This window comes from Oncorhynchus masou, chromosome 27 (assembly GCF_036934945.1).
Source record: "Oncorhynchus masou masou isolate Uvic2021 chromosome 27, UVic_Omas_1.1, whole genome shotgun sequence".
Lineage (NCBI taxonomy): Eukaryota > Metazoa > Chordata > Actinopteri > Salmoniformes > Salmonidae > Oncorhynchus > Oncorhynchus masou.
Window position 1 is genome coordinate 23,398,069 of NC_088238.1, and position 70,829 is coordinate 23,468,897.

The window sequence follows — 70,829 nt, forward strand, 5'->3', positions numbered from 1 at the left end:
TACTACAAAACCCCACTATGAAATACAACAACATAAACCCATGTCACACCCTGGCCTGACCAACTAATTAACGAAAACACAAAATACTAAGACCAAGGCGTGACAGAACCCCCCCCCCCCCTAAGGTGCGGACTCCCGGACGCACCTCAAAACCATAGGGTGGGCGTCTGTCCATGGTGGCGGTTCCGGCTCGGCACGTGGACCCCACTCCATAAATGTCATAGTTCCTCCCCTTCGCGTCCTGGGATGATCCACCCTCACCGCCGACCATGGCCGAATAGTCCTCACCCAGAACCCCACTGAACTGAGGAGCAGCTCGTGACTGAGGGGCAGCTCGGGACTGAGGCAGCTCGGGACTGAGGGGCAGCTCGGGACTGAGGGGCAGCTCGGAACTGAGGGGCAGCTCGGGACTGAGGGGCAGCTCGGGACTGAGGGGCAGCTCGGGACTGAGGGGCAGCCCAGTACTGAGAGGAAGCCCAGTACTGAGAGGAAGCCCAGTACTGAGAGGAAGCCCAGTACTGAGAGGAAGCCCAGCCAGGCAGTTGAATCCGGCAGATCCTGGCTGACTGGCGGATCTGGAAGAGTCTGGTTGACTAGCAGATCTGGAAGAGTCTGGTTGACTGGCAGATCTGGAAGAGTCTGGCTGAATAGCAGATCTGGAAGAGTCTGGTTGACTGGCAGATCTGGAAGAGTCTGGCTGACTGGCAGATCTGGAAGAGTCTGGCTGACTGGCAGATCTGGAAGAGTCTGGTTGACTGGCAGATCTGGAAGAGTCTGGCTGACTGGCAGATCTGGAAGAGTCTGGCTGACTGGCAGATCTGGAAGAGTCTGGCTGACTGGCAGATCTGGAAGAGTCTGGCTGACTGGCAGATCTGGAAGAGTCTGGCTGTCTGGCAGATCTGGAAGAGTCTGGCTGACTGGCAGATCTGGAAGAGTCTGGCTGACTGGCAGATCTGGAAGAGTCTGGCTGACTGGCAGATCTGGACAGACTGGCGGCACTGGGCAGACTGGCGACGCTGGGCAGACTGGCGACGCTGGGCAGACTGGTGACGCTGGGCAGACTGGCAGCTCCTTGCAGACTGGCAGCTCCTTGCAGACTGGCAGCTCCATGCAGACTGGCAACTCCATGCAGACTGGCAACTCCATGCAGACTGGCAGCTCTGGCTGCTCCATGCAGACTGGCAGCTCCATGCAGACTGGCAGCTCCATGCAGACTGGCAGCTCCATACAGACTGGCAGCTCCATGCAGACTGGCAGCTCTTTGCAGACTGGCAGCTCCTTGCAGACTGGCAGCTCTAGCTGCTCCATGCAGACTAGCAGCTCAGGCTGCTCCGAACAGGCAGGAGGCTCCGACAGCGCTGGAGAGGAGAAAGGCTCCGACAGGGCAGGAGAGGCGAGGCGCACTGTAGGCCTGATGCGTGGTGCTGGCACTGGTGGTATTTGGTCAAGACACGCACAGGAAGCCTGGTGCGGGAGCTGCTACCGGAGGGCTGGGGTGTGGAGGTGGTACTGGATAGACCGGACCGTGCAGGCACACTGGAGTTCTTGAGCACCGAGCCTGCCCAACCTTACCCGGTTGAATACTCTCGGTCGCCCTGCCAGTGCTGCGAGGTGGAATAGCCCGCACTGGGCTATGTAGGCGAACCGGAGACACCGAGCGCAAGGCTGGTGCCATGTAAGCCGGCCCAAGGAGACGCACTGGGGACCAGATGCGTAGAGCCGGCTTCATGGCATTTGGCTCGACGCTCAATCTAGCCCGGCCGATACGCGGAGCTGAAATATACCGCACCGGGCTATGCACCCGCACTGGGGACACCGTGCGCACCACTGCATAACACGCTGCCTACCCGGTCTCTCTAGCCCACCGGTAAGCACAGGGAGTTTGCGCAGGTCTCCTACCTGGCGTAGCCATACTCCCTGATAGCCCCCCCCCAAGAAATTTTTGGGGCTGATTCCCGGGCTTCCATCCACGTCGCCGTGCTGCCTCCTCATACCAGCGCCTCTCCGCTTTAGCCGATTCTAGTTCCTCCTTGGAGCGGCGAAATTCACCAGGCTGAGCCCAGGGTCCTTTTCCGTTCAGTTCTTCCTCCCATGTCCAATTCTCCAAGTGGTGTAGCCTCTCCCACTGAAGCTGCTTCTGTTGCCTCTCGTGTGGCTCCTGCCTGTTAACACGCTGCTCGTTCCGTGTGTGGTGGGTGATTCTGTAACGACGTTCTTCGTTTGTCGCAAGAAAGTTGGACCGAAATGCAGCGTGTTGGTTACTCATGTTCTTTAATGAAACAAATAACGGAACTATACATGAAATAACTAATAAATACAAAACAACAAAACGGAACGTGAAACCTATTACAGCCTATCTGGTGAACACTACACAGAGACAGGAACAATCACCCACGAAATACAAAGTGAAACCCTGGCTACCTAAATACGGTTCCCAATCAGAGACAACGAGAATCACCTGACTCTAATTGAGAACCGCCTCAGGCAGCCAAGCCTATACAACACCCCTACTCAGCCGCAATCCCAAATACTACAAAACCCCACTATGAAATACAACAACATAAACCCATGTCACACCCTGGCCTGACCAACTAATTAACGAAAACACAAAATACTAAGACCAAGGCGTGACACTTTGTAGCGCCACCTTTTGCTGCGATTACAGATGTAAGTCGCTTGGGGTATGTCTCTATCAGTTTTGCACATCGAGAGACTGAAATTCTTTCCCATTCCTCCTTGCAAAACAGCTCGAGCTCAATGAGGTTGGATGGAGAGCATTTGTGAACAGCAGTTTTCAGTTCTTTCCACAGATTCTCGATTGGATTCAGGTCTGGACTTTGACTTGGCCATTCTAACACCTGGATATGTTTATTTTTGAACCATTCCATTGTAGATTTGGCTTTATGTTTTGGATCAATGTCTTGTTGGAAGACAAATCTCCGTCCCAGTCTCAGGTCTTTTGCAGACTCCATCAGGTTTTCTTCCAGAATGGTCCTGTATTTGGCTCCATCCATCTTCCCATCAATTTTAACCATCTTCCCTATCCCTGCTGAAGAAAAGCAGGCCCAAACCATGATGCTGCCACCACCATGTTTGACAGTGGGTATGGTGTGTTCAGGGTGATGAGCTGTGTTGCTTTTACGCCAAACATAACGTTTTGCATTGTTGCCAAAAAGTTCAATTTTGGTTTCATCTGACCAGAGCACCTTCTTCCACATGTTTGGTGTGTCTCCCAGGTGGCTTGTGGCAAACTTTAAACAACACTTTTTATGGATATCTTTAAGAAATGGCTTTCTTCTTGCCACTCTTCCATAAAGGCCAGATTTGTGCAATATACGACTGATTGTTGTCCTATGGACAGAGTCTCCCACCTCAGCTGTAGATCTCTGCAGTTCATCCAGAGTGATCATGGACCTCTTGGCTTCATCTCTGATCAGTCTTCTCCTTGTATGAGCTGAAAGTTTAGAGGGACGGCCAGGTCTTGGTAGATTTGCAGTGGTCTGATACTCCTTCCATTTCAATATTATCGCTTGCACAGTGCTCCTTGGGATGTTTAAAGCTTGGGAAATCTTTTTGTATCCAAATCCGGCTTTAAACTTCTTCACAACAGTATCTCGGACCTGCCTGGTGTGTTCCTTGTTCTTCATGATGCTCTCTGCGCTTTTAACGGACCTCTGAGACTATCACAGTGCAGGTGCATTTATACGGAGACTTGATTACACACAGGTGGATTGTATTTATCATCATTAGTCATTTAGGTCAACATTGGATCATTCAGAGATCCTCACTGAACTTCTGGAGAGAGTTTGCTGCACTAAAAGTAAAGGGGCTGAATAATTTTGCACGCCCAATTTTTCAGTTTTTGATTTGTTAAAAAAGTTTGAAATATCCAATAAATGTCGTTCCACTTCATGATTGTGTCCCACTTGTTGTTAATTCTTCCAAAAAAAATACAGTTTTATATCTTTATGTTTGAAGCCTGAAATGTGGCAAAAGTTCGCAAAGTTCAAGGGGGCTGAATACTTTCGCAAGGCACTGTATATAGTAGGTTGTCCCGCCCTTGTTTTGTGCGGGATTGTTTTTGTTATCCTGTTATATGGTGGTTTTCGTGTGTTTTATTCTCCGGACTATTTTGGTCCTGTGTTTGGGCTGGGTATTGTATTCGCCCTGTGTGTTGGCGTGACCGTCGTTTGTGCGCCGGAGAATAAACTGACAAATTACTGAATCCTGCTCTCTGCGCCTGATTCCATCCACCACTCTTAGTAAATCGTGACAGAATCCCGCACCACAAAACAATGGAATCAGCAGGAGCAGCCGCATCTCCTCTCCCATCAATGGAAGAGAGGGTCCTCTATCACACAAGCGTGCTTCACTGGATTGGTTCGGCCATGGACCAAATGATGGAGAGGATGGATCGATGGGAGAGGAGTGGCCTTCCCACCTCATCTCCAGCACCCCCTTCTTCAGCACCTCCTGTTCCTGCGACCACATCTGGCTCCGGGGCTCTTCGGCTGACGCTCCCACGGGAGTATGACGGAACGGCGGCTGGGTGCCAGGGTTTCCTTCTCCAACTGGAACTATACCTGGCTACCGTGCGTCGTCCTGCTCCCTCCGGAGAGGAGAGCGTGAGCGCCCTCATCTCCTGCTTGACTGGGCGAGCCCTCGAGTGGGCCATCGCAGTGTGGAATGGTCCGGACTCGGCGAGGGATAATTACCCAGAGTTCACCCGCCGATTCCGAGCTGTGTTTGACCATCCACCAGAGGGTCGGGCGGCGGGTGAACGGCTGTTTCACCTGCGTCAGGAGATAAGGAGCGTACAGGACTTTGCTCTGGAGTTCAGGACCTTGGCCGCAGGAGCAGGGTGGAACGACAGGGCCTTGATCGATCATTTCAGATGCAGTCTCAGGGAGGACGTCCGCAGGGAGCTGGCATGTCGGGACACCACCTTCACACTGGATGAACTCATTGACTTGGCTATCCGTCTCGACAACCTGCTGGCTGCCCGCGGGCGTTCGGATCAGGCCCTGTCGTTTCCACTTCCCAGCCCTCCTGCCCCTATCCCTATGGAATTAGGAGGGGCGGCTTCGAGGGGGACCGGAGGAGGAGTGTCCTCCTGCACCTGTTGTGGTCGACGAGGGCACACGGCCGACCGGTGCTGGAGGAACTCGTCTGGGAGTCGGGAGGGCAGGCGGAGCACTGCTCGATCACCCCAGGTGAGTAAGCACCAGACTCACCCAGAGCTTCCTGTCGGTCATGTGTATGTGTTGACTTCTTTCCCTGGGTTTTTTCCCTCTCTACAGCATAAGGCGCTAGTCGATTCAGGCGCAGCTGGGAATTTCATGGATCGTGGGCTTGCGTTAAGGCTAGGGATTCCCCTGGTGTCGTTAGACCTACCTTTCCCCGTGCACTCCTTAGATAGCCGACCATTAGGGTCAGGAGTAATTAGGGAAGCTACGGTGCCGCTGGACATGGTAACGCAGGGGGATCATAAGGAGCAGATTAGTCTGTTCCTTATAGATTCACCTGCATTTCCAGTGGTGTTGGGAGTTCCCTGGCTAGCTCAACACAACCCGGTGATTTCCTGGTGACAAGGGGCTCTTAAGGGGTGGTCAGAGAGGAGTGTTCAGGTAGGTGTATAGGAGTTGCCGTTGGTGCAACTCCGGTGGAGAGTCCAGACCAGGTTTCCACCGTGCGCATTCCCTCTGAATATGCCGATTTGGCTATCGCCTTCAGTAAAAAGAGGGCGACCCAATTACCACCCCATCGTCGAGAGGACTGCGCGATAAACCTTCTGGAGAACGCTGCACTTCCTAGGAGTCACGTGTATCCATTGTCCCAGGAGGAGACGGTAGCGATGGAAACATATGTTGCTGAATCGCTGGGACAGGGGTACATTCGGCCCTCCGCATCACCCGTCTCCTCGAGCTTCTTTTTTGTGAAGAAGAAGGATGGAGGTCTGCGTCCGTGCATTGATTATAGAGGTCTAAATTCCATCACAGTGGGGTTTAGTTACCCACTACCTCTCATCGCTATGGCGGTGGAATCATTTCACAGGGCGCGCTTCTTCACAAAACTGGACCTGAGGAGCGTGTATAATCTGGTGCGTATCCGGGGAGGAGATGAGTGGAAAACCGCATTTAGTACTACATCTGGTCATTATGAGTACCGCGTCATGCCATATGGGTTGAAGAATGCTCCAGCCGTCTTCCAATCCTTCGTAGATGAGATTCTCCGAGACCTGCTCGGGCAGGGAGTGGTAGTGTACATCGATGACATCTTGATCTATTCTGCCACACGCGCGGCGCATGTGTCTCTGGTGCGTAAGGTACTTGGGCGACTGCTGGAGCATGACCTGTATTGCAAGGTGGAGAAATGTGAGTTTTTCAAACAGTCCGTTTCCTTCCTGGGGTATCGTATTTCTACCTCCGGGGTTGTGATGGAGGATGACCGCGTTACAGCCGTGCGTAATTGGCCGACTCCGACCACGGTGAAAGAAGTGCAGCGGTTTTTAGGGTTTGCCAATTACTACCGGAGGTTTATCCGGGGTTTTGGTCAGGTGGCTGCTCCCATCACCTCACTGCTGAAGGGAGGACTGGTGCGCTTGCGTTGGTCAGCAGAGGCGGTGTTACGGATACAATTATCCTGTGTGTGTGTGTATTCTGTGTGTGTGTTTCTTTTCTCTCCTTCTCCCCTCACAGGTGAAAATCATCACTCCCCAATCAGTCAACAATCAATCATCAATCAGAAGACACACCTCCTCCTATTTCCTAACCTATCACAGTTCCTTCCCCATGGTTTAAAAACCCCATCATTTGTTTGTTCTAGAGCTCAATCTCTCTGTAAATGCGATGTCTGTAGGTCTCTGTGTTTCACTCTCGCTTTGTGTCTTAACCTCTCTTTTGTTTAAGCACCTCATAGCACTTTGTCATCACCTGTGAGTATTGTTTTTGGTTATGGTGTTTGTTTGTTGCTGGTGGGAAAAGGGGGAAACCAAGACAAGTCACCCATGGGCATACACTACCCGTAGGGGAACTTTGTTAAATACACTAGTTAGAACTGAGCGGACCACCCGCTGTATTTTTGATTAGTTAGTTAGCTGTTGTTAAAGTAGGCTAGTCTAGCTTAGGGGTGTTTTTGAATACTTATTGTTTCTTTCCTTGGATCCAGCTTAGCCCCTTTTCCTGCTCCCCCCATTACCGTGTGTTTATAAATAAACCTGGAGTTTGACGGTAGATTTCTGTTGTCGTGGTTATTTCGTTCACACTTTTACTTTGTCACAATAATAATTTGCATGAGTTATGTTACGGGTCTCATTACCATCCCCCCTAGACTGTCGGGCCAAAAGGGATTCGTAACAGGCGGGCAGAGCTTTCAGTCGTTTGAAAGAGATGTTCACCAATGCGCCCGTGTTGGCGGATCCGGACCCCTCTTTAGCGTTCATAGTGGAGGTGGATGCGTCCGAGGCTGGGGTCGGGGCCGTGCTGTCCCAGCGCTCGCGCTCCGCCCGTGTGCTTTCTTTTCGAGCAAGCTCAGTCCAGCGGAGCGAAACTATGACGTGGGGGACCGGGAGTGGTTAGCTGTAGTCAAGGCTCTGAAGGTGTGGAGACATTGGCTTGAGGGGGCAAAACACCCTTTTCTCATCTGGACTGACCATCGTAATCTCGAGTATATCCGGGCAGCGAGGAGACTAAATCCACGTCAGGCTAGATGGGCCATGTTTTTTACCAGGTTTCGGTTTACCATCTCATACCGGCCAGGCTCCCAAAACACCAAAGCCGACCCGCTGTCCCGCCTCTATGATACCGAGGAGCGGTCCGTTGAGCCAACTCCCATCATTCCACGTCATGTCTCGTGGCACCGGTGGTATGGGAGGTGGACGCGGAGATAGAGGAGGCCTCACGGTCATAGCCGGCCCCCCCTAACTGTCCAGTGGGGACTCAGTACGTGCCGAGGGGGGTCCGGGACAAGCTGACCCGGTGGGCTCATACTCTCCCCTCCTCGGGTCATCCTGGCATCGAGAGGACAGTGCGGAGTCTGAGAGGGAGATGGTGTCCCATGCTGGCAAAGACGTGAGATTTTATGTCTCCTCCTGCTCAGTGTGTGCTCAGAGCAAGGCTCCTCGGCACCTGCCTAGAGGGAAGTTACAACCCCTCCCCGTTCCACAACGGCCGTGGACACACTTATCGGTGGACTTTCTTACCGACCCTCCCCCGTCCCAGGGAAGTACTACGATCCTGGTCGTTGTGGATCGGTTTTCTAAGTCCTGTCGTCTCATCCCATTGCCCGGTCTCCCTACGGCCCTGTAGACTGCGGAGGCCTTGTTTACCCATGTCTTCCTGCACTATGGGGTGCCTGAGGACATCGTTTCTGATCGGGGTCCCCAATTCACGTCCAGAGTGTGGAGGGCGTTTATGGAGAGACTGGGGGTCTCGGTCAGCTTAACCTCAGGTTTTCACCCCGAGAGTAATGGGCAGGTGGAGCGCGTAAACCAGGATGTGGGCAGGCTTCTGCGGTCCTATTGCCGGGACCGGCCTGGTGAGTGGGCACGGTATGTTCCTTGGGCTGAACTCGCTCAGAACTCCCTACGCCACTCCTCAACTAACTTGTCCCCTTTTGAGTGTGTGCTAGGTTACCAGCCGGTCCTGGCCCCATGGCATCAGAGCCAGACCGAGGCTCCTGTGGTGGAGGAATGGGTACAGCGCTCCAAGGACACCTGGAAAGCCGTTCAGGATTCACTAAGGTTAGCGGGAGAACGGCAGAAGAGGAGCACTGACCAGCACCGCAGTGAGGCCCCCGTGTTTGCACCAGGGGACAGGGTTTGGCTCTCGACCCGAAACCTGCCCCTCCGCCTGCCCTGTCGGAAGCTAGGGCCGCAGTGTGTGGGTCCATTCAAAGTCCTGAGGAGAATAAACGAGGTGTGTTACAGGTTACAACTTCCTAGGTATTACCGTATTAACCCCTCGTTTCATGTGTCTCTCCTCAGGCCGGTGGTGGCTGGTACCCTGCAAGAAGGTGAGGTGCCTGAGGTCCCTCCGCCCCCTCTGGACATCGAGGGGTCCCCGGCGTACACAGTTCGGGGCATTCTGGATTCGAGACGCCGGATGGGGGGCCTACAGTACCTCGTGGACTGGGAGGGGTACGGTCCGGAGGAGAGATGCTGGGTTACGGTGGGGGACATTTTGGACCCTTCTCTCCTGAGAGATTTCCACCGCCTCCACCCAGATTGCCCGGCACCTCGTCCTCCGGGTCGTCCTCGAGGCCGGTGGCGGCGCGCTGCGGGGCCGCGCGTCAGGGGGGGCGGGATACTGTCACGACTTCCGCCGAAGTTGGCTCCCCTGCCTGTTCGGGCGGTGCTCGGCGGTCGTCGTCACCGTCCTACTAGCCACTACCGATCTCTTTTTCGTTTGTCTGTTGGTTTTGTCTTATTAGTTTCACCTGTGTGTATTTTAGTTTAATTAGCGTCCTTATATATAGTAGGTTGTCCCGCCCTTGTTTGTGCGGGATTGTTTTTGTTATCCTGTTATATGGTGGTTTTCGTGTGTTTTATTCTCCGGACTATTTTGGTCCTGTGTTTGGGCTGGGTATTGTATTCGCCCTGTGTGTTGGCGTGACCGTCGTTTGTGCGCCGGAGAATAAACTGACAAATTACTGAAACCTGCTCTCTGCACCTGATTCCACCCACCACTCTTAGTAAATCGTGACACATGGAGTCCATTCAACTTATTGCCTGAAACGTTAATTAAAGGTTTGTTTGCCATTGCAGAAGGGAAGGAATCTGTATGTAGTCTGGACCTATGGATGTTTTCAGTTCAGAAATGCTGATAAGTTCTGTGTCTTTGTACTGGATCATCTCCTTCCCTCATCACCTGCAGTAGGTCCCAGCTGTATCAGTACTGTCACTGTGCAGTCTGACTGAGGGAGGTTTTTGTACGGCTCTGTATCACTGTGTGAACACATTACCACTGCTGTGGTAACTCTGACAGTAGTAATCTCCTGCATCTTCAGCCTGGACTGCACTGATGGTCAGAGTGAAGTCACTACGAGGTCAGTCTAGATGAAGTCCCAGACTGAAGTGTTGTAGCAGAGTAAATAAGGAGTTTATGAGCTCCTCCAGATTTCTGTTGGTACCAGGCTAGATAGTTCTACACATTACTGCTGGTTGTACAGTTCAGAGAGACTGTCTGTCCTGGGAGAACAGTTTCCACTGCAGGAATCTGGTGTCCCAGCGACCTTTCCTCAGGATTCTGAAACAGAAATATGTAAGATCTCAGAGAACATTTGGTCATGTTGTCTAAATCTTTCCAAGTCTCATTTTCTCAATTTGAGACTATATTAAGATGAAACAATGAAATAATATACTGATTTTAGACCAGCAAAATGTAAATCATACCTTGAATTAAAGACATCAATATCCACACAAAGCTCATAATAAAAGTCATTGTTGAAGTTCTGTTGTTATGTAGGACAGCTCTCAGTTATGTGTTAAACTCACATGGCTATGAACACTCCCAGAGCATTGAAGCATTTGCTGCCAAAGCAAAGTTTCCTCTGTAAATATTATTCCTGGTAAGGACCCACATCCAACTGTTAACTATGATTCAGATTAGTTGATCATATTTTAAATAACTACTACTGGAAATTAGTGATTCAAGACGAACATTTAATTATCTGCATTCTTCAGTGGACTATATTCATAACCCAGAACTATTAGTCCCAATTGTATTATACCAGTACTTCAGTACTATCAGTCCCTATTGTACTATACTAGTACTTCAGGATTATCAGTCCCTATTGTATTATATTAGTACTTCAGGATTATCAGTTCCTATTGTACTATACTAGTACTTCAGGATTATCAGTCTCTATTGTATTATATTAGTACTTCAGGATTATCAGTCTCTATTGTACTATACTAGTACTTCAGGATTATCAGTTCCTATTGTACTATACCAGTACTTCAGGATTATCAGTCCCTATTGTACTATATTAGTACTTCAGGATTATCAGTTCCTATTGTACTATACTAGTACTTCAGGATTATCAGTTCCTATTGTACTATACTAGTACTTCAGGATTATCAGTTCCTATTGTACTATACTAGTACTTCAGGATTATCAGTCCCTATTGTACTATATTAGTACTTCAGGATTATCAGTTCCTATTGTACTATACTAGTACTTCAGGATTATCAGTTCCTATTGTATTATATTAGTACTTCAGGATTATCAGTTCCTATTGTACTATACTAGTACTTCAGGATTATCAGTCCCTATTGTACTATATTAGTACTTCAGGATTATCAGTTCCTATTGTACTATACTAGTACTTCAGGATTATCAGTTCCTATTGTACTATACCAGTACTTCAGGATTATCAGTCCCTATTGTATTATATTAGTACTTCAGGATTATCAGTTCCTATTGTACTATACTAGTACTTCAGGATTATCAGTTCCTATTGTACTATACTAGTACTTCAGGATTATCAGTCCCTATTGTATTATACTGGTACTTCAGGATTATCAGTCCCTATTCTGCCCTATAAAGGCGAATTACATAAAAAATCTTTGATCCGTTGTAGTGGCCAGGTATATTATCTGATTAATGTGATATTTAGTTTCTTGACACAAAATCAAGCCAGTTGATCAGAATATATGATGGGTTATCAGAAATTGATGTCTCTCCATACAGAATAATACTTTGAAGTCAGATTTTGCAGTAAAAAAAAATTACATAGTTAATGCGTTCTGTTTTTATTGGGCAGTATTGTGTTATACTAGTAGTTCAGTACTATCAGTCCGTATTGTAGTGTACTAGTATTTCAGTACTATTAAGGTGGTACTGAGAGTGCTCTGTGTGTGAATGTGCTCACTCTCATCAAATCACATTTATTTGCATAGCCCTTCGTACATCAGCTGATATCTCAAAGTGCTGTACAGAAACCCAGCTTAAAACCCCAAACAGCAAGCAATGCAGGTGTAGAAGCAAGGTGGCTAGGAAGAAATCCCTAGAAAGGCCAAAACCTAGGAAGAAACCTAGAGATGAACCAGGCTATGAGGGGTGGCCAGTCCTCTTCTGGCTGTGCCAGGTGGAGATTATAACATAACAAGGTCAACATGTTCAAATGTTCATAAATGACCAGCATGGTCAAATAATAATAATCACAGTAGTTGTCGTGTGTGCAGCAAGTCAGCACCTCAGGAGTAAATGTCAGTTGGCTTTTCATAGCCGATCATTAAGAGTATCTGTACCACTCCTGCTGTCTCTAGAGGGTTGAAAACAGCAGGTCTGGGACAGGTAGCATGTCCGGTGAACAGGTCAGAATTCCATAGCCGCAGGCAGAACAGTTGAAATTGGAGCAGCAGCATGGCCAGGTGGTCTGGGGACAGCAAGGAGTCATCATGCCAGGTTGTCCTGAGGCATGGTCCTAGGGCTCAGGTCCTCCGAGAAAGAGAAAGAAAGAAAGAGAGAATTAGAGAGAGCGTAATTAAATTCACACAGGACACCGGATAAGACAGGAGAAGTACTCCAGATATTACAAACTGAACCTAGCTCCCCAACACGTAAACTACTTATGTGAAGGACTTCACCAGTGTGAATCACTGCGGTGGACTTTTGGAAACGGCACAAAACTGGTGCTGTAAAGTAAAAAATAAACCTCTAAGATCTGCTCTCAGAACTCACACTGCTAAACAGTTGCTTTCCATAACATATACATTTTAAATCGCAAGTTTACATACACTTATGTTGGAGTGATTAAAACTAGTTTTTCAACCACTCCACACATTTCTTGTTAACAAACTATAGTTTTGGCAAGTAGGTTAGGACATCTACTCGGTGCATGACTATCACGTTCTGACCTTAGTTCTTTTGTTATGTCTTTGTTTTAGTATGGTCAGGGCGTAAGTTGGGTGGGTTGTCTATGTTAGTTTTTCTATGATTTGCTATTTCTGTGTTTGGCCTGGTATGGTTCTCAATCAGAGGCAGCTGTCAATCGTTGTCCCTGATTGAGAACCATATTTAGGTAGCCTGTTTTCTATTGTGTTTCATGGGTGATTATTTTCCGTGTTAGTACCACACGGGACTGTTTTCGTTTGTTTCATTTTGTATTTTGTAGTGTTCAGTTTGACTTATTAAAATGGACACTTACCACGCTGCAAATTGGTCCAATCTCTCTTACTCCTCATCAGAAGAAGAGGACAAGCGTTACAATGACATAAGTAATTTTTCCAACAGTTGTTAACAGACATGATTATTTCACTTATAACTTACTATATCACAATTCCAGTGGATCAAAAGTGTACATACACTAAGTTGACTATGCCTTTAACCTCTTGAAACTCCCCATCCCGGATCCGGGATTGTGACTAAGCCTCAGGCTCATTAGCATAACGCAACGTTAACGATTTCTGAAAATCGCAAATAAAATTAAAATAATGCGTTTGCTCTCAAGCTTAGCCTTTTCTTAACAACACTGTCATCTCAGATTTTCAAAATATGCTTTTGAACCATAGAAATTGACTAATTTGTGTAAGAGTATGCAAAGCTAGCATAGCATTTTGTGTAGCATGTAGCACGCAACATTTTCACAAAAGCCAGATAACCAAATAAATAAAATCATTTACCTTTGAAGAGCTTCTGATGTTTTCAATGAGGAGACTCCCAGCCACATACCAGATGCGCAGTGTTTCCTGAAAGCGTCTGTGTGTAGGAGAAATCGTTCCGTTTTCTACATTGCGCCTGGCTACCGAAACGAACCGAAAATGCAGTCACCTACAACATGAAACTTTTTCCGGATTAACTACATAATATCGACCGAAACATGGCAAACGTTGTTTGGAATCAATCCTCAAGGTGTTTTTTCACATATCTCTTCATTGACATGCAGTTCGTGGAAGCTTGCTTCTCTTCTTTTCTCCCATGGAAAAATAGTGGCAGGTGACTTTTGCGCACCAATTTCGGCGCAGGACACCGGGCGGACACGTGGTAAATGTGGTCTCTTATGGTCAATCTTCCAATGATCTGCCTACAAATACGTCACAATGCTGCAGACACCTTGGGGAAACGACAGAAAGGGCAGACTCATTCCTCTTGCGTTCACAGCCATATAAGGAGATCATGAAAGACAGAGCCTCAAAATCCTTGTCATTTCCTGGATGCCAAGTCATCTTGGTTTTGCCTGAAGCTCACGTTAAAGGGCACGCACAGAGAAGATATTTGTATTTCTGGACACGTCAGAGTGTTTTCTTTCGAACAGTAGCAATTATATGCATAGTTGAGCATCTTTTTGTGACAAAATATCTTGTTTAAAACGGGAACGTTTTTCTTCCAAAAATGAAATAGCGCCACCATAGGTGTAAGAGGTTAAACCGCTTGGAAAATTTCAGTAAATGATGTCATGGCTTTAGAAGCTTCTGGTAGGCTAATTGAAATAATTTGTGTCAATAGACATTTACATTTACATTTAAGTCATTTAGCAGACGCTCTTATCCAGAGCGACTTACAAATTGGTGAATTCACCTTCTGACATCCAGTGGAACAGCCACTTTACAATAGTGCATCTAAATCATTTAAGGGGGGGTGAGAAGGATTACTTATCCTATCCTAGGTATTCCTTGAAGAGGTGGGGTTTCAGGTGTCTCCGGAAGGTGGTGATTGACTCCGCTGTCCTGGCGTCGTGAGGGAGTTTGTTCCACCATTGGGGGGCCAGAGCAGCGAACAGTTTTGACTGGGCTGAGCGGGAACTGTACTTCCTCAGTGGTAGGGAGGCGAGCAGGCCAGAGGTGGATGAACGAGGAGTTGTACCTGTGGATGTATTTCAAGGGCTACCTTCAAACTCAGTGCCTCTTTGCTTGACATCATGGGAAAATCAAAAGAAATCAGCCAAGACCTCAGAAAATAGTTGTAAACCTCCACGAGTCTGGTTCATCCTTGGGAGCAATTTCCAAATGCCTGAAGGTACCATGTTCATCTGCACAAACAATAGAAAGCAAGAATAAAAACCATGGGACCACGCAGCCATCATACCGCTCAGGAAGGAGACGCGTTCTGTCTCTTAGAGATAACGATATCAACATAACCTGAAAGGCCGCTCAGCAAGGAAGAAGCCACTGCTCCAAAACCGCCATAAAAAAGCCAGACTATGGTTTGCAACTGCACATGGGGACAAAGATCGTACTTTTTGGAGAAATGTCCTCTTGTCTGATGAAACAAAAACAGAACTGTTTGGCCATAATTACCATTGTTGTGTTTGGAGGAAAAAGGGGGAGGCTTGCAAGCAGAAGAACACCATCTCAACCGTGAAGCACGGGGGTGGCAGCATCATGTTCTGGTGGTGCTTTGCTGCAGGAGTGACTGGTGCACTTCACAAAATAGATGGCATCATGAGGGAGGAAAATTATGTGGATATATTGAAGCGACATCTCGACTTATCAGTCAGGAAGTTAAATCTTGGTCGCAAAAGGGTCTTCCAAATGGACAATGACCTCAAGCATACTTCCAAAGTGATGGCAAAATGGCTTAAGGACAAGAAAGTCAAGGTATTGAATTGGCCATCACAAAGCCCTGACCTCAAACCTATAGAAGATTTGTGGGTAGAACTGAAACAGTGTGTGCGAGCAAGGAAGCCTACAGCCTGTGGAAGACTACCCGAAATGTTTGACGCAAGTTAAACAATTTAAAGGCAATGCTACTGTTGTGGTTCCTTTCCTTTTTTCTTGTTAATCATTGGCTCATTGGTGAAATTAGCATTATGACAATATCTTTAATTAAATAATTCAAAAACTTGTATTAATGCAATTGCAAACAGAAGTTGACAACAGTAACATAAAGCATGTTTCCGAGTAAGTTCTGCATCAAAGAAAAGGTCCCAAGTTATTTTATTTAAACCCAAAGTCCAGCCCGAGTGATGTCACTGCCTACGCCATTATCTTTTACTCATGAGACCAAAACCATGCCTACTCAACACTCAACTCTTGTTTATATAGCTATCTAAAAGCTTAGCAGTAAATGTCCAAGTTGATGTGTAGTGGAATGTCTAACTAATCTCTTACACTCCCCTGCAGAGTTCTGTCTTCACCGTCACACATTTCTCAGAGGGGTATCTTTATAAGAGGCAAAGAGACCAGAAAACAACTGTGGAACAATTCTAAACCTCTATAATGAATATATATTGTTAATCTGTAGTCTAGAACCCTATAAATGTAAGGAGGGCGGGGTCTTATAACACCTCCCCTTCTATTAATACAACATAAGCATAATCAATTATTATAATACATCAAACATTTGGTAAGCCCCTATCGTGACCCCTCGGTGAACCCCCTTCATTTCCCCCTTTGAGACTAATTAGTCTCACAGCTTCAATCATAATATTCTCCTCTGAAATCAAATAGATTAGGCAAATCCCCTAGATCCATTTGATCCCAGGGATGTCCTTCTAAAGCGAGGACCAACTCCTGAGGTTCCTGGAATGCTGGTGGGGGTGGGGTGAGTTTGTCTATACTCCTATTCCTTCCAAGTCCTGGGAAGAACCACACGAGTTGAATAAACAATGGGATTTACCTCTCTGCACACCGAACCCGGTAGCGGGATGAAATTTGACAACATACGGTGATCGCTACATAAATAGTCATATTAAACATTCATGAATAACAAGTGCCTCACATGCTTTGAAAGCCTAGAATCTTGCTACTCCAACTGCGTTGTCAGATTTAAAAAAGGATTTACTGTGAAAGAATACGATGCGATTATCTGAGGATAGAGCCCCATAAAAAACAACTATTTCAACCAGCACAGGCGTAACAAAATCACAAACTGCAATAAAATAAATTGTTTACCTTTGATGATCTTCCTCTGTTTGCAATCCCAATGCTCATTGTTACACAATGAATGGTCTATTGTTTGATCAAATCCATTTTTAAAACCTAACACGATACATTTTGTGAACCGCTTGTGTCGTGAATTCCGTCTCATTCCATTTGACGACACACTCGAGGTAAATACACACACAGAACGTGACTTTTCCAGTCATGTTTGGTTTCATTGCAATCAACTGGTTTGTTTGTAACACAACCAAACCTGATGGGTCATTTCGCGGGACGTATTGACTGAAAGAAACCGATTTGAAGACAACAAGTAATGACATCATTGTGCACCAATGATTTGCCCGCTGTTTCATTGATTGACTGTACCCCAATGACCACTGATCGTCTTGAAATCTAGCTGGGTAGATAGCCAATGAGCTGAGGTAAATGGCAATATGTAATGTTTATGTGTTGGAAGACCAACCCATGTAGTAAACTCCGGCGTAAAGAGGGTCATTCGCCATTGAAGTTTCATACCGGAAGGAGCAACGCATGTTGCGCGCAGCGTTGTTTTGGTAAAGCGCATATTCAGCTGTTTATATATCAATCAGTATGGCGACTAAGTTAGGGAAAGCTAAATCTAAGTCTAGATATACAGATGTACATACGATTTTAGAAGAAATTGATCGAGGACGATTCATTTAGCGATTCCCAAATGGAGGAATACTTTTTGAACGGAGAGGACATCGTTTTAGACTGGTAAGTTCTTCTCATGCTAATGCCGTTATTTGAAATTAATAATATAAGATATTATTTGTGAAATTAAATAGCCTATTTGAGGCTGTTGAGGGGGGGGCAGGCCCACAACAATGGCCAAAGTGAAATGGAGACAGTAGATACAGCTGGTCTGTTGTAATATAATAAATACAGTAGATCTAGCTGAAATGTCATAATATAAATGAGACAGTAGATCTAGCAGGTCTATAATAATATATTCAACCTTATGTTCCCTGTACTCTATATATATCTGTTTATTATAGCTGTTGATACGAAACTATTCTAACTGAACATTGTCTTTCACAGTGACACTGACTCCGAATGGGAGCCCCCAGTGCCAAGGTGTCCATCCCCCACTGAAGCTGGTTCATCCAGCTCCTGCCACAAGTGGTGTTCATCTGCCCAAATGTATTTCTGCAGGCATGGATGTGCCTCAGGGCCAAAAGGGCACAGCATGGAGGCGTCGCTGTGTTCTTTGCAAAATGAAGTCCCCATCACCTGCACCACATGCTTGGTGACCCTCTGCTTTACAGCAGAAAGAGACTGCTTTGGCACCTGGCATCAGCAGCACAATATTGTGTAGAGGACTGAGGGTCTTCCAAATATTGAAAGTGTTATTTTGTAAACGTATATATATTTTTCATGTTTTTTCTCCATTTTTTTGGGGGGGGGGTGTATTAGAATACCATTTTGGTATTTTGTATATAGTTATTCCATTCAAAATGTATAGCTTCACCAATTTGGCCACTTGGGTACATTTGGGCTACTTGTGTGGGACACCTGGGTGACTTCATGATAAATGTCATGTAGCACACTCATTTTGGAAGTTATCATTCTGAAACTTGCACAAGTACTATTGCCCTCTTATGGCACTGAAATTGTCCCCATCATCCTATCTGAATGTTTGTTTATCTTGTTCATTTTAAAGATGATGATACAACAATAAAAATAAAAACGTATGTTTTTTTCATTGTATTATCTAAACCAGATATATTGTGTTATATTCTCCTACATTCAATTCACATTTACACAAAGTTCAGAGTGTTTTCTTTCAAATGGTACCAAGAATATGCATATCCTTGGTTCTGTGCCTGAGCTACAGGCAGTTAGATTTGGGTATGTCTTCAGGCGGAAATTGAAAAAAGTAGGGGGGTAGCTCTAAGAGGTTTTAAGATAAACCCGAAATGCCCCAGCATCCCCTTCAGCACGATTTGTATCAGCTTCCACCAACACCATCATTCCAGCATGTTCAAGAGCAGTTACAGTCATTTTCTTACAAATGTAAACAGTAACCAAAATCACCAAACCTCCTACATGTATAGGAGTAAACAATGAAAACAAAGTCAACTTAACTTTTCCCATCACATTTCCAAATTTAGCATTAAACCAGTCACCAATTTGGTCAAAAACAGATTTTTCAGATTTTGAGAGTTTTACTAAGATCAGCAATCTTGTCAATTATTGCAGTCATATTCTCAGAGGAGTCAGGGAGGAGAATAACACAATTTTCAGGATCAATATGACCTAGTACGTTACAGTGTCCTCCTTCCTTCGCCAAAAGATAATCTAAAGCAAACTCATGTCGGCTGACAACTGCTTTCAGATTTTGGACATCTAATTGGCTAAATCTTTGGATTGTTAAATTCATATGGGTCTGTAAAGAATAGGTTCAATTGGTTCAATTGTTTACCCACTTTCCTATGACAGCCACACCCCAGGACAGTATGATTGACATACCAAAACTCTCACCCGGCTGTAGGACATGACCATAGGCTTCCTGATTGTCTGGGATGAGTCGTTTGGCACGCTGCCGTATCCCAGAGTTGGTTTTACCTGTCTTTTTGAAAAGATTGGTGACCGGAATCCTTAACATGTATATTTCTGTTCTCCCCAAACAACAACACCCCCATCCAGGAGGTAAAGTGAGATACCCCTTATCGCTGCATACCCACATCCATCCAAAAGGTGCTCCCATGCCTTCCTCTATCCTGGAAATGTTTACACCTGACACCTGTCACTAAAATCCCCTTTAGCATAGTTTCTCCTATCACTATAGTCTTCTCTTAGTTGACCCATATATTCATGACAAGCTCTAGTATCTCCCATATCTTCCCTCTACCACATTAGGTAAGTTTGCTCCCTTCTCGTGACCACCCCAACATACAGTGCCTTGCGAAAGTATTCGCCCCCCTTGAACTTTGCGACCTTTTGCCACATTTCAGGCTTCAAAAATAAAGATATAAAACTGTATTTTTTTGTGAAGAATCAACAACAAGTGGGACACAATCATGAAGTGGAACGACATTTATTGGATATTTCAAACTTTTTTAACAAATCAAAAACTGAAAAATTGGGCGTGCAAAATTATTCAGCCCCCTTAAGTTAATATTTTGTAGCGCCACCTTTTGCTGCGATTACAGCTGTAAGTCGCTTGGGGTATGTCTCTATCAGTTTTGCACATCGAGAGACTGAAATTATTTCCCATTCCTCCTTGCAAAACAGCTCGAGCTCAGTGAGGTTGGATGGAGAGCATTTGTGAACAGCAGTTTTCAGTTCTTTCCACAGATTCAGTTTTCAGTTCTTTCCACAGTTCTTTCCACAGATTGGATTCAGGTCTGGACTTAAACTTGGCCATTCTAACACCTGGATATGTTTATTTTTGAACCATTCCATTGTAGATTTTGCTTTATGTTTTGGATCATTGTCTTGTTGGAAGACAAATCAAAGCACTTTATCATACATAAAAGCAACAGCAAAACACAGTAGCCCTACCAGGAGTGGAACAATCATGAACATCATTACCTTACCCATCACGTTTCCAAATACACCATTAAACCAGTGTCCAATTTGGTGTTGTCAGCTTTTCACAGAGTACCACCTAATTTAACCAGGTCATTAGTAATATCTGTCATGTTGTCAGAGGAGTCTGGAAACAACGTGACACAGTAATCCTCATTGTTTATTCCAAGGGACCTGTAGTCCCCTCTGTCTTTAGCCAGTATGTGCCATTTCGTCTCTGGTCACTACTTCCTTCAAATTCTGCACATTTAGTGACAACTGAGTAAAGCCTTGTACTATCAAATTAGTAAGGGCCTGCATGGAGTATGTCAAATTGTTAATCCCTTTACTACAACTCCTGCACCTGGAAAGATTACTAGGGCTGCCATCCCTACCTGAGACGGCACATGTCCACAAGCTTCATTATTTTGAGCCACTGCTCTTTTAGCTCTGGTTCCATCTGAAATTAATTTGCAAAGAACTTTTCAGCAACTCAGAAGCAAGTAATGTTGCTACTGTCAGTTCAGTTTTCCCCAGATAATAACACCCTTTCCATCCCATAGGGAGGAACATGTAGCCATTACACCCACAGATCCAGAGATGATCCGGAGGTGTCCCCATGACTTTGCCAATGTTTGACATATTTACCCTAGTTATCAATTGTTGCCCATCCAGTACATCAAAACTACTGGTATTCGTTTATAGTCCTGTGTAAGTAAGACAGGCAATTAGTGGTGTTTCCTACATCCACATTCCCTGAGTTGCAGATACAAACAGGGGGAGTTATTGTGGGTTTTAATCCTGTCAACACAACATCTCCTTTATCATTTAGTGGCTTTACACTGCCAGTCAGATACTCTCCCCATTGTACTTTTGGAGGTCCTATGCATTTAATCAGCTGGGAATTTTTACCTGGTTGTACGCTAGGAACCTACCTTGGCCATTTAGTCTCAATGTGCCCACCCTCCTTAAATTATTTAGCTGCATCTGAACTATTACCTACTGTATTATTGGATAATCCACATTCCCATGTTGCTTCCTTCCCCCTAGTGACCGAACATCAGAATAGTATAATTGCTGTTTCTTTGTCAAACCCTGGTATTTTTCCTTTGCATAAAATGGAGTAACTAACATCCAAAATCATTCTTTCCAATTGGTACGACCTGGATTTCCCACAGAGAGGCTGTGGAGGTGGGTTTATGGAAAATCATTACCTGTATGCCAGATGTGTTCCCCCTCCCCTGTCATCTTGTGTATGGCACTGTTTTCACCCATGTATTATTCTCCACATCCCCGTCCACAAAGGGAACGAGTAAGATTTGGAGAGCAATAAATACCCTGCATGTGTTTTTCCATAGTTGCGATTTTCTTGTTTCACAACCATAGTTTCCTAGACATCTGATGACTCTTCAGGTTCTGAGGCTGAACCCTCTGTTGGTTCTTCTGACCTTTGGTCTCGGCCTTCTGCTCCTTTCCGTTGGCTCGGACCTTCTTCCTCCTTCAGATGTTCTCGGGGCCCTCTCCCTCCCTCCAGTCGCTCATCCATGGCTTCCTCTCTGGGAGACGCTTGCAGTGGGAGAGATGATGATGCTAACCGGACCTCTCCTCTACCCGCAGGGCTTTTGGTGTTACCATGGTTACCTGGAACAGACCCATCCATCGTGGTTGGTTCCATTTTCGTTTGTGGACCCTGAGTTTCACCCATTCTCCAGCGTTTATGGGTAGCTCGTCAGGGTCTTCACCTGGGATTGGTTCTGTTGCTTTCCTAGCGTGAGAGGGGAGAAAACTTACAACAGAAGTTAGTTCCTTCATGTACTCAAGATTGTCACACTAAATCTCAGTTATGTCTATCTGTCGGTCAGACATAGGTCTCACTCCTGGGATGTTCATTGGTCGTCTTGTTAAAATTTCACAAGGTGTACACCCAGTACCTTTGTTAAGGCTGCTGCATGTTTTCATACGGACAAGAGCATAGTTTGACAAGGGAGCCTTTCAGGGACAAGATTAGCCCTCGGTAACTCTTGTTACTCTGCGGTTGATAGATGGACACAAACGTCTGGTCAACACCCATCATTTTGGCCATTTTGGTAACCACATCTCCTATGAGATGGGTCCCATTGTCTGCAGACAAACCTCAGGCACTCCGAACCTGAGTATAAACTCCCTAACTAGCAATTTTGCAACTGTTCGCGCATCACAGTTGGTGGTGGGATGGTTCCACCCACCTGGTAAACCTGTCAATTATCAACAGGCAGTATCTCTTTCTTTCTTTTCGCTCTACCATGTCTATGAAATCCATAGCTAGGTAGACAAAAGATCCTTTTGGAGTGGGGAACTTCCCTGGTTGCAGTGGATTTCCCTTGTCTATATTATATAACAAACATGTCGCACAACCATAAATTAACTGTTTTACGTGCTAATTCAATTTTGGGTCAAATTTTCAAACATTCTCCTCCTCCATTCTCCTCTCATATCCCCCTTTGACGAATGGCTCACTTCATGAGCCAATCGGCAAATATGAAAGATCATTGGTTGATGGTAAACAGGGCATGCCAGATAAAAGATGTAGCCATAAGCCAGACCTAGGACAGAGAGCACACCCTCTCTCCCTCCACACCTGGTGATTGAGAATATCAGCCTGCTGCTGTTTCTTAAGATCAGTAGTTTCAAATGACACAAACAACTAAAAACGTAAAATGCATGTGCTTGACACCAATCCGTGTATGCCTCAAACTTAACAATAGCCAATGTGTTATATTTTCGCATAGCTTCAATCAACTGTTCAACATAAGGTCTGTTTTTATTAGGTGTGCCTGTGGTATTAGTAAACTCTCTTGCTTTCCAAACCTTACTAGCATATGCTGAATCTGAGTAGAATATAAGGGCCTTCACTTCCCCCAATTCACAAGCTGTGGTCAGAGCTAATAAAATATGCCTGTTGCGCTGATAAATGGTCTGGTAGGGGCCGTATAACCTCAATATCACCTTCCACATCTACTACAGCTAATCATACATGTTTCTACCCTGTGCTTTGATCTATATAAGCAAAACTATCAATGAACAGCACCATGTCAGAGTCAAGCAGAGGTTCATCAAACAGGTCTTTGTCAGTACACATTCCCGGGCTGTCCAGATGTCCCTGTTGTTGTTACTGATTTGCTCAGGGATCATCCAAAACTACAAATAGCTTTTATATACACTTTCAGTTCATATCCAATATAACAAGTTACAACCATGATGATGATAATAATGACGATAATGATGACGATGATGACGACGTTGGGAGAACGTGTGATTTGTATGATACTTTCTAACCATTTTCAAAGTTTACCCCCTCTACTGATCAGTGTTCCATGTCACTGTCTCTTCCCCCTCAGCACCTGCAGTAGGTCCCAGCTGTATCAGTACAGTCACTGTGCAGTCTGAGGGAGGTTTTTGAATGGCTCTGTATCACTGTGTGAACACCCAGACACTGTTGGGAAGGTGGAAACTCTGACAGTAGTAATCTCCTGCATCTTCAGCCTGGACTCCACTGATGGTCAGAGTGAAGTCACTCCCAGATCCACTGCCACTGAATCTAGATGGAGTCCCAGACTGAAGGGTTTTAGCATAGTAAATAAGGAGTTTAGGAGCTCCTCCAGGTTTCTGTTGATACCAGTGCAAATAGTGTCCATTGCTGTTACTGTGTACAGCACTGCTGGTCTTACAGCTGAGACTGACTGAGTGACCCACTGAAACAGCTTTCACTGCAGGAGTTTGGGTCACTGTGACCTGGCCTCTGGACTCTGAAACAGAGATGCAATGTATATTTATAATTTAATTGTTCATTCATTTGTCCAGTATAAAATAATTCCTTTATATTGTCAGGGTAATTTTCTGTAAATTATATTACCTTGGAGACAGAGGGCAAGTGTCCAGATGAAGATGGTGATAAAAGTCATGGTTGTTGTGTGTTCTGTTGTCATGAAGGACAGCTCTCAGTCATGAAGTGTTAAACTCACAAGGCTATAAACACTACCAGAGCACTGACGCATGTGCTGGCTATGCAAAGCCTCCTCTCTATGCAAATGATGTTCCGAGGAACAGCTATCACCATCGATGAATGCTGAGAACAAGATTTGTTTCAAAGGCTATCTCACCATGGTATCTAAAAATAACATGAGTAAGCAAAAAGTAGGTGCCTGTGCTTCTAGAATTCAAGTGGCTTCTTACTGTGAGGCTCTGCTACAGATAATCTGTTGAGGATAAAATAGGATGTGGTCTCCATCTCTCCCCAGTGGTTAGAGCTGGTAACAACATAAACCTCAGTGTTTCAGTGAATCTAGATAGATGTTAAAACACACTGAGAGAAAAATATACCACATAAACATAAATGATATAGTAGCCAAACTCCACTCAAAGGAATTTAATCTAAATTGGTTCACTTGAAAAAAAAGGCCTAAAAGCACAGTTTGCTAAAAACACACATTTGCATAAAATATACAAATATATAGCCTTTTGTTTGGCAAATAATAACAACAAAAATCTAGAAGTTCAGAATGTCATGTGGTATTGACCAATTGTCGTTAGAGGATTCCCTCAATCCAATCCCTTTAAAATATGTTGCTTCGTTAAGTTCAGGTCCTTATGTCACAACACATGTGCACTTTGTTAGTGGAATTCTAAATTCCTCTGTATTGTTTCCCAATCAGAATTAATTACTCTGTCAATGCATTCTATGGGATTGTAAAACCCATATTATTATAGGAATCGACAGAGCCCCAGTCTTAAACTCAGGTAACAGCGTTTAATTCAAGAGAGTACTAAACTAAAATACAAAGAACATTACATTTTAAATGGAAGATAAAAATGACATCATCAGTTTCTCACACTCTCTCCGATCCACACAATAGCGCAGTGTCTTCAGGTCTGGAGATTGTCTCCTTCTCCCCTCATAAAGCAAACATTCTAATCTGTCTAAAAGATATCATTTATTCTCCACTAATGGAACATCAAACAAACATTCTTATCTGTCTGAAAGGATATCTGCCCTTCTTCTCCCTTTCCCACAAGGTACAGACAATTAATTTGTTTTACCTACATTTTTGGTCCTAGTTTAACCAAGAACCCACACATTTCATACCATAACATAATAGTATTAAAACTTAATGGTTCTAAAAGAAATGTATACATAATTAATAATTTCAACTATAATTTCCTCCAACAACTTACAGTGAAATACATGACAATAAACATCGATAGTCCTTTACACTTAGATTTAAGCACCGATACAAAGGTTAAATACGTGTCTGTTTTCCGACAAAGAAAAGTAAGATGGATGTTGAGTCTCTTCAGCAATATTCAACATAGCAACACTACCTCTGATAGAATACAGTACATCTCCGAAAACAACGCAGGAGACAGGAGACGCAGGTCATTGTAATTGTTTATACACCTCTTTTCCAGAAGTCATTGTTGAGTCATTGCATCTTTCCTGTGGCTCTACAAAACTGTCTTCAGATGTTCACTAATGATTCCTCGTTGTCAGATTGGAATAATACTCAGGTTCAGTTGCGTTGCCCTTGTCTGGCACTGCTCTGCTGTTTTGATGAAGCCCTGGTCAGCCATCATTTGAGCGATCTCTGTATAAATGTGTTCCATTTCAGTGTTTCCCCTCAGGTCCTCTTGGATTCTGACACTGCCCCATATGTCAAGGAGGGCTTCAGTCTCCTCAATGCTCCAGGGGGGATCTAGTTCCCACGGTGATGGAGAGCTGCCTGATTCTGGAGAGACTGAAAAAAACAAAAACAAAGGCCCAACATTGATAGTATAACGTAAAACAGCATTTACTGTACAGAGATTAGGAGATTGTTTCCCTTACCAGTTCCTTGGACTTGGCCACCTGGGACCTCTCCCATGTCTGTGGCACCAGTCGATTCCTCAGCCAGAGAGTCACAGGGTAGATACTTGTTCCCGAATATTTGCACAAACTGATCGTGGAATTTGCACTCCACTTTTTCCCCTCCAATCCTGGGAAAATAGAACATAACATTTGTGGTTGACGCAATACTTATTCCTCATATCTGGTTGGATAATGAGCTTTGCTTATCTAACATGAGCATGGCAAACCTCTGACCATGAATACACAACTATATGGAGTCTTCATAATCAATTCACAATTATAAATAGTGGTTATCAATTTCATATGCATATCTTTTCCCCCATGGCTTACTGTTTGCTCTCGCAGAACTGGCGGAAGTTGGCCTTTAGCCGCTTCACTCTAGACTGGCACTGTTCGGCTGTCCTCAGGTAGCCCTCGTTGGCCATGGCCTGAGAGATCTCAGTGAAAATGTGTCTGTTTTTGGTGCAGCCCTTCAGATCCTCCTGGACCTCGTCACTCCCCCAGATACTGAGGAGGACCTGGGTCTCACTGTCGCTCCAGGAGAACTTGGAGCCGTCAGTTAAAGGACGGCTAGCTGAAGACAAACACACCCAATGAACACATTGTTTACAATGGGAAGGGGGTTAGTTGAAATAAGACAACTCATAGAACATTTAAAGGTATGGCTTTGCTTTACCTTTCCTTTGGTCAACCTCAAGTGTAGGCTCCCAGACAGCAGCTTCCTCATTGTCTAACGAATCTTCGGCCAAACTGTCAACGTTGAGCTCCCTCGAGAAAATCTCTTCCATCTGGTCGTAGAACTTGCATTCCATTCTGAGGAAAGGGAAGATTAGACTATTTAATTTCAGTTGAATCATCATATCATCTGACCACATGTACTACGTAACAATAACAGTGATAAAAACAAGACTGCAATTACATTGTTTACTAATGTGATGAAAATAAGTAAAGCATTGATTTGTTGATATTGCGTCAATTTATATCCGATGATGTGGTGTGATTTTTAAAGTAAATAACTAGACATGAAATGGTAGTTCTAAATCTTTTGCATTCACTTGTCATGGTGGAAGCTGGCCTTAAGTCGTTTGATGCGGGTGTGGCACTGCTCAGCTGTCCTGATGAACCCCTGGGCCGTCATCCTCCGTGAGATGTATTCAAACACATGTCTGTTCTTCAAGCAGCCGCGGAGGGAGAGCTGCACATGGTCCTCACCCCAGACCTCCAGCAGAGCCTGGGTCTCCCGATCGGACCAGGGCATCTTTCTGCTGGACTCCGCCACAGCGTAATTGACTGAGCCCTGGCCTTCAAAAAAATATGTTTTTGGGAGGCTTTAGGTGGCTACTAAGTACATTTTTGAAGATTGATTATGACTAAGGTCCTGATTTGACCTGACCAAGACAAACAACTGTTGGCACTGACACAGGAAAAACACAGGGCCCTAACTACATTAGACTTTGAGGGTAAGGATAATGAAGAGGCACCATACCCGTTTCCTGATCTGGTTCCTCAGTGGGATCTGGTTTGAAGTCATCACACAAATCAACAATCTCTGCATCGAGGGAGAGTGTGTCGTTGCCTAGCACCGGCTCCAGGAACCTGTAGTATCTGAAGAGTAAGGGCTCCCCTCCGTTTCTGTAGGTACGACCAGAGGTAGAGGGAAGTGGAGTGTTAATTTGTAACAGGTCCCAATTTAGGCACCATGACTCACCTTATTCACAAATAATCTGTGCTTTGCACTTACGCCCTGCTGTGGAGACACCGTCGGTAGGTTTTCCTCAGCCGCTTAACCCTCGAGTGGCACTGCTCAGCTGTTTTGAAGTGCCCAATGGTGGCCAGCTTCTCCGCTATGTCGGCGAAAATGTGCCCGTTGCGGACGCAACCTCGTAGACTCGCCTGGACATCCTCGTTCCCCCACAGCTCAATGAGGGCCAGCGTCTCTGGCTCTGACCACGGGATGCATCTCATCCCATCAGCACCTGCTCAGGAGACATATACATTGGAAACATCCAGTGTCTTCAGTGTAAACAGATAACTGTCTGTATTACCACTGTACCTGTGTCCTGGTCTACTGTTGGATTGTCTCTTTCATCATACTCATCAATGGACGCCGCTTCATGCCCAAGTATTCGCTCCAACTGATTGTAGAACTTGTATTCCACTCCCTTTCTTCCACATCTGAGAACAGCAGACAGAAAAGGAAGCCATTTAAAAAAATTAGATGCAGAATTGTGGCTACGGGTTAGATTAGAGTACACTTATTTGTATGCTTCTGCAAATGAAAATCAACATAAAGGTGTTTTGTACACATACTTCTTCCTGTCGTAGCACTGACGGAAGTTGTTCCTCATGGACTTGACTTTCCAACGACACTGCTCTGGGGTCTTGGAGTACCCTTGGTCATGCATCTTTTCTGATATGTCCATGTAGACAGGGCCGTTATAGACAAAGTCTCTCAGCACCCTCTGAACCTCGTCCTCCCCCCAGATGTCAATGAGGGCCAGGGTCTCAGGATCCAACCATGAGCCTGGTGTGATCCTCTCAGAAGTGGTGTAGTTGTCCACTTCTGTACACTCTAAATACAAAACAGCCCAATAACATGAAAGTGTCTCTGTTTAGACTTGGCAAAGGAACTTGTGTTGAGGGGACGGCACCTACAGTAGAACCAGTAGTTAAATACACTGCTCAAAAAAATAAAGGGAACACTAAAATAACACATCCTAGATCTGAATGAATGAAATATTCTTATTAAATACTTTTCTTTACATAGTTGAATGGGCTGACAACAAAATCACACAAACATTATCAATGGAAATAAATTTATCAACCCATGGAGGTCTGGATTTGGAGTCACACTCAAAATTAAAGTGGGAAAACCACACTACAGGCTGACCAACTTTGATGTAATGTTCTTAAAACAAGTCAAAATGAGGCTCAGTAGTGTGTGTGGCCTCCACGTGCCTGTAGGACCTCCCTACAATGCCTGGGCATGCTCCTGATGAGGTGGCGGGTGGTCTCCTGAGGGATCTCCTCCCAGACCTGGACTAAAGCATCCGCCAACTCCTGGACAGTCTGTGGTGCAAAATGGCATTGGTGGATGGAGCGAGACATGATGTCCCAGATGTGTTCAATTGGATTCAGGTCTGGGGAACGGGCGGGCCAGTCCATAGCATCATTGCCTTCCTCTTGCAGGAACTGCTGACACACTCCAGCCACATGAGGTCTAGCATTGTCTTGCATTCGGAGGAACCCAGGGCCAACCACACCAACATATGGTCTCACAAGGGGTCTGAGGATCTCATCTCGGTACCTAATGGCAGTCAGGCTACCTCTGGCGAGTACATGGAGGGCTGTGCAGCCCCCCAAAGAAATGCCACCCCACACCATGACTGACCCACCGCCAAACCGGTCATGCTGGAGGATGTTGCAGGCAGCAGAACGTTCTCCACGGCGTCTCCAGACTGTCACGTCTGTCACATGTGCTCAGTGTGAACCTGCTTTCGTCTGTGAAGAGCACAGGGCGCCAGTGGCAAATTTGCCAATTTTGGTGTTCTCTGGCAAATGCCAAACGTCCTGCATGGTGTTGGCCTGTAAGCACAACTTCCACCTGTGGACGTCGGGCCCTCATACCACCCTCATGGAGTCTGTTTCTGACCGTTTGAGCAGACACATGCACATTTGTGGCCTGCTGGAGGTCATTTTGCAGGGCTCTGGCAGTGCTCCTCCTGCTCCTCCTTGCACAAAGGCAGAGGTAGCGGTCCTGCAGCTGGGTTGTTGCCCTCCTACGGCCTCCTCCACGTCTCCTGATGTATTGGCCTGTCTCCTGGTAGCACCTCCATGCTCTGGACACTACGCTGATAGACACAGCAAACCTTCTTGCCACAGCTCGCATTGATGTGCCATCCTGGATGAGCTGCACTACCTGAGCCACTTGTGTGGGTTGTAGACTCCGTCTCATGCTACCACTAGAGTGAAAGCACCGCCAGCTTTCAAAAGTGACCAAAACATCAGCCAGGAAGCATAGGAACTAAGAAGTGGTCTGTGGTCACCACCTGCAGAACCACTCCTTTATTGAGGGTGTCTTGCTAATTGCCTATAATTTCCACCTGTTGTCTATTCCATTTGCACAACCGCATGTGAAATGTATTATCCATCGGTGTTGCTTCCTAAGTGGACAGTTTGATTTCACAGAAGTGTGATTGACTTCGAGTTACATTGTGTTGTTTAAGTGTTCCCTTTATTTTTTTGAGCAGTGTATATAACAAACAGGGTTCAATCTGACATAGCCATGCTGGGTGTCAATAGAACGTTTGCATAGTTTGAAATGAGCTGAACTTTTTACCTTGAAGTGAGTCACTGTTTGATTCCTCTGATATGTCATTGGTCAAGTCTGTCACCACTGTGCTGGTAGAGGGAGGCTGCCTCTCAAGTATTTGATCTAAAATATTGTAGAACTTAAAATCAACCTGCTCAGATCCAGATGAACTAGGAGAGAGCACAGGTAGAGAGAGATTGCAAAATTAGAATCAAATATGTAATCCAATTCACATTAGCAACATGACAAATGTATCAACAATAGAAGCTGAAATGCAATGGCCACCTGATGGTTTCCTGGCACTGCCGATAGCTGGCTTTCAAACGCTTTATCCTGGTGTGGCACTGCTCGGCAGTTCTGTGATAACCACGGATGTTGAGCTTTTCCGAAATCTCTGAGTATATGTGACCATTGTGCGGGCAGCGCTTCAGGTTCTGCTGCACAGTGTTGTCTCCCCAGAGCTCCAGAAGGATCACCGTCTCGCCGTCCACCCAGGGGATCTTCTTCCTGTCCTCTGGCACGCCCACCACAGCCTCTGGATGGATCAGAGTCAAAGGGAAAGAGTGTGTGAGAAGGATTGGCCCGATCCCAAACCATCCACTCACCCTTGTCCCTACAACCTTGCTGACTTTGTCTCACAGATATCAAAGAATGAGTCAGATATGCTATGTTGAGTTTCTTCCCAGTCCTTCAAGTTGATCTTATTATAGTATACTAGTGAAAGAGGAACTGGTTAACCAGTAGAGAATGTGACCATACCCCTCTCCTGGGAAGAGTTAACAGAGCACTCGTTGTCTGCTGACCATGCATCATTAGACTCCATGTCAAGACAGTTTTCTGACACCTCCACGTATGAGGGAAGCTCATTCCCCAGTATTCTCTCCAGTAGGTCATAGAATTTGCATTCTACTTGCTCTCTGCCTTTCATGCTGCGTTTGGGGAAAGAAAACAAAGCACATTTTCAAAACAAATCATTTTTCTGGCTCAAATAGACCAAATGTAATCCATCACAGGATATCAAACAAGAATGTAAAGGCCCGAGCATAGATCCCTGTGGGACTTCCCAATGCACAAAGAAAATGATTGCTGAACTATAACTGACATACTTGTTCTCATAGCACTGTCGGAAACTCCGTTTCAGTCTTTTAACCCTTGTCTGGCATTGCTCTGCAGTCCGGATAAAGCCCTGGGCAGACATCTTTTGGGATATCACAGCAAAAAGGTGCCCATTTCTATGCATACCCCTCAATTCCCTCTGCATTTTGTCATCTCCCCATATGTTGATTAGGGTGAGGGTCTCCAAGTCTGTCCAGGGAACACTTCTTGTTCCTTCAGTGGAAATAGAGACAAACACAAGAGCAGTGATCACTGATTATTAATCATTTGATTGATTTAGATGAATCACATTGCAAATTCCAAATGTAAAATCAGCTGTATTAACATTCAAGCAGTTTGACCTCTTTGTAAGGTGGTGGGCAACATGCCGCATGCAAACACACATTATCCCCTTTCCCAAGAGACAATTTTATGTGATTTACCAAGAAAGGCACAATCGGACCATACCCATATCTTCTAGACCAGAGTGGCCAGGGAACTCCCAATCATCAGTGTCTTCTAGCTGGTCCTCTGTCACCTCTTCAACATCATAGGTGACCTCAGGAACCGTTAAGGGGGACACATTCCCAAGTATTCGCTCTAGCTGGTCATAAAATTTACACTCCACTCTGTATATAGGGAATGGTTTCAGTGTGAGAATATAGACAAGCACATTCCAGGGATATTGTCCATAAGAAACAAAAATATATTATAATAATAAATTATATATACATTGCAAATGTTCTTTAGTAGTGTACTCACTTCTGCTGGAGAGACTGACGAAAGCTGTTCTTCAATCGTTTGATCCTGGTCTGACACTGCTCTACAGTTCTCATGTAGCCTCTCTCAGACATGTTTTTGGAAATGAGAGTGAACACGTGGCGATTTTTGACACAACCTTTCAGAACTCGCTGCACAGAGTCTTTTCCCCAAATGTCTATGAGGTTTAGAGTCTCATCATCCGACCAAGGGACTTTGATGTCAGTCGTCATGGGATAGGCAGCATCTTGGGGTTCTTGACACAAAAGGGTAAGTAAAACTGTCATGCATTTTCTTTTACCATGTACTGCATTTCACATTTCATTCAGAACGAACAGAGATTCCACACCTGTGTATTCTCCCCATATCGAGATGAGAGGAGATTCACTAAAAGATTCGATTTTCACTGGAGAATCCCTGTAAAAGAGGAAGACAGCAATTGTATATAAAGCAGAATTAAACCACCCCCCCTCCCCCCCCCCCAAAAAAAAATGGAATGACATCAAAGGCATGCTGGGAGACACACCAATATAAGCTACTTCAATATCAGTTCTTACTGAAACAGAGGTGAATCTGCTTGCCGTTTCCGGGGAACCTCCGAACTGTCGCTCATTTTCCTCTTCGAGGGCAGAGTCTGCCCTCGCCTACTCTCATTTGCTGAAAATGATGTTCCTTCCTCCACAATTTCATCTGTTTCAATTCTGTCCCTCTGTTCATTTCGCTTCTGTCTTGTTCTCTCAGATATCCTCCTCTTGCCAGTCTCCAGATTTGATTGGTCAATGGGAATCTCAATAATCTCTTCTTTATTTGGATGGTTTGAATTTGGTGTGGCATCTTGCAGGTGTTTTTGAGTTTGTTTGTCAACAGTAGTCCCCAGTTTTGTGACTGGAGGGAGAGACAGAGAGGAGAGGATGCAGTCGTCCATAGGTAAAGAGCAAGTGTCTGAGAGAAATAGAGAATGAGAGGCTCAGTAAATCACTGCGACTTCTCACCCGTTTAGCTACAGTCAAATAATAAATGTATAACTCTAACAATCAAAGCAAAGTAATACAGTAGCAAAGATCATGACTCATCAGTCATAGTTATCCACAAAGCCAGCCTTACCTTTTACGTCAACGTGTCCAAGATTTCTGTGATGTTCAATTAAAGCCTTCATCTCCTCTGGCGGAGTCGCTGATTGCAAACACTCATCCAGAACTGAGGGGGCCCCATCAAGCCATGACACCATCTGAGAAAGAGCCCTTAGTCATTAGCAGTGGTCGGTTAAAGATGAATACAATACATGCTGTATTTTGAAGGCAATAGTCGAGGTGCGTATGTGAAATATAATGTTGAGTTCAATGGTAACACCTGTGCAAAGTCTGGTACAGGCAGCAGCTCCTCCAGTCTGGAGAGGAACTCCCAAAGGAGAATCTCCAGTGCTGTGTCATACTTCTGGCCGTACTGTACTGGGAACACCTCCTGGGGGAGTTAGAAGACATAAAAATGGAACTGTGAGTGAGGAGGAGGGGGGGGGGAGAGAGAGAGAGAAAATTAGGGAGAGTGTCATCATCTCACCAGGAAGAAGTGCTCTTTCACACCTGGGTCTTGAAGAAGGGTTTGGACCAGCTCCAAGAAATTGGCCCCGGAATCTTCTACTTGTGCATCAGTCACCTTTAACATGCACACACACCGCGGGAGATGAATTACCCAAACTATGTGTGTATTTCTTCCTATTGATTAAATGTATTTTATGCACAGGAGACTGCTGAGGGGAAAACAGATCATAATAATTGCTGGAATAGAGTGAATGGAATGATATAACACATGGAAACCATGTGTTAGATAACATTCAATTTATGCCTTTGCAGACATTACTATGAGCCCGTTCTCCCAAAATGAAGGTGCCACCAGCCGCCTGTGGGTTAATGTGCATAGTAAATCACCCACACAGTGGTCCCTGGGTGTAGTAATGGAAGCTTTGATTCTGTCCAGGTGGGGCTGGATGGTCTCAGGGTCGACTTGGTGATCACCACGACACAACTCCAGAACCAGCTATGGTCACAAAAAAAAGTATTTAAACGCCATCATCTGCGCTCTTGATACGCTTTCACCAGTGCGCTACTGGTTTACTGGTTCAACTATCAACCACTGTACGACAGATTGGAGGGAACTAATACGGTTGTCAGCAATAGCTAAATGTACAAAAATAAAATACATTTCAGCCATTAAACAAATCCATCTGCAGACACACATGCACACACATGCTAACCCTGGCTCTCAGTCCCAGGATGAGTTGGGCCCTCTGCCGGTAACTCAGCAGCTCTGGAACCATCTCTGTCACCGAGGTGACAAACTCCTCCAGCATCCCATAATGCATGACAAGTCCTTTCTGCACAACTTGCCACATAGCAGCTGACAGAAGTTGCAGGGGTGGGGCCAAGAGCCGTAAATAAGAAATTGATAGAAGGGGATCTGTGAGAGAGAGAAATAATTATACTCGTACATTAAAAACACTACTGAGAGCTACCAGCTCATTGGGTATTTGGTGTTTCAAAGACATTACGTCATAGGACTGACTGGCCAAGGGAGCCCTCTACTGGCCCTTCAAGACAAAAACAATGCCACATTATTTATTTAGCCACCCCATGCTTATACTGTAATTTGAGAATATTCATTAGCAGTGAGCCTCTGTGTTTAGTGAACATATGAGACACGTAATCTTAATTTTTGCCTTTAAAAATTGCACATAGCCTAAACTAAATATGAGCAGCAGGATACACGTTCACGAGGATGGCACCAGCATGCAGATTCATTATAGACTCAACTATATAATGCTGCATTCAGGTCGGCACGAGGAAACTCGGAAAGTTCCACTATATACACGTTGTATGTAAAGCAATGATCGCAAACAGGTTTGTATAAGAAACGTAGGCCAAACACTGCCCAGGTGGTGAAAGAAAATCATTATTTCAATAGTCACGCACCTTTGTAATTTTCTGTACGGCTTCTTTCCATTGCTTGTTTCCAATTTTCAAAAAATATCCGACAGTGTCGCAAATATATCTAAATAACAATGTTCTTTAGCTTGTGGTAGTAGTGTCAACGCAAACCAAAATGCTCTGACGCTATCTTGGTCAAATGTGGATGTATTTCTAATAAAAAACGTGCAGAATTATCATAATCATTCTGCAGGTCGAAGTAGATATATTTGCCCGCATGAATCATTCAGCAATATTAGGAGAAATTGCTTCTCTCAGTTTGAACTTGGATGACCGAAAACCAAGATTCTGGTCTAATCCGCTTTGGTCCGGATCACATGAAGCCTGAATCCCCCATTGGTTGTGGAGAACCACAATAGCCCGATTTTGCTAATGAAGTCCACTAGGCGGAGTCACCGCCACTTCCGGGTTGATTTTAAGGCCTAAGGAGATATAGGCCAAAACAGCCATATAATTATCCATATATCCATATAATAATCCATATATGACTAATCCCCTTTAAACAATCAGTTGTGTGTGTGAATTACACCCATGACACGCGGTCTTTGCTTTGGCCTTTTCCATACATTTCGTTTTTCTTTCATCACAACTGAGGAGGAAGGGTGTAGCCACAGCAACATTGCGGGACTTCAGGGAACGCTTGCGAAACAGACCACGCCGAGGTTAGGGATTTAAGAAGTCAATGAGAGAAGTGAAAAATTATTCCTGAGTTGTTCATTTTCTCGAAATCTAAAGACACAACCTAGATCCGAACCAATGTCTTAAGTAGTTGGACATGTTATTAATCTAACCTCGTTAAATTGACAAACCGACACGTTTTCATTTTCGTCAAAACGACTTTATATTGAAGGAATGCCTTTGATTTGACTGCCCGCACCTGCGCAGTTTGGCACGAGTGACCGTGACGTCTTTCTACGCATGCGCTTTGCTAGCCAACATCGTCATGACATCGCCCAGTGCGATCAGGGAGTTCTATTGGAGAAGCAGTTTTAGCCCATCTTCATACTTTACTATCTTTGTTGTAGCGGTAGCCTGTGGTCCACTGTCCTAAACCAGGAACAACAGTCGCGCAAGTCATTGCGAGATGGCTCAGCAATTGTTATTAAAATTAATTTGCGATCATCAGGGAACATTGGACTATGCACATCTGGCAGAAGTTGGGATTGGGGCAGATATTATCTGCGCTCTTGATAAACTTGTTGAAAACGATTTATTTTATATAGCGCTGTGCAATGGAAACAAACGCATTATTGCGAAAACGAAAGTTAGACGCTGCAAGGCGCAGCAATGTGATGGCTGCAATGATTTACACTTGTGTAAATTTTATCTATTTGGGGACTGCAAGAATAGTAGGGGAAGGTAAGCATAAAATATGTTTTATATGACGTGCGCTAAATAGGATGCGTTTTAGACAGGCATTCCAATTCGAAACTTATTTCCGATAGTCTGATCTTTTTTAGAGTTTATGTGATTTTTTTCAGTGGAGCCTTTTTTTTTATATATATCAGAATTGGACTGCCTTGTCTAAACGCAGCGATAGGCCCAGAGAAGTAAAGTAAGACAGATTGTTTTGCGTGGCCCGGTTAAAACTCTGCTCTTCCGGGGCACCAGGCCATGCAAAACGAACTCGCCCATTTTTTGACTGTGTACGTGTATCATTGCAACGGGTTATTATTATTACTATTTTTTACATTTGAGGTATTTCAGCCCAAAACATGAAACTGCAACATTGTTGAAAAATTCTATGGGGTTTAGAAGTTGAATTAATTCAGCAAAACTGCATTGGGGCGGCAGGGTAGCCTAGTGGTTAGAGCGTTGGACTAGTAACCGGAAGGTTGTGAGTTCAAACCTCTGAGCTGACAAGGTACAAATCTGTCGTTCTGCCCCTGAACAGGCAGTTAACCCACTGTTCCCAGGCCGTCATTGAAAACAAGAATGTGTTCTTAACTGACTTGCCTGGTTAAATAAAGGTAAAATAAAATTGTGCTTTGTATGTTTCTTGATACTTTTACTCCCAGACGGACATGCCGCTTTGGCCATGACCTTCACTCCGAACACAACTCCATAGTTTTGAGAGAGCATAAACTTGAGACGCTGAGTAGACAGGAACTCCGGCAGCTATTATTACAGAATGACAACTCCCTCCTTCCACCGGTAAGAGCCAACCGTTTACCTCTAAGTGCTGATGTGGATTAGTGGAATGTGTGTCTGTGTGTGTGTGTGCAGGGCCAGCTTCAGACTTAAGCGACATAAGCAAGGGGGTGGGGGGGTCGTGTCTCAACTTGTTGTTGAGCGTTAGAATCGTGTAATACACAAAGGTGCAAGTTCGAAATGTGTTTGTGTCAGCAATTTTTCTCTTATTAGGTCATTCACTGACAGTCACTCAATTAGTCATTTTAGCTAACCATTTTTAGATTGGTCAATTAGTCTATCCAGCTATCTAAACGTATAGTAATCCTGGCCAAATAACGACCAGGCATGCAGGGCACATGCCCAGGGCCGCTGACCTCCAGAGGGCCCCTGTTGATTTTGTTAGTCACTCTCACTCAGATATCATTAACATTGCAAAATGTGTGAAGTGGGGGGGGTGCAATGTGTGTGTCTGTGACTGATGAAGAGGTGTTGTCTGCACATATTAAAAGCCGTTTGAATTCAATCACTTTTTGACAGCATCCCTTTTTATGTAAATAAAATTTTCCACATGCTTGCCCATGGAAGAATTGGTCAGAAAGTGATCTTTTGGACTTGAAAAGTAGGCTACCTGTGCATGTTTGTCCACTCCAAAATAATTCCAGCATTAAAACTGCATGTATACTCGTGCCATTTGTTGTGTCTTTACTATCATTCAATTGAAGACTTAGTTTTTATCAAAGATTCCTGTAATTAGTATTACCGATTTAAACTGAATAATCATGTAACTAATTAACTAGGAAGTCGGGGCATCAAGGAAAGTATTCAGATTACAAAGTTATAATTTCCCAATATAACCTTTCAGATGTTTTCATATCTGATCAATAGTCTGATTAATGATGTATTTATTTTACCTCACGTTAGTCTCATTCCAAACGTCGTAAATTGTTGGTTATCTGCACGAACCCAGTCTTCACTATGAGTCATCCATACATCAATTGTCTTAAATCAGTTATTTATTCCTAAGTAATTCACAGAAATGCATAAACAAACAAACAAACAAACAAGGTAAATGTGGTTACATTAAATTATAGGAAAATGTGCCCTAGTGGGCTGAACCGGCATGGCGGCTTGTTAGACAAAGGAGAAGTGGGGGTCGACTCAGAAGTCACTACAGATTTAATAATTATAACAATTGAAATGCTAATCCTTTACACATGAACGCTCACTCATTCGGGAACAATTTCAATCAATATATATATTTACGCTCAGTGTGTCGTCTTGATCGCTGGTGAAAAGTCTTTCTTTTGTAGAATTGTCCGTCTCTCTCCCCCTCTCTCTCTCTGTCTTGGTTAGAGGGGATAGTTCAAAGTGACGTTATAGAATAGATGTTTCGGCGGTTGTCGTTCTTCGCGTTCAATGATACTGAATTCCTAGCTGCAGACTAGTAATTAATATCAAAGACTTGTTCTCATTCTGTCGGTATCGATAGTCTAAGAGTTTAACCACGTGGTATGGTTAAAAGATTCAGCAATGGTCTGTAACCTTTAGCCATCTCGTAATTGAGGTAAGCTCGGTCTACAACCTTTGTACTCCCGTGATTGAGAGAAACATGGTCGGGTGATAATTTCTCAAAGTTTGGTTTTATTCGGAATGGCAGAAAAGGTCTGTACCAGGATGTCTGACCCTAACTGGGCTCAGGGGCGGTCCCAGGATGTCTGACCCTAACTGGGCTCAGGGGCGGTCCCAGGATGTCTGACCATAACTGGGCTCAGGGGCGGTCCCAGGATGTCTGACCCTAACTGGGCTAAGGGGCGGTCCTCTGATTTAGTTCAAATCCAATCCCCTTTTTGAGTTTTCCTTCATTAAACAGTCTAAAATCACATTGTAAAATTGTGTAAACAGTATCATACTCACTCATTCATCTTATACAACAATTAGATGTAAACCTTATATCTGGGGCTTTTATATAAACAGCGTTATGATAATGTGACCACACCGTCTCTCATGAGCTTCCCAAGTTGTGACAAATGGACCAGTTCGTAGCTCGATTCTTCACCAATCTTTTGCACTTTCTCCGGAACATGACATTTGTTCATACCTCAAGTTCTGTGAGGTGGAAGGATTTCCTTTGTCTCCATGAAAAACTACTCTCTATAACTGTGTGTCCATGAGGTCTTCACAGGAATTTATGACCTCTGACCACAGCAGCCTAGTTGAAGGAGACAAGGGTGAGAGGTGGTGGGCTTGCTATACCCAAAGAGTCCAACGTCATGACACATTGTAGTGGAATATTGACTCAGAAATATAACACTCTTACTGGAACTTGTGAATTCAAATGAGACTTCAATACAAAGTAGCAAAGCCGTGCTGATCCATGGAACAACCAACTTTCTAAGCACGGAGCTCTGCCTTTATAGCTTTGCAGCCTCACACACAGCATATGGATACACCCCATAAGTAAATTAAATAACTCCCCTTGTCCTTTTGCCACCATTAATTTTCATCTGAGTTCTTGCTTGTTCACGCTCAGTAACGCCCACATCTGCTTCGGGTTTAGACTATAATGGTGGCAAGACCCCTTATGTAATACAAAAAAATAATAAAACATTTTGTATATTGTCAAAGGAATTTTATTCCTATATGTTCATCAACGAATTCAATTAAAACACTCTGCCCATTTCTAAGAATTTGTAAGATACTTATTTGCATAAATTGGAGACCAGTCTCAAAATCAATCAATAGCGTTTATTCTCGGGAGTACTGATCATAATACAATGTACATTGGTTTATATACATCACATTTCGTCATAGCGTTTTGAATGCTGCTCCTCCTTCTCCGATACAATGGCAATATAGTTCACAAGCCTTCCCACATTGTCTGCCACCTGTTAAACAATCTACTACAAGCCCAAGGTCTCTCCCCTCCCTGGGTAGAGACAGAATGTCCTGTAAGGAACACAGCATTCCAGCCAGTCTGACGATAGCTCCATTCGTTTCTAACAAGGAACAGAAAGTCCTTGTTCTAATTCTTGACGAAAACTACACACATTACATTCAGTATTATGATTAAACAAAGGTTTCTGTACCAAATATTAAGTTCTGCTTTTCTGATGTATCAAATACTTATGTCATGCAATAAAATGCAAATTAATTACTTAAAAATCATACAATGTGATCTTCTGGATTTTTGTTTTAGATTCCGTCTCTCACAGTTGAAGTGTACCTATGATAAAAATTACAGACCTCTACATGCTTTGTAAGTTGGAAAACCTGCAAAATCGGCAGTGTATCAAATACTTGTTCTCCCCACTGTACATTGGCTAATGGGATTTTTAACCTGAGCTTTCCGCAGAACCAGCTAATGCACTTGGTGACATCATTTTTATCTTTAGTCAATCGATTTTTTTTTCTCCCACACCATTTGATGAATGGAAATAGACATCTGTTACAAAACACCAAAAAGTGTACCTAAAGATATTCAGGGATTACCATTTATTAGTCTACATTAACTGATTTGTCTTTCTGGCAAATACCTTTTTTTTTGTAGCCTGAAAAGTCAACAGAAACGGGGCTGAACCTGTCCTGGGACAAATGGGATGGTCATCCTAACACACACGGTCAACTTTACTAGACTAGGCTACAATGTGAATTACCATGAACTTCTAATAGGCCTACCGGTAGCCAGTGATGTAGTGGTAAAAAATAGGTGGGTCAGTATAAAAAAAATACCAAATTAACCTGAAATATTCCTCAAAGTCTCACTCTGGTGGCGAAGAAGTATAATACACCTAAACTAATAAAACCGGGCTAAAAAACTCGCTGGTGTTCATGAGTTTATAAAACATATACTTTATACATTTGTCAACTACAAGCTGTTTGTAAACAAGTAAATGCTGTACACAAGGCATGCAACTCTTTCAAATAGCCTATGGGTGGTGGTTTATGTAACGTTTATGGTAGTAATGTATTTAACTTTGTCTCCTCGGTAAGAAAAGCACCACTTATTTTTAAAATTAGGAATCCAATGTGCCATTTGTTTATTTCTGTGTTTACGTGACTAATGCTACTACTTTTTGGAAAATGTGTTGTATAATTATTGCCGGTCACAGTGAAAAAAGTAACACTCCCTATACTGCATTTTTCTGAAAAGGGTGAGTAAATGGCGTTTACTTGCGTTTCCCCTCCACTTGACCTACACCCCTGCCGGTAGCCTACCCTGTCAGCCAAGGCAATTTTACACACATGAACATACGCACAACAGGTAGCCTACATTCAATATAATAGGCCTATGATTTGAATCAAAACATTTTTACACCCTACAGTGCATTCGGAAAGTATTCAGACCCTTTGACTTTTTCCACGTTGCTACGTTACAGCTGGATACAAATTCAACAAAATTGATTTTTTTTATTTTTTTTATCTTTAATCTCCACACAATACCCCATAATGATAAAGCAAAAATAGGTTTTTAGAACATTTTGAAAAAGTGTGTGTATATATATATATATATATATATATATATATATATATATATATATATATATATATATATATATATATATATATATATATATATAATGAAATATGACATTTACATAAGTGTTCAGACCCTCAGTACTTTGCTGAAGCACTTTTGGCAGTGATTACAGCCTCGAGTCTTCTTGGGTATGACTCTCCAAGCTTGGCACACCTGTATTTGGGGTGTTTCTCCCATTCTTCTCTGCATATCCTCTCAAGGTCTGTCAGGTTGGATGGGGAGCATTGCTGCACAGCTATTTTCAGGTCTCACCAGAGATGTTCGATCAGGTTCAAGTTCAATAGGTTTCCTATGGAGGATTGACAGTATAATTGAAAACAACATATTTTCCCATTCAAGTCAACATTTTCTGATATGTGCACCTCCAACAGTCTTTCTGGAACCATTTTGAAAGTAAACATTTCAATTTTATTCCCATTTTAGTACATTTATCAGCCAAAACATGATACCCACTGTGTATAATTCAACTCCTTTACTGTGTGATGTCAGAGTAGATCACCGTTGTCCCGGGGAACAGTTGGATGGCAGCCTCCAAATCAGCTCACATCTGACGCACCTTTGTGTGTCCCAAGTCGTTTCAGAGGTGGATGACTATGATACATTCACGGTTGCGCCTTGGTGAGAGAGAATATTTCTGAACTTTTCCTTTGAGAACAGATCATCCATATTTCACTCTCTTGTCGTCATCTAGCCAGATACATTGTGTAATCCCATTGTAAATATTTGCTTCAGGCTTTGCTCTCACCAATTTGCTTTGAGCAATGATCAGTAGGATTATGAGCTGGGATCTTATCAATAAGTCAAATGCACAACATTGTGAGGGTTCACAATGATAGCATGTGTTAAACTGTATTATAATGTTGCATAATCATCTTCCGGTGTGAAACCATGGAAATTAAAAACAAAAACTATGTTTTAAGTGAGAATAGGTATTGGTCTGAAGCCGAAAAAGAAAAGAAATTCACGAGTACCACAATGCTTATTCCACCCATGCTCTACTAAGGTTTTCCAGCACACAGCTTTGCCCTACTACAGTAGCTATGTTGGTATTGTACTTCAAACTGTGGTGGCTGGTTGCTTTGGATTTAAACCTTCTCAAACAGCCTAATTCATACTCTTCAGAGGGATAATGGCCTACTATTATAATTATATATAACAGTATAGATATATACAGTACCAGTCAGAAGTTTGGACACACCTACTCATTTCAGGGTTTTTCTTTATTTTTATTTTTTTCTACATTGGAGGAATAATTGAAGACATCAAAACCATAAAATAATACATATGGAATGTAGTAACCAAAAAAGTATTAAACAATGCAGAGATCATCCGTTCACCTACTCAACGTCTCACAAAGACATGGCGGTTGGAACTAAAAATGTCACATTTGGACTCATCAGACCAAAGGACAGATTTCCACTGGTCTAATGTCCCTTGCTCGTGTTTTTTGTTCCAAGCAAGTCTCTTCTTCTTATTGGAATCCTTTTAGTAGTGGTTTCTTTGTAGCAATTCGACCATGAAGGCCTGATTCACGCAGTCTCCTCTGAACAGTTGATGTTGAGATGTGTCTGTTACTTGAACTCGGAAGGATTTATTTGGGCTGAAATCTGAAGTGCAGTTCTGTTTGTGGCGAACTTATCCTCTGCAGCAGAGGTAACTCTGGGTCTTCCATTTCTGTGGCAGTCCCCATGAGAGCCAGTTTCATCATAGCGCTTGATGGTTTTTGCAACTGCACTTGAAGAAACTTTAAAAGTTCTTGAAATTTTCCGTATTGACTGACCTTCATGTCTTAAAGTAATGATGGACTGTCATTTCTCTTTGCTTATTTGAGCTGTTCTTGCAATAATATGGACTTGGTCTTTTACCAAATAGGGATATCTTCTGTATACCCACCCCTACCTTGTCACAACACAACTGATTGGCTCAAACGCATTAAGAAGGAAAGAAATTCCACAAATTCCCTTTTGACAAGGAACACTTAATTTAAATGCATTCCAGGTGATTACCACATGAAGCTGGTTGAGAGAATGCCAAGAGTGTGCAAAGTTGTCATCAAGGCAAAGGGTGGCTACTTTGAAGAATCTAAAATATATTTTGATTTGTTTAACACTTTTTTTGGTTACTACATGATTCCACATGTGTTATTTCATAGTTTTGATGTCTTCACGATTATTCTGTAGAAAATAGTAAAAAATAAAGATAAACCCTTGAATAAGTAGGTGTCCAAACTTTTGACTAGTAATGTATATCATTTGTCTGTATGTATTTTTAGATATAAGCCTATTGTAAATGTGTATTATTGTTGCATCAACATCTTTACTATAAAAATACAAGTACAATCATAACTTTAAGCTACATATTATTTTGCACGAGGTAATGAACTGCCCATTGATCAGCCCAGCAATTGATCAAACAGGACCATGTTTGAAACACAAGTGCTTCTGCGCTGATGTCAATATTACACAGGGAAGCTAACAGTTACTGAAATGAGGAACGCAGGTACGATGTATCTGAGATACTGTGTCCAACACACCACCACCTGTTGGGCACATACAGACCAAAAAAGGATATTTTTTTCAATGACGTGTATTGTTAAAATAAAGGTTTAAGAATATACAGGCAGGCACCACATTACAAGACAAAACAGCTCAATCAAGCCTGATGGTCTGGTAAGTATAAAAGCAAAGATTGCTGTAATTAAAAAAAAAATTAAAGCATGAAAAGGTACCGTAATGGTATAATGTCCTACTAAGGTGTGAAGAATCCAATGCTTTACCTTGTATGCGGTAGAAATCACATTATTGTGGAAGCACCCCCTCTAAGAGTCTGAATTAGGCTGTGTTATTCTCACTTAAAATAGTTTTTAAGCTCTTGTATGTTTTGGCATTAAAACTTCAAAAAGTGTAGCACTTGGAAGAGAAGGTTTTGTTCAAATCAATAGGGGTTCTGTCAAAAAGGGATTGAATTCAAATGGATTTACCCAATAGCTCTGTGTTCATCTCATGCTTTCTTGCACATAGAGTATGATAAACAAGTATTTTAAAAGCCTTGTCTCTCACTCTTTCAGGTGTGCAACTCTTATAACAAAGGCACCGGGCAATATGGCAACTGCCCTGATCAGGAGGGGTGCAGGAGACTTCACGTGTGCGACAGGTACATCAGAGGAACCTGCTCCTCGGGAGCCAACTGCAACAGGTGTCATGACTTCTTCGAGCCACACCCACGGAGGACCCTGCAGCAGAGGGGAGTGCCAAACGATCTAATGGCATCCATGTTGTCCACCTACCAGAACATCCAGGTCATGAAAAGTGAAGGTGCCGGCGGTGCTTCTTCCATCAACAGGCCCCAGAGCTGTCCTCAGAGAAATACAGGTAGATGGCTGCAGGAGCAAACAACAGGGTTGTGTTCAGTGGGGAATAATGTTTCAGAACAGTCGCTATAGTTACCTGCAAAAGTATTTCTCTATGGACTTGCTTGCCAGCCAGGGTTGGGATCAATTCCATTTAAATTCCAGACCAGTTGTCACGCCCTGACATTGCAGATCCTTTTTATGTCTCTATTTTGGTTTGGTCATGGCGTGAGTTGGGGTGGGCATTTCTATGTGTTGTGTTTCTATGATTTTCTATCTCTATGTTCTGGCCCGGGTATGGTTCTCAATCAGGGACAGCTGTCTATCGTTGTCTCTGATTGGGAACCATACGTAGGTACCCTTTTTCCCCACCTGTGTTTGTGGGAAGTTGACTTTCTTTATGGCACTTAGCCTTTACGCGTCACGGTTTTGTTTTGTCGTGTGTATTGTTTTGTTCGGCGTCTTTTCTTAATTAAAGAACATGTATGCTGTACCTTGGTCCGCTCCTTTCATCAGCCATGACACCAGTCAATTCAATAAGCACACTGATATTCCGATTCTCTTCAATGCTTTTCAATAACCAGGTTTCCATCCAACCTTTTTATGCGAGTAAAGTACATGTTGCACCAAAATTAACATTTCTTGGTAAACTTTCCAAATGTCGACAACAAAATACGCTAGATATCGTGTGGTTTTTTGGGGGGGTCAGTAAAAGTGATTATGCGAGAAATGGCTGTGGAAATACTCATTCTCAAATATTGATATAATAACCATAATATTGAAGTAAACTTTGAGTCACGGGGTGACATGTTGTGTGGTCCTACTACAACTGGAGAAAGCATACAGTTTTAGGCAACAGGTCAAATAAGTTATGATGAACTTCACAGGGGGGTGAAAGTGCACGGTGACACGCTTGATGCTCCTTTCCAATAAACATCAAGGGTCTTATTCTGGTGACATGATCATCAATGCTTGGCTGCCATTTGACAAATAAAAATGATCTTGCTCTTTTGTCTATAATAATGTTTTATTTGTTTTAAATTCACCTTTAGTTAACCAGGTCGGCCAGTTGAAAACAAGTTCTCATTTACAACTGCAACCTGGCCAAGATAAAGCAAAGCAGTACAACAAAAAAGAGTTACACGTGGGATAAGCAAAAGTACAGTCAATAACACAATAGAAAAATCTAGATACAGTGTGTGCAAATGGGTGTTCATGTAAGCTATACCTGCACTGTATCTGCGAGCTGTTGGCTAGAGCGCACGCGCCAATAAGAGTGGGCACATTCGCTATATAACGCAAAAACAATTATTCGGTACTTGGGAATTTAACCGCAAAAGTTATTTTTATGTGCACTATGTCATCATGCACAGCCTTTTATCCGCAACAAGTCAATTTGATGGAAACAGATCTCTGGTAGGAGAATGTGCATATTGTTTGGATGGAAACCTAGTTAGTGAGGAAAAGGTGGAATTGGAATTTGGTTTACTTTCAAAATTGAGATGGTATTGACCTCAACCCTGTTACCAACTTTGATTTCATGTAACTAAATGTTTGTTTGTTTATTTGTTCTTTATTTACAGTGAGGAATGAGATCTGCCTGTACTTTGTCAAGGGGGACTGCAAACAAGGAGGTACATTTAACGAGGGAGATATTGTGTGTGGTGGCAGAGTGTCTGGAGGATTGCTTTCCCATGTTTGCTTTCACAGAACACCTGCAAGGGCCTTGCCTGATTTTAACTCCGGTACAAGCTATGGCACCCGGCCGGATATGAGTTTATCTAGAACTTTCAAGGTTGTCAGTAGAGACACAATACAAACTCCGTGAAACCACAATTTAGGGACAAATCAGGCTGTTACCCAGGTGCAACAGTGATACTCAGCAACATATCACATCTCACTAAAAATGTATGACTTTCAGAGAAATGCTGGAGAGTCCACTTCAAAATGCCCTACAAGTGGGAAGTGAACCGTGGACAGACTTGGTCAGCTCTGCCATCAAACGAAGAAATCGAGAGAGACTTCTGTGACCCGTCTAAGATACACAGGTACAGTATGTTGTGTCATACTTAAAGATAGACTCAGCGATTTCCTCAACAACTAAGAGAGTTGGAGCGCAAGACTCTGCTTCCTCCACTGTTTTGATACCACGCTGTAACGGCGAACCGAACACGTGCACATGCTCAGATATAGTACTGTGTGTGACTGTCTTGCATCTCAATATCTGCGGTGCTGCTTGTGGCAATATCATTTTGCTGAGTCTACCTTTAACTAGAAAAACTGTCGAACTGTGACTAAGTTACAATATAGCCATTTTTCTTTTCTTTTTACCATATACATTTGTCATGCCTTCACAGTGAGGGATCTGAGCGTGTGCGTTTCGACTCCATGAGCCACGGAATTTGGGAAGTTCGCCGTCTCTCCACAGTTTCCTCTGTGACCCAGCCCACATATGTACTCACCACAGAGTGGGCATGGTTCTGGGAGGACGAGTACGGCAAATGGGTCCAGTACGCATCCATCGTAAGTGGTGTGAAACACTCAGAACAGGGCTGATGTGTTATGAGGACAATAATAGATATAGTAAACTGTTGTTCCCCTTGAAATAGTTGTTTTTTCCTATAAATCACAGAAAGAGATGCACAGATTGTCGTCCATCACCAGTGAAGACCTTGAGAAAAGGTTCCAGGAGGATCAAAGTGCTGTGGTGAAGTTCACTGCAGGCCAGCAGTCTTATGAACTGAGTTTCAGAGGTAACACATTTCAAACTCTTGAAAAACAGCTCTCATGTGCAACCTTCTGTTATAATAATAATAATAATAATAAATTTGAGTTGAGCGCTTAGCACAAGTTACAGTTAGAGTCTGAAAGGCTACTCTTATACACTACCAGTCTAAAGTTTTAGAACACCTACTCATTCAAGGGTTTTTCTTTATTTTTTACTATTTTCTACATTGTAGAATAATAGTGATGACATCAAAACAATGAAATAACATGGAATCATGTACTAACCAAAAACGTGTTAAATAAATCAAAATATATTTTCTATTTGAGATTCTTCAAATAGCTATCCTTTGCCTTGATGACAGCTTTGCACACTTGGCATTCTATCAACCAGCTTCAGCTGCAATGCGTTTCCAACCGTCTTGAAGGAGTTCCCACATATGCTGAGCATTTGTTGGCTGCTTTTCCTTCACTCTGAGGTACAACTCATCCCAAACCATCTCAATTTGGTTGAGGTCGGGGGATTGTGGGGGCCAGGTCATCTGATGCAGCACTCCATCACTCTCTTTCTTTGTAAAATAGCTGACGCTGGTCCCATTAAGCCCAAACCAGATGGGATGGCGTATCGCTGCAGAATGCTGTTCGCCATGCAGGTTAAGTGTGCCTTGAATTCTAAATAAATCACAGTGTCACCAGCAAAGCACTCCCACACCATAACACCTCCTCCATGCTTTACAGTGGGAAATACACATGCAGAAATCATCCGTTCACCCACTCTTTGTCTCACAAACCAACGACGGTTAGAACCAAATTGGTCTGGAGTCCAATTTGGACTCCAGACCACAGATTTCCACTGGTCAAATGTCTATTGCTCATGTTTCTTGGCCCAAGCAAGCCTCTTCTTATTATTGGTTACCTTTAGTAGTGGTTTCTTTGTAGCAATTTGACCATGAAGGCCTGATTCACATATTCTCCTCTGAACAATTGATGCTGAGATGTGTCTGTTACTTGAACTCTGTGAAGCATTTATTTGGGTTGCAATTTCTGAGGCTGGTAACTCTAATGAACTTATCCTCTGCAGCAGAGGCGACTCTGGGTCTTCCATTTCTGTGGCGGTCCTCATGAGAGCCAGTTTCATCATAACGCTTGATGGTTTTTGTGACTGCACTTGAAGAAACTTTAAAAGTTCTTGAAATGTTCTGGATTGACTGACCTTCATGTCTTAAAGTAATGATGGACTGTCGTTTCTCTTTGCTTATTTGAGCTGTTCTTGCCATAATATGGACTTGGTCTTTTACCAAATAGGGCTATTTTCTGTATACCAACTCTACCTTGTCACAACACAACTGATTGGCTCAAACGCATTAAGATGGAAAGAATTTGCACACATGAACCTTTAAGAAGGCACACCTGTTAATTAAAATGCATTCCATGTGACTACCTCATGAAGCTGGTTGAGAGAATACCAAGAGTGTGCAAAGCTGTCGTCAAGACAAAGGGTGGCGATTTGATATATTTAAGATTTATTTTAAACTTTTTTGGTTACTACATGATTACATATGTGTTATTTCATAGTTTTGATGTGTTCACTATTATTCTACAATGTAGAAAAAAGTTTTTTTTTTAAATAAAGAAACCCTTGAATGAGTAGGAGTTCTAAAACTTTTGACCGGTAGTGTACGCCACTCAAATTCTATTAATAAAATCGGCAGCAGATAGCCTAGATGTTAGAGATGTTGAACAGGAACTGTAAGGATGCTGGTTCAAATAGTTAATCTTGTAATTACAGACATGACACAAAAAAACAAAGCATATGGTACTGTACGGATGGTCAGACGACGTCCAGTCTTTGTTTCCACTGTGGACGCACAAGCTGCAAGGAGCAGGTAATATATGAATGGAATTGGACTGAGAATGGGTCTATGTTCTGAATCGAACCATTTCTATATGTACCTAATAGATGACTTATAATCATAACTTTTTTCTTTTATATGAAGGTTATTTTTCATATGTCATTTCAGGAGAAATGGACCACGCAATTTCAGAGCTGTTCCTGGATCTTGGGACAAATCTGCGATACCCGACATTGGATACAAGGTCACTTGTTTACATGTGATTCTCCGGCTTTGGATTGCAGGGAAGTTTAACATTAACATTGCCCTGTCAGCTGTGACAACCATTTTGTTTTCCCGTCCTGCAGACAGTCACTCTTCTGAGTTCTGACAGGGACTATCAGAAGGTCCAGGGACTTTTCAACAAGACCATGAGTGGCTTCCAAATCACCAGCATCGAGAGGGTCCAAAACAGGGACCTCTGGGAAGTCTTCCAGTGGTATGTTTACATCAACTCACACACAATCCCAGCGTGTTACTTCCAAAATGCTAAGTAAACCCTGGCTTGAACAAGATTATGGGGAAGTAGTGTTAGGAATTGAAAACCTGGTCAGGGTGTGTAGAAATGCAAGATACAACATATAAGGTGACCATCTCCTATATTTAAAGGTTTATTAGACAAAGAGAGACAGACATAGGAGAAGACAGACATGTTCATGTAAGAAGTCTAGAGCAAATCTCACCCCCTCCCCTCTGACGAGAGGGCTGACCTAAACATTCTTGCCTATCTCTGTTCACTGCCAAAGCATTAAATCAAGGTGGAGACCTTGGGGTTGAATAGACTATACATTTGAAACATATTAATCGCTTAAAGACGCCCATAAACGATTTTGTGTCTCAGGGGCCCAGATACCAGTTACTGAGAGCTGCTTTAAAAGGTGACCTCTGGCCTTACAGAGGGTACCTAGAGGCCAAATTTCAATAGGGAATAACCATCTGAAAGTATCAATCTCAACAGCAGCTAATGGTGATTTCATACAGTAACAGCAGCTAATGGTCAATTCTTAATGGTCATTTATTCTTTCTCAGGAAGAGAGATTTAATGAAGAAAAACAATGGAGGTCAAAACAGCAAGGAGCTACATCTCTTCCACGGAACGGACCCAAAACACGTAGAGGCCATTTGCAGAGATAACTTTGACTGGAGGCTGTGTGGAACCAACGGAACTGTGTACGGCGAAGGTACCTCATGTTAACCATCTGTCAGAAGTGTACTCAGATTTTAGAAGCAGTCATTATCTCACTATAGTCTTGTCATTTTATTTTACTGATGATCTTCTCTGTTTTAGGGAGTTACTTTGCCAGGGATGCCAAGTATTCACACAGCTACACCAGCCACTCAGGAGTGAGGTCCATGTTTGCTTGTCAGGTGCTTGTTGGCGACTACACACTGGGGAACTCGGGGCTCCGTCGCCCCCCTCCAAAAGGCGAGGGAAGCCCCACTCTCTATGACAGCTGTGTGGACAATGTCCTGAACCCATCCATATATGTGGTGTTTGAAAGGCACCAGGTGTACCCAGAGTTCCTCATCAAATATGATGATAGCGTCATGCACTGGTCCACATCGGCTCCAGCTCCACCCAAAACTGTCTCTATCCAATCCACTTCCTTAACCCCAACATCCAACCGGATTCAAGCCACAGCTGCTGCCACCCCATCGAAGAGAGTTCCATCCACTTTGAATCCATCTAAAACTGCAGCCACCACTTCCTCAAATTCAACCCATTCTCGTCCCACTTCACGTTTTGTCCATCAGTCGCTCCCAAACCCTGCCCAAGCCCCATTGATATTCATTCAATCTCCAGTCCTCATAAAGCCAGCCACAAGTTCTCAATTAGTGGATATCACCCGAGGCCCAGATTTCACTTCCTCATTTGCAAACCTCTCTCACACACTCACTACCCCAGACAGTACACCCTCTCGTACGCTCACCACCCCTGCCAGTACACCCTCTCGTACGCTCACTACCCCTGCCAGTACATCCTCTCGTACGCTCACTACCCCTGCCAGTACATCCTCTCGTACGCTCACCACCCCTGCCAGTACATCCTCTCGTACGCTCACCACCCCTGCCAGTACACCCTCTCGTACGCTCACCACCCCTGCCAGTACACCCTCTCGTACGCTCACCACCCCTGCCAGTACACCCTCTCGTACGCTCACCAGCCCAGCCAGTACACCCTCTCGTACGCTCACCACCCCTGCCAGTACACCCTCTCGTACGCTCACCAGCCCAGCCAGTACACCCTCTCGTACGCTCACCAGCCCAGCCAGTACACCCTCTCGTACGCTCCCCAGCCCAGCCAGTACACCCTCTCGTACGCTCACCAGCCCAGCCAGTACACCCTCTCGTACGCTCCCCAGCCCAGCCAGTACACCCTCTCGTACGCTCACCAGTCCAGCCAGTACACCCTCTCGTACGCTCCCTACCCCAGCCAGTACCCCCTCTTATACGCTCCCTGCCCCAGCCAGTACACCCTTTCCTACACTCCCAACCCCAGCCAGTACCCCCTCTTATACACTCCCTACCCCAGCCAGTACCCCCTCTCCTACACTCACACCCTCACCCAGTACCCCCTCTCCTACACTCACACCCTCACCCAGTACCCCCTCTCCTACACTCACACCCTCACCCAGTACCCCCTCTCCTACACTCACTACCCCAGCCAGTACCCCCTCTTATACATTCACTACCCCAGCCAGTACCCCCTCTTATACATTCACTACCCCAGCCAGTACCCCTCTTATACATTCACTACCCCAGCCAGTACCCCCTCTTATACATTCACTACCCCAGCCAGTACCCCCTCTTATACATTCACTACCCCAGCCAGTACCCCCTCTTATACATTCACTACCCCAGCCAGTACCCCCTCTTATACATTCACTACCCCAGCCAGTACCCCCTCTTATACATTCACTACCCCAGCCAGTACCCCCTCTTATACACTCACTGCCCCAGCCAGTACAGCCTCTCGTAGACTCGCTCCCCAACCCCCCACCCTGTCTCCTACACTCACTCCCTCAGCCAGTACCCCGTCTCGCACACTTTCCCCTTTAACTGGCACCCTATCTTGGGCTCACACCGGCTCAACAACCACTACTCGCACGCTCTCTGACCGCAGTTCTTCTCACCCACTATCCCCTTCATCCTCACTGAGCACACATTATCACACACTTTCTCACTCATCCTACTCCCCCACTTACACACAAACTCCCTCACACACTTCCCCCTCCACGTCAAGCAATTCTTCTAGCACACTCTCCCCCTCAGATAGGTTGCTATCTCGGGTGTTCTCTCCCTCGACGGGTGCCTTCACTAGATCTCCTCCTGAGTCACTGTACAGTGTTCCAACAGCTCATAGGAGGGACACCAAAGAAAAAAACAAGTGCCTTCTCCAATAACTTGCCTTTGTGTCAGGGTGGAGCAGTAAGTTAATAGAAGGTTTTGATGGCGAACTTCACATTTTCAAAAACGAAACATTTATTGAAATGATGAATGATAATGCATTTGTATACTAAATATGTTTTATAGCTGTGTATCTTTACCTTGTAGGGGCTTAATAATAGTAAAGCTGTTCACAAATAAGCAGACGTTGGTAATTTTGCACAAATATGAATTTGATGAGCATGTTTCCTTTACTCAGGTCTGCTGACACAGTCCATACATTTTGTAAATGAAACAGGTTTGATTTCTCTGTTTTAAACTGAATAAACTCAGAAAATAATTGATTGTGGATGTTTCTTTGGACAATCCTACTCTTTTCTAAGAGATTTTGAAACACTTAAATGTCAGAAACAGATTTGACAAATATCATCTTTATTGATTTTAAACTGAATCAATGATTAACTACTGCTGCTACTGTGTGTCTAACAGGCCTATTGTGATGTAAATGAATGTTCCACATGCCACTCGGCCAGAGTTCAATGTGACGAATTTAAAAGGCTGTAAACCGTCATTAGTGTGTTCTGTTGCCTGTTTGTTATACTTGGCTACCTTCATAATAGGGGAGTGGTTAAATACACTAAGTTTCATTTAGTCAGAAATGGTTTGTCGCATGCTGGTCATCTGTTTTGTAGTTAATGGAGAGCAGAGTTCGACTTCATATTTGACTATATATGTACAGTTCATGTAATTGCAAGGGCCAACAGTCATGTGTTGTACGGTGACGGACATGGATACAACAGCTCTGATCTACAAGTTCCTCTGTGCCCATAATGGGTCCTTTGAGCTGGGAGAATTGCGTGCCAACATTAGCACCATAGAAGATGACCTGGAAAGTGTGTTAGGGAATCAGGAGATGTTTACCTGTGCTGTCTCTAAGGGAAACAAACTGATAGTTGCCAAGACGAAGATGAGGGTATGCAGAGCTAATGGATGTAGTGGCTGCAGCAATTTACACCTGTGTAAGTTCTACTTGTATGGAACATGTCCATCCAATGAGAGGTAAACCTTTTTTACTTTTCTGTTTTTACTCTTGCAGTCATTTATTACTTCTACTACAATTTATTCTACTATTTTATGTCTTCCATTTTCTAAATTCACATGGTATTACAGAATGTGACAGTGTAGTGCATTACCTCTGAATGTCAATTGCTACAAGTTCATGGCAGTTTGTAGATTTGACATTAAAGCCATTTAAAAAAATAAAACATTAAGAGCTAAATAAGAAATCGTCTCTCGCTCTTCTTGTGATTTCCAGACAAGGATGCCGTCTCTGCCATGAGCTGAGGTCAGAGCACAACATCAGAGTCCTGAGAGAGCACCACCTGGAGGAACTGGACAGGAAGGAGCTGTTTACATTACTGCTGCAGAATGACAACGCCCTTTTACCCCCAGTATGTGTGTCATAGGCATTCAGAAAGTATTCAGACCCCTTGACTTCATCAAAATGTTGTTAAGTGACAGCCTTATTCTAAAATGGATTAAATATTTTTTTTCCCCTCATTAATCTGCACCCAATACCGCATGACAAAGCGAAAACAAGCTTTTAGAAATTTGTGCAAATGTATTCTACATAAAAACAAATACCTCTTTTTCCATAGGAATTCAGACTCCTTGCTATGAGACTCGAAATTGAGCTCCGGTGCATCCTGTTTCCATTGATCATCATTGAGATGTTTCCACAACACGACTGTGGTAAATTCAATTGATTGGACATGATTTGGAAAGGCACACCTGTCTATTTTTTTTATCTTACCTTTATTTAAATAGGCAAGTCAGTTAAGAACAAATTCTTATTTTCGATGAGGAACAGTGGGTTAACTGCCCGTTCAGGGGCAGAACGACAGATTTGTACCTTGTCAGCTCGGGGATTTGAACTTGCAACCTTCCGGTTACTAGTCCAACCCTCTAACCACTAGGCTATGCTGCTGCCCCGCTCACACAATTGACAGTGCATGTCAGAGCAAAAACCAAGGCATGAGGTGTAGGAAATTGTCCGTTGAGCTCCGAGACAGGATTGTGTCGAGGCACAAATCTGGGGAAGGGTATCAAAATATTTCTGCAGCATTGAAGGTCCCCAAGAGCACAGTGGCCTCCATCATTCTTAAATGGAAGAAGTTTGGAACCATCAAGACTTTTCCTAAAGCTGGCCGCCCAGCCAAACTGAGCAATTGGGGAACAAGGGCCATGGTCAGGGAAGTGACCAAGAACACGATGGTCACTCTGGCAGAGCTCTCGAGTTCCTCTGTGGAGATGGTTGTCCTTCCGTAAGGTTCTCCCATCTCTGAAGCACTCCACCAATCAGGCCTTTGTGGTAGGGTAACCAGACGGAAGCCACTCCTCAGTAAAAGGCACAACAGCACACTTGGAGTTTGCCAAAATGCACCTAAAGACTCTCAGATCAAGAGAAACAAGATTATCTGGTCTGATGAAACCAAGATTGAGCTCTTTGGCCTGAATGCCAAGCGTCACGTCTGGAGGAAATCTGGCGCCATCCCTACAGTGAAGCATGGTGGTGGCGGCAGCATGCTGTGGGAATGTTTTTCAGGGGCTGGGAGACTAGTCAGGATAGAGGGAAAGTTTAATGGAGCAAAGTACAGAAAGATCCTTGATGACAATCTGCTCCAGAGCACTCAGGACTTCAGACTGGACAAAGTTTCACCTTCCAACAGGACAACGACCCTAAGCACACAGCCAAGACAACGCAGGAGTGGCTTCGGGACAAGTCTCAATGTCCAATGAACGAACCAGATCTAAAATCTCTGGAGAGACCTGAAAATAGCTGCTCAGCGATGCTCCCGATCCAACCTGACCGAGCTTGAGAGGATCTGCAGAGAAGAGTGGGAGAGACTCCCCAAATACAGGTGTGCCAAGCTTGTAGTGTCACGCCCAAGAAGAAGCGAGGCTGTAATTGCTGCCAAAGGTGCTTCAACAAAGTACTGAGTAAAGGGTCTGAATAATTATGTCAATGTTTTTGCTGTGTCATTATGGGGTATTGCGTGTAGATTGATGAGGGGGGAAAAATTATAATACATTCGATACATAAGGCTGTAACAAACTTCTTTTTGTAAGTCAAGGAGTCTGAATACTTTCTGAATGCACTGTTTATGTCAGCCTCTGTACAATTTAAGTTGAATACACGTATAAAGTGTCATGTCCGTCATAATGATTGGACCAAAGCGCAGCGTGCATAGAGTTCCACATATTTTAATTAATCAAACAAACTGTGGCGCTACTGGTGTGCACACAGGCAACTATTCGTAGACAAGATCCCCACAAAGCATAATGAGGAAATGGCTGCCTAAATATGTACCCCAATCAGAGACAACGATAAACAGCTGTCTCTGATTGGGAACCATACCAGGCCAACATAAAGCATTAATCACCTAGATGACCCACCCTAGTCACTATCACGCCCCAAATAACAGAGAACAAACAGCTCTCTATGGTCAGGGCGTGACATAAAGATGCAATGCCAGAAGGGAACACAAGCTGATTCTTACTTTTGATTCACAGGCATTTGTATAGTCAATGTTTATTTCCCCATGTCCAAAATGACTACTGATAAATGCACAGACTTGGGGCTGTCATCCAAGTGTGTGTACTAAACTGAGCATGCAGATATCTGTACAAATAAAGAATTTGAATTGGGACTCTGATGCACTTAAACAGAGTTTACACTTATCCAATGTCCTTATCAAGCCCTCATCAGGAGTGGTCTGTGTTTGTCTCCAGGTTTGCTTGACATACAACAAAGGTAGTGGAGAGTACGGATACTGTCCTGACAAGGAGAAATGCAGAAGACTCCACGTCTGTGAGCGCTACATTACAGGAACCTGTGCTGCAGAGGTGGACTGTGACAGGTCTCACGACTTCTACGAGCCCCACCCGCTCAACACCCTACAGCAGAGGGGAGTACCTAATGAACTGGTGGCATCCATGTTGTCCACCTACCGCAACATCCAGGCAATCAGGGATACAATTGATGATAGTGACAACCCACGTTGGTAAGAAACCTTGTAGAGTAGCCTACACTATCTTCGTCTCTGGGCTCAATTGCTATTGGATATACATTCGGAGAGAGAGAGCTGGCAGGTGGCTGAGATTATACTGTACTGACCTGTATTTTATTATAATGCTGTCTAACTTTCTCTACTCCTCCTCAGCAAAAAATACTCTGGTAACCGCCTGCAGAAATCCAAAGCTTTACCAAATCACTGGGATAAATCTTCAGTACCTGAAACTGGATTCAAGGTTCATAATAATGTTCTAACTCATAAGATCTTCCATCTGGTCAGAAGGCAGTGAACTATAAAGCTATTACATTGGTAAAAGTAGGTGTTCTTTTCAAACGCATTCTCTCTAGAGGGTTGCTCTGCAGAGTTCCTCAGCTGAGCACAAGAATATTCTGGATCTTTTCCATCAAACTATGACTGGCTTCAGTGTGATGACTATCGAGAGGGTGCAAAATCGGATCCTGTGGGAGGTCTTTTCGTGGTAAGAATCACAACTCCTCATGCCAAAAGAAATGGAAATCTACCCAAGAAATATATTCGTATTGTCTGCGTTAAATCAAAGCAGTGACAACATACCATATGCAAACAGATGTAGCATGTTAATGGTAACTGGTACTTTCTAGTTTTCTAGCAGCAAACGAGCAGACATGCAAATGCTATGAGGTGACATGCCAATGAAGATACTGACAAATGCATCTGTTGTTCCTCTCCCAAGGCAAGGAGATGTGATGAGAAAGACAAACGCAGGGAAGGAGAATGAGAAGCAGCTCTTCCATGGAACAGACTCTAATCACGTGGACGCTATATGCCTGCAGAACATAGCCTGGAGGATGGGTGGAACACAAGGAACGCCCTATGGGCAAGGTGAGTTCTGCATTTCACGTGATATCTAATAGATTTGTAAATTTATATGGGAATTTATGTTACGTGGAAATGGCATTGGACCACATCTTTGTGAAAAAGTCGACAAAACAAATGTCTTTAATGTCACACTGTCACTGTGTATTTCCAGGAAGCTACTTCTCCAAGGATGCCAAGTTCTCCCACAGCTACACCAGCCAGTCAGAAGTCAGGTCCATGTTTTTTTGTCGTGTGCTGGTGGGAAACTACACACAAGGACACTCCAGCTCCCTCTGCCCCCCCTCAAAAGATGGAAGTCACACCATCTCCTATGACAGCTGTGTGGATGATATCTACAACCCCTCTGTATTTGTGGTGGTCGGGAAGCATCAGGTTTACCCAGACTACCTTATTCAGTACAGGGAAGGGTCCAGGCCTGGGACCTATGTTCCACCAACTAACTTTGTCCAGAACCAGAGCCACCACAACATGCACTGGACATCTATTCCAGTCATACTACGCTCACCAGCCACCCCTGTGCTGCCCAACAATGCAAGGTTCAGATCTCCTTGCCCAACAGGACCTGCCTTTGCCCAGCCCACACTCAGTACCCAGCCACTATTTTCACACTACTCAAACCCACCCAGGCCTCCCTCCAATCCCTCTGTTTCAAACCCTTCAAGACAGAGAACCCCCAGACCTACCTTGACACATGCTTCTGCACAGTTTGGCTCCCTTAACTCCTTGACACATCCATCGTTTCAGCCAGGCGTGATGACTTACGTCCCTCATCCACCACCCTGGGTCGGCTCTATGACCTCAATTCCACGCGCACCTCCACCCAGGACAAGATCACAGTTTGCTAAAATGAAAGCAAAAAGTACATCAATGGCATCACTAGATAATCTATAATCCTTGGTAGTCTATTTTTATTTATTTAGAGGGAAATTACCTTGTGTAAATAAATTGTATTTATGGATAAAATTTTGAAATGTGTCCTTTTTAGCTCAGTTGGTAGACCATGGTGCTTGTAATGCCATTGTAGTGGGTTTGATTCTCAGGACCACCCATACGTAAAGGGAATGCAGGCATGACTAAGTCACTTTGGATAAAAGTGTCTGCTAAATGGCATTTATTATATAATGTGTAGTTCAGTGTTGACAAAATAATCCGAATTGGGCTGCCTGTGTAAACGCAGTCATAATAGTTTCTGAATGCACCACCGCATAAAATTAAATGTTCATGTTTTTTCTACTTTTTAAGGCGTTTGCTTCCCCCTAGGGGTGACGTTGCTGAAATGCACCACACTAATTCAGCATTACTCCTCACATCTAGTCAATTACTTTCTATTGGTCATTGAGTTTATTTAATTATACACAGAAATCCAACTACTTTACAAAATGTGTCAGCAGACCATAGGAAACGTGCTCATCATATTTCTGGTTAATAGTTGAACAACACAGGAGGCTGCTGAGGTGAGAATGGTTCATAATAATGACCGAAACGGAGCAAATGGAATGGCATCAAACCCCTGGAAACCATGTGTTTGATGTATTTATCATTCCACCAATTCCTCTCCAGTCATTTCCACAAGCCCGTTCTCCCCAATTAAGATGCCACCAACCTCCTGTGTTGAACATCATTCTTGCTTGTTGCAAGGGTTTAACACACCAACTATGCATATTTGACATGAAAATGGAATTATTCAGAAACGCTACAAATTGTCAAAAGGTTGAACTTTGACCAGCAAATTGTTTAACTCCTGCACTCCAGATGACGTGATAGTAGCAGAAGATGTGTCAGAAGTAGTGCTCGATGTGGAGTGGAAGAGTCTGTGTAAGTGGGGGAGTATGAGTGAGAAAGTGTGTGATAAGGTGTGCTCAATGAGGATGAAGGGGATAGTGGGTGAGAGGTACTGCTGGCAGAGAGAATGCGAGTAGCTCTTGCTGAGAGGGTGTGTCATTTGAACGGAAAGTGTGCGAGAAGGGGTGCTGGCAGGGTAGTGAGTGTGCAAGTTTATTATTTTTATTTTATTTATTTTTTATTTTACCTTTAACTAGGCAAGTCAGTTAAGAACAAATTCTTGTTTTCTATGACGGCCTAGGAACAGTGGGTTAACTGCCTTGTTCAGGGGCAGAACGACAGTTTTGTACCTTGTCAGTTCGGGGAATTGAACTTGCAACCTTTCGGTTACTAGTCCAACGCTCTAAACACTAGGCTACCCTGCCGCCCCAAAACAGCAAGGTGTGGGCAGAGGGGGCACTGGCTGAAGGAGTGAGTGTGTGAGAGGGGGCACTGGCTGAAGGAGTGAGTGTGTGAGAGGGGGCACTGGCTGAAGGAGTGAGTGTGTAAGAGGGAGCACTGGCTGAAGGAGTGAGTGTGTGAGAGGGGGCACTGGCTGAAGGAGTGAGTGTGTAAGAGGGGGCACTGGCTGAAGGAGTGAGTGTGTGAGAGGGGGCACTGGCTGAAGGAGTGAGTGTGTGAGAGGGGGCACTGGCTGAAGGAGTGAGTGTGTGAGAGGGGCACTGGCTGAAGGAGTGAGTGTGTAAGAGGGGGCACTGGCTGAAGGAGTGAGTGTGTGAGAGGGGGCACTGGCTGAAGGAGTGAGTGTGTGAGAGGGGGCACTGGCTGAAGGAGTGAGTGTGTGAGAGGGGGCACTGGCTGAAGGAGTGAGTGTGTAAGAGGGGGCACTGGCTGAAGGAGTGAGTGTGTAAGAGGGGGCACTGGCTGAAGGAGTGAGTGTGTGAGAGGGGGCACTGGCTGAAGGAGTGAGTGTGTGAGAGGGGGCACTGGCTGAAGGAGTGAGTGTGTGAGAGGGGGCACTGGCTGAAGGAGTGAGTGTGTAAGAGGGGGCACTGGCTGAAGGAGTGAGTGTGTGAGAGGGAGCACTGGCTGAAGGAGTGAGTGTGTGAGAGGGGGCACTGGCTGAAGGAGTGAGTGTGTGAGAGGGAGCACTGGGTGAGGGAGTGTGTGTAAGAGGGGCACTGGCTGAAGGAGTGAGTGTGTGAGAGGGGCACTGGCTGAAGGAGTGAGTGTGTAAGAGGGGGCACTGGCTGAAGGAGTGAGTGTGTGAGAGGGGGCACTGGCTGAAGGAGTGAGTGTGTGAGAGGGGGCACTGGCTGAAGGAGTGAGTGTGTAAGAGGGGGCACTGGCTGAAGGAGTGAGTGTGTGAGAGGGAGCACTGGCTGAAGGAGTGAGTGTGTGAGAGGGGGCACTGGCTGAAGGAGTGAGTGTGTGAGAGGGAGCACTGGGTGAGGGAGTGTGTGTAAGAGGGGGCACTGGCTGAAGGAGTGAGTGTGTGAGAGGGGGCACTGGCTGAAGGAGTGAGTGTGTGAGAGGGAGCACTGGCTGAAGGAGTGAGTGTGTAAGAGGGGGCACTGGCTGAAGGAGTGAGTGTGTGAGAGGGGGCACTGGCTGAAGGAGTGAGTGTGTGAGAGGGGGCACTGGCTGAAGGAGTGAGTGTGTAAGAGGGGGCACTGGCTGAAGGAGTGAGTGTGTGAGAGGGAGCACTGGCTGAAGGAGTGAGTGTGTGAGAGGGGGCACTGGCTGAAGGAGTGAGTGTGTGAGAGGGAGCACTGGCTGAAGGAGTGAGTGTGTGAGAGGGGGCACTGACAGAGCGTGAGTGTGCGAGAGGGGGCACTGACAGAGCGTGAGTGTGCGAGAGGGGATGCTGGGTGGCCAAGTGAGTGTATAAAATGGGGTACTGGCTGTACGAGAGGGGGTACTGGCTGGGGGAGGGAGTGTAGGAGAGGGGGTACTGGCTGGGGGAGGGAGTGTAGGAGAGGGGGTACTGGCTGGGGTAGTGAATGTATAAGAGAGGCTGCTGGGTGGGGTAGTAAGTTCCCTCGCCTTTTGGGGGGGGGTGGGGTGGAGGTTCCCTCGTGTGTAGTCACCAACAACCACCCGGAAACAAACATGGACCTCACTCCTGAGTACTTGGCATCCCTGGCAAAGTAACTCCCTAACATTAACAGAGAAGATCATCAGTAAAATAAAATGACAAGACTATAGTGAGATAATGACTGTTTCTAAAATCTGAGTACACTTCTGACAGATGGTTAACATGAGGTACCTTCGCCGTACACAGTTCCGTTGGTTCCACACAGCCTCCAGTCGAAGTTATCTCTGCAAATGGCCTCTACGTGTTTTGGGTCCGTTCCGTGGAAGAGATGAAGCTCCTTGCTGTTTTGACCTCCATTGTTTTTTACTTCACCCAAATCTCTTATCCTAAAGAAAGAGGGATAAAAACAGCTGCTTCCCCATAATCTTGTTCAAGCCAGGGTTTACTTAGCATTTTGGAAGTAACACGCTGGGATTGTGTGTGAGAGTTGATGTAAACATACCACTGGAAGACTTCCCAGAGGTCCCTGTTTTGGACCCTCTCGATGCTGGTGATTTGGAAGCCACTCATGGTCTTGTTGAAAAGTCCCTGGACCTTCTGATAGTCCCTGTCAGAACTCAGAAGAGTGACTGTCTGCAGGACGGGAAAACAAAATGGTTGTCACAGCTGAAACAAAAAGCTGAACACTAACCTTCCTCTAAACCTAAGCAGAACAACCACATGTAAACAAGTGACCTTGTTTCCAGTATCAGGCATGGCAGACCACAGGGAGAGGTGTGGATGGAAGGTGATCTTCACTGAATCCGTGGCTCATGACTTCAAAATGTAAACACTTGGATCCCTCACTGTGAAGCCATAAGAAAATGTAAATGGTAAAGCAATCAATCCCCATGACATGAATGTACTTCATTCACACTGCAAATTATTTGTATCTAGTTTAATATGACACAACATACTGCACCTTTGTATCCTAGAAGGGTCACAGAAGTCTCTCTAGATTGCTTCGTTTTTCTGGCAGGGCAAACGAAGTCTGACCATTCTTCACTTCCCAATTGTGGGGCCTTTTATAGTGGATGCTCCAGCATTAATCTGAACAGACGTTAGGTTTATATAACAGACATTACATTTATGTAACCGTCTGTCATGAAAGACTTGTGTTAGCCAGAAGGACAAAATCACATCCTGCCATGGCCTCCATTCACAGAATTGATGCTAGGCTTCTAGTGTTGCTTTCAAAGGTTTATCAAATGAAGCACAACATAGTGCATTATTGTGGATGCACAGTATATGGTTGATGTTGTCCTATGAGGAGGATATGGTATTGTGTATCTACTGACAACCTTTAGATCTAGATAAACTCATATCCAGCCAGCTATCCTGGATTCTTTTGGAGTAAGAAAAGGGGCAAAAAGTTCCCCTGATCTCAGGTGTTCTGCTAAAGCAAATGTGGGAAAATTAAACCTCCCAGCAACGCTCTCCCTCTTAAACTTGACCTCCTTGTTTGCAATGCCCCTTGACAAGAACAGCCAGATCTCATTCCTCACTGTCAACAAACAACTGATGTGTCATAAAAGAAATGCACCATCCTCCCCAATGTTAATATTTTCAATCGACCCTCCCCTTGTACTGCAAAAAAAAAAACGAACAACCTCTCCCCTTATAAACTCAGCAAAAAAAGAAACGTCCCTTTTTCAGGACCCTGTCTTTCAAAGATCATTTGTAGAAATCCAAATAACTTCACAGAGATTCATGGCAAAGGGTTGAAACACTGTTTCCCATGCTTGTTCAATGAACCATAAACAATTAATGAACCTGCACCTGTGGAACGGTCGTTAAGACACTAATAGCTTACAGACGGTAGGCAATTAAGGTCACAGTTATGAAAACTGAGGACACTAAAGAGGCCTTTCTACTGACTATTTAAAACACCAGAAGAAAGATGTCCAGGTGTGAACCTCCACAATTCTGGTTCATCCTTGGGAGCAATTTCCAAACGCCTGAAGGTACCACGTTTATCTGTACAAACAATAGTATGCAAGTATAAACACCATGGGACCACGCAGCAGTCATACCACTCAGGAAGGAGAGGCATTCTGTCTCCTAGAGATGAACGTACTTTCATGTGAAAAGTGCAACTCAATCCCAGAACAACAGCAACGGACCTTGTGAAGATGCTGGAGGAAACAGGTACAAAAGTATCTATATCCACAGTTAAACGAGTCCTATATCGACATAACCTGAAAGGCCGCTCAGCAATGAAGAAGCCACTACTCCAAAACTGCCATAAAAAAGTCAGACTACGGTTTGCAACTGCACATGGGGACAAAGATGGTACTTTGAGGAAAAATTTCCTCTGGTCTGATAAAACAAAAATAGAACTGTTCGGCCATAATGACCTTTTATGTAGGGAGGAAAAAGGGGGAGGTTTGCAAGCCAAAGAATGCCATCGCAACCGTGAAGCACAGGGGTGGCAGCATTATGTTCTAGGGGTGCTTTGCTGCGGTAGGGACTGGTGCACTTCACAAAATAGATTGATCATGTGAAATGAAAAATATGTGGATATATTGAAGCAACATCTCAAGACATTGTCAGGATTTGGCCAGGATTGTTCCGGTGTTGCCCACTAGATGCCCCCATTGTGCTTCTTTGACCCTTTTGTTTTCCCCTGTTTCCAGATTATTATTTGCACCTTGTGCCTCGTTTCCCTTGAATGTATTTAAACCCTTAGTTTTCCTCAGTTCTTTGCTCTGTGTTTGAATGTTAGCACCCAGCCCCAGTGATGCTGTGAACATTTGTTACTCCAGTTGGACTCTCTTGTGGTACCGTTTTTGTTCTCGTTTATTTATTTTTGATTATCTTGAGGCTTTTCCCCTGCTGTACCTACCACCTTGTGGCTTTACCTTTTCACTTGGATTACCTTTTTCTATTGGAATTACTTTTGACGTTGTGGATTTATATTTTTGCCTGAAGAACTTTCCTTTTTACTTTATTAAAACACCATCTGAAGTACTGCTGTGTCTGCCTCATCTTCTGGGTTCTGCCGATTATTAGTGGCTCAGTTTGCTAAGTGACTGTTTCTCACACCGGAGACCTGAGTTCGCAACCGGGTCCTGACAGACATCAGTCAGGAAGTTAAAGCTTGGTTGCAAATGGGTCTTCCAAATGGACAATGACCCCCAAGCACACTTCCAAAGTTGTGGCAAAATGGCTAACAAAGTTAAGGTATTGGAGTGGCCATCACAAAGCCCTCCCTCAATCCTATAGAAAATTTGTGAGGAGAACTGAAAAAGCATGAGCAAGGAGGGCTACAAACCTGACTCAGTTACACCAGCTCTGTCAGGAGGAATGGGCCATTATTCACCCAGCTTATTGTGGGAAGCTTGTAGAAGGCTACTCAAAACATTTGACCCAATTTAAACAATTTAAAGGCAATGCTATCAAATACTAATTGAGTATGTAAACTTCTGACCCACTGAGAATGTGATGAAAAATCACTATTATTCTGACACTTCACATTCTTAAAGTAAAGTGGTGATCCTCACTGACCTAAAACAGGGATTTTTTACTGGGATTAAATGTCAGGAATTGTGTAAAACTGAGTTTAAATGTATTTGGTTAAGGTGTATGTAAACTTCCAACTTCAACTGTATATACACACAAACACACTAAGTGTGTAATTTATTACTCCTGTCGACAGCACTGTATGAGCAGAGAAAAATACTTCCCTGCCCCTTGTCAACAGCACCCCCAACCTAAAACATCTTCCCCGCCCTGTCAACAGCACCCCAAACCTAAAACATCTTCCCCGCCCCTGTCAACAGCACCCCGCCCCTGTCAACAGCACCCCCAACCTAAAACATCTTCCCCGCCCTGTCAACAGCACCCCAAACCTAAAACATGTTCCCCGCCCTGTCAACAGCACCCCCAACCTAAAACATCTTCCCCGCCCTGTCAACAGCACCCCAAACCTAAAACATGTTCCCCGCCCTGTCAACAGCACCCCCAACCTAAAACATCTTCCCCGCCCTGTCAACAGCACCCCCAACCTAAAACATCTCCCCGCGGCCATGAACCTATGCAGAACATATTGACAAACAGATTGAAAGGTTAATAACGTCAACTTCTGTGCAGAGTCCTCGCTCCTTGCATCATCATCTCTGGTAGATAAAGTAGAATTGATGACCGGATCAAGAGATCAGTTCAGGGTAGAAATACTCTGTTGAATCTTCATAGGATAAGATCAGAAGAGCTCTATGACAAAAGACTCAAAGTTTCTAGAAAAGGAAGATTTATTTTTGTTCTCGTTTTAAAAACTGTGTTTTGGAAAACCACAACTGGATTAAAACCAACAATGTGCAATGCTACTCCGAGGGGATAACATACCAGAATCTAGACACCGGAATTATTGTCCCTGGGCTGTGAATCTGGGATATGGCTCTCTCTCCAGACACAGAGACAGGGAATAGATAGATTTGGGATAGAGCCGGAACTCTGTAAATATCAATGGTTCAGGACATGACATACTATATTACTCAAGGTGCCAACCAGCCAAATAGAACCAACCCCCATTTGGCTTTTTAAAGAGGCAGAGACCAAAGCACAGAAAATATCAGGTTTAACACAGAAGCTGCATTGAAAAGGCATTAGGTCTGGCCCCCATCATCATCATCACAGTGATAAGTAGCTTACAGAGTGGGTGGGGCCAGAGCTGCATCGTTCACTTCCCACCCACCCCTCCCATCTCTGTCCAATCAGACGATAGCATCAAAGGCATTTAGAATGTTCATTTTCGTTCTGTTCTCATTGTAAAAAGGCAAAAAAATATTAAACATTTCAGAGAAAACAAATAAAATGTGTTCAAATCTGTCTGAACCATTTGGTAGAAGTCAAATCCTTTGTTCAGCCCACTCTGAACAGAGCTTAATTCCTATTTCACAACAATGACATTATCATCAATATTAAAGGAGGAATCAGAAATGAGGTTTGTGTGTCAGGTCAGAGGTTACCTCCCCCAGATCCATCAAAGACTGGCAGAGGATATCACTCACACAGTTAGCATGTTAGCGGCTAAAGGGTCAGTCTATGCATTTCCTTTGGGAGAGAGAACACATACCTCTTGGGGTGAATTCACCCCTTATAGACTAGACCCATGGCAGTTCCACTGCATCTATTAATAGACTATATAGAGTACATAAGACACCATTTATCCACAAACCCGCATGCCAGTACACAGAAACAAGAGGCAGTCCTGCAGTTCATAACCATTCCTTTGTAAAAAGTTAACCACCCTTCACGGACACACAGACAAATATTACACTTTAAAAAAGAAACATTGTCCTTTGTCTTTTCTTTTTTCAATTATAAAACATTTCATCACTTGACAGTACAGGTACACACAGACAAAGCTCTCTCACATGGAGAACACCCCCACCCCCTGTACATACACTGACACACAAGTCTCATTCCTGTCAGTGTGAGTGTGGATGAATGTGTATCATAGTGGCTTGGGGGGGTGGGAGTGAGACTGTGTGTGGATCAGAGCCAGAGGTCTTTAATACTGTCAGTGTGTTAGTGTAATTAAGGTGATGTAAGTACGACTCCGCAAAAGACAGGGAACCAATCGAGGGACCCCTTGTTTCCCCTATAAAGGTTACCACCTGTACAGTGCAGTTCAATGTCCTATTGAGATTGACAACCACACAAAGACCAGTGTCTGCAATAATACTGTATGTGACTGGTCCTGCTTCCTCTGTAGCCACCATCTGATTGGTCAGTCTTGCTTTCCTGTAATTTGTACTGTATTGGCACACTGGCACCGTTTGGAAACAATTTCCCTCAAGGAGTTCTGCCCAAACTCCAAAGACAGAGAGGGGGAGAGACACAAGGGTGGTGGGGTGTAAGGCTACATTGTAAACACCGCCCCATTTAATCTATCACTATGACAACGTCACAGAGTTCCAAAGTCGCAAGCTCGGTGTGGGTGGTGCCAAACCCACAGTGTGAGGGGGACAAACTCAGACTGGGTGGAGACTAGCTTAACGTGGGAGGAGTCTAGCTCAGTGTGGGAGGAGCATGCGTTCCAGGGCACACTGTAGGTGCTCCCAGTTCTTCCATATGACCACCAGTAGAGACAAACCCACGCAGGTGAGCGCCAGGTGCACGCGGCTCCGCAGGAGGGGCGCGGTGAACTTGGCCGCCGTGGAAACGCACACCAGGATCACCGTGACGATGGCCAGCATGATGTTGATGCATTTCCCCAGCAGCACCTTGGCGTCTGTGTTCTCCACCTGTACCGTCTGCTGCTGCTGCTGCTGGAGCTCCAGCTTAGAGACACGCGTCTGACACGACTCCAGAGCCTCCTGGAAACACAGAAAAACACACGCGTTCAGTTAACATTTGATACACAGGCTTAAAGTTACTGACCATATCCAGCTTAGATAGATTTGCAGAGGGCATGTTTGTACGTATGTGTGTGTGTGTGTGTATATACCTGGATGTCCCTAGCTCTCTCGTAGGCCTGGTAAGCCACCTTCTCCTCGATGCTGGCCAGCTCCTGCTTCAGGTTACTGGTCTCATGCTGGTGCAACTCTGTCAGGTCATTTAACTGGTCCTCTAACCGCTCAAACCTATTAGGGAGAGGAAGAAAAGGAGGGGGGATAGAGAGAGAGAGATAGAGAGAGAGAGAGAAGGGGGAGAGAATGAGGAGTCTTATTATTGAATGTGTGTCCATCTCTTCCTTCACCAATATGTGTGTGTGTGTGTGTGTGTGTGTGTGTGTGTGTGTGTGTGTGTGTGTGTGTGTGTGTGTGTGTGTGTGTGTGTGTGTGTTCTCTGTTTGTGGTGTGTGAAGCATTATCTACATAAAGCATGTTGATACATCAGCCCCAAGTTGACAGTATCAACAGCCAACAATATTAAAAACAAGATTATGGGAAATAGTGAAGCAGGCCGAGATAATCATAAAGTGAAACAGCTAGAACGATGCTGGTCTGCATGGAGGATGTTGTTGGTGCGTTTGCATGGAGGATGTTGATGGTGCGTCTGCATGGAGGATGTTGCTGGTGCGTCTGCATGGAGGATGTTGCTGGTGCGTCTGCATGGAGGATGTTGCTGGTGCGTCTGCATGGAGGATGTTGCTGGTGCGTCTGCATGGAGGATGTTGCTGGTGCGTCTGCATGGAGGATGTTGTTGGTGCGTCTGCATGGAGGATGTTGCTGGTGCGTCTGCATGGAGGATGTTGTTGGTGCGTCTGCATGGAGGATGTTGTTTGTGCGTCTGCATGGAGGATGTTGCTGGTGCGTCTGCATGGAGGATGTTGCTGGTGCGTTTGCATGGAGGATGTTGCTGGTGCGTCTGCATGGAGGATGTTGTTGGTGCGTCTGCATGGAGGATGTTGCTGGTGCGTCTGCATGGAGGATGTTGCTGGTGCGTCTGCATGGAGGATGTTGTTGGTGCGTCTGCATGGAGGATGTTGCTGGTGCGTCTGCATGGAGGATGTTGCTGGTGCGTCTGCATGGAGGATGTTGTTGGTGCGTCTGCATGGAGGATGTTGCTGGTGCGTCTGCATGGAGGATGTTGCTGGTGCGTCTGCATGGAGGATGTTGCTGGTGCGTCTGCATGGAGGATGTTGCTGGTGCGTCTGCATGGAGGATGTTGTTGGTGCGTCTGCATGGAGGATGTTGCTGGTGCGTCTGCATGGAGGATGTTGCTGGTGCGTCTGCATGGAGGATGTTCTTTTATACCCAGAAATGAGGGTGTTTGTGCTTGCTTGCTGTATTGATGTGTGTTTAGGTATGTGTGTGTGTGGTGTGTGTGTGTGTGTGTGTGTGGTGTGTGCACCAACCTGTATCTCTCCTCCTGCAGCGTCTGTGTGATGAAGCTGTAGTCGCTCTTGAACTGGCTTTTCAATGACTCCATGTCCTCGGCCAGCTGTGCCTGGGCCTCCCTAATCTCCCTGACCTCCTCCAGCACCTCCCCCAGCCTCGCTTGAGAGTCTGACCTCCCCGGCCCACCCCCTGACCCCAACCCCGACCCCCCCGCCGGGTTCCCGTTGGAGTCTGCCGACACAGAGGTCCCTGTGGAACATTCGTCGTCGCTGGGGTACTTGGCCTTGGCAATCGTGGTGGCGCTGCCGCTCAGCGCCCGGGCCCCGGCTCCGCCTTCCGCCTGGAGCCCCGCCCCCGTCTCCATGGAGCTCTTCATGTGGGCAATGTTGTCTGCGCTGCCAAACTTGTTTCGGATGAGGTTGGCGAACTCCCGCGACTTGTTGAAGAAGAAGGGGGGCGAGAGGGAGACCCCGGGGCCGATGGTCTTGACCTTGTCCATTGCCGGGTTGCGCGCGCTGGCCGAGCTGACGTCCCGCAGGCTGCCATCCTTTTGGCCCTCCTTGCCCCCCTCCCCCCGGGCATCCCTGGGCGGGTGCTTGGCCCCGTTGGCCTCCTCCTTCATACGACGGTGGTACTGCTCCAGCTTCCTCTGCAGCTGGGCGATGCTGTGGGCAGACTTCTGGTTCTTCTTCTCAAACACCTGGCAGACCCACAGGAGAGACAAAGGGTCAAATTAAAGATACTGCTATAATTGCGGCATTTTCTTTAAAAAGAGGCTTGTAAACATTCAGCGCACTTGGCAGATGCAGTTATGTAGCATCATAAAAGGAGAAATCAGTGGGA

The 70,829-nt window shown here is 44.6% G+C and overlaps 4 protein-coding genes and 1 gene segment (V, D, J or C); 2 read left to right on the forward strand and 3 right to left on the reverse strand.

The window, feature by feature from the left end:
• Positions 1-23,806: 23,806 nt before the first annotated feature.
• LOC135515415 (Ig kappa chain V-III region PC 2485/PC 4039-like) lies at positions 23,807-24,297 on the reverse strand. The segment is given in 2 exon segments: positions 23,807-24,141; positions 24,249-24,297. Coding segments are annotated over 2 exon segments (384 nt in total).
• An 825-nt stretch (positions 24,298-25,122) lies between these two features.
• On the reverse strand, positions 25,123-35,757 carry zgc:113263 (uncharacterized protein LOC503753 homolog). Of its 2 annotated transcripts, none has more exons than XM_064939579.1 (23): positions 35,370-35,757; positions 34,655-34,857; positions 34,333-34,437; positions 33,961-34,056; positions 33,754-33,864; positions 33,508-33,631; positions 32,961-33,288; positions 32,753-32,820; positions 32,407-32,659; positions 32,113-32,273; positions 31,656-31,878; positions 31,309-31,478; positions 30,835-31,084; positions 30,577-30,719; positions 28,548-28,809; positions 28,291-28,412; positions 27,979-28,213; positions 27,724-27,869; positions 27,293-27,539; positions 26,914-27,050; positions 26,568-26,811; positions 26,217-26,365; positions 25,123-26,127 (listed from the first exon to the last, which is right to left on the reverse strand). In XM_064939579.1, the coding sequence occupies exons 1-23, from the start codon at positions 35,398-35,400 to the stop codon at positions 25,880-25,882; spliced, it is 4,056 nt and encodes a 1,351-aa protein (XP_064795651.1). In that variant the 5' UTR covers positions 35,401-35,757; the 3' UTR covers positions 25,123-25,879. The 2 variants fall into 2 exon arrangements, with proteins under 2 accessions (XP_064795651.1, XP_064795650.1); XM_064939578.1 differs by having other exon boundaries at positions 32,961-33,345.
• A 582-nt stretch (positions 35,758-36,339) lies between these two features.
• LOC135515822 (protein mono-ADP-ribosyltransferase PARP12-like) lies at positions 36,340-53,748 on the forward strand. The gene is made up of 12 exons (XM_064939580.1): positions 36,340-36,743; positions 37,403-37,538; positions 45,122-45,425; positions 46,987-47,037; positions 47,325-47,451; positions 47,761-47,926; positions 48,036-48,156; positions 49,917-50,013; positions 50,149-50,224; positions 50,328-50,458; positions 51,049-51,200; positions 51,308-53,748. The coding sequence occupies exons 1-12, from the start codon at positions 36,469-36,471 to the stop codon at positions 53,077-53,079; spliced, it is 3,408 nt and encodes a 1,135-aa protein (XP_064795652.1). The 5' UTR covers positions 36,340-36,468; the 3' UTR covers positions 53,080-53,748.
• A 174-nt stretch (positions 53,749-53,922) lies between these two features.
• LOC135515823 (protein mono-ADP-ribosyltransferase PARP12-like) lies at positions 53,923-59,527 on the forward strand. Of its 2 annotated transcripts, XM_064939583.1 has the most exons (8): positions 53,923-54,465; positions 54,722-54,857; positions 57,199-57,470; positions 57,630-57,717; positions 57,830-57,960; positions 58,195-58,343; positions 58,492-58,902; positions 59,005-59,527. In XM_064939583.1, exons 1-8 carry the CDS (start codon positions 54,173-54,175, stop codon positions 59,229-59,231), a joined length of 1,707 nt encoding a protein of 568 aa, XP_064795655.1. In that variant the 5' UTR covers positions 53,923-54,172; the 3' UTR covers positions 59,232-59,527. The 2 variants fall into 2 exon arrangements, with proteins under 2 accessions (XP_064795655.1, XP_064795654.1); XM_064939582.1 differs by having other exon boundaries at positions 53,924-54,465; positions 58,492-59,527.
• Positions 59,528-66,425: 6,898 nt separating this feature from the next.
• LOC135515824 (transmembrane and coiled-coil domain protein 3-like) overlaps positions 66,426-70,829 on the reverse strand; it is a 35,567-nt gene continuing 31,163 nt past the window's right edge. For both annotated transcript variants that reach the window (XM_064939585.1, XM_064939584.1), the window contains exons 4-6: positions 70,004-70,686; positions 68,651-68,786; positions 66,426-68,519 (exon numbers count right to left, since the gene is read on the reverse strand). In XM_064939585.1, the coding sequence (XP_064795657.1) occupies positions 68,217-68,519; positions 68,651-68,786; positions 70,004-70,686 (1,122 nt within the window). In that variant the 3' untranslated portion in view covers positions 66,426-68,216. The remainder of the gene's footprint in view (positions 68,520-68,650; positions 68,787-70,003; positions 70,687-70,829) is intronic.

Excerpts from the sequence above, each read along its gene's own strand:
- zgc:113263 (XM_064939578.1), bottom strand. The coding sequence starts at position 35,400 with ATGGAAAGAAGCCGTACAGAAAATTACAAAG. Across the intron at positions 34,438-34,654 it reads TCCTGGGACTGAGAGCCAGG|CTGGTTCTGGAGTTGTGTCG; the intron begins GTTAGCATGTGT and ends TTGTGACCATAG. Across the intron at positions 32,660-32,752 it reads GATATGGGGAGAATACACAG|AACCCCAAGATGCTGCCTAT; the intron begins GTGTGGAATCTC and ends TTTTGTGTCAAG.
- LOC135515823 (XM_064939582.1), top strand. The coding sequence starts at position 54,173 with ATGTGTTGTACGGTGACGGACATGGATACAACAGCTCTGATCTACAAG. Across the intron at positions 54,466-54,721 it reads ACATGTCCATCCAATGAGAG|ACAAGGATGCCGTCTCTGCC; the intron begins GTAAACCTTTTT and ends TGTGATTTCCAG. Across the intron at positions 58,344-58,491 it reads AGGAACGCCCTATGGGCAAG|GAAGCTACTTCTCCAAGGAT; the intron begins GTGAGTTCTGCA and ends GTGTATTTCCAG.
- LOC135515822 (XM_064939580.1), top strand. The coding sequence starts at position 36,469 with ATGGCTCAGCAATTGTTATTAAAATTAATTTGCGATCATCAGGGAACA. Across the intron at positions 47,927-48,035 it reads GGGTCCAGTACGCATCCATC|AAAGAGATGCACAGATTGTC; the intron begins GTAAGTGGTGTG and ends TATAAATCACAG. Across the intron at positions 51,201-51,307 it reads CGGAACTGTGTACGGCGAAG|GGAGTTACTTTGCCAGGGAT; the intron begins GTACCTCATGTT and ends TCTCTGTTTTAG.